The sequence below is a fragment of the Citrus sinensis genome, chromosome 4, assembly GCF_022201045.2.
Source record: "Citrus sinensis cultivar Valencia sweet orange chromosome 4, DVS_A1.0, whole genome shotgun sequence".
Classification (NCBI taxonomy): domain Eukaryota; kingdom Viridiplantae; phylum Streptophyta; class Magnoliopsida; order Sapindales; family Rutaceae; genus Citrus; species Citrus sinensis.
In genome coordinates this window covers 5,537,542-5,607,654 of record NC_068559.1, presented here as the reverse complement: position 1 = coordinate 5,607,654, position 70,113 = coordinate 5,537,542, and the positions used below count along the sequence as shown (strand labels likewise).

The following is a 70,113-nucleotide window of genomic DNA, read 5'->3' as shown; positions in this document are numbered from 1 at the left end:
CCAGCTTGGACTGCTTTAACAGTAGAAGAATCCAAAGCTACATGAAGATCACAAATGAAAAAGATTCAATATGACAAAAATTTTCTGAAATTGAGAATAAAACAGCTGATAAACAAGCTACATTTGTTTTTGGAAGGCCGTCCCCTCCTCCTGGTATTACTCCTTTTATTGTCTACTTCCTGTTCTTCGATGAATTTGCCGGCTTCATCTTGCTTATCTGCTAGTACCTTAAAATTGTAGGAGAAAAAGTGTAAATAACAACATATTCATGATGAAAGATTAGTTTAGATTAATAAATTTCTTTGATTCTTACCTGGTTTTCAGAAGTAGCACATGTCACAGTTATTGCTTTACCCTGCGCAATAGAAAAAGGAAATTTGTCAGTCGATACTAAAAGCTAATATAAATACCTCAGCTATATGCAATCAAATGAGAAAATAACTATGAAAATGACCTCTAAAACAAATTTTCTAGCTTTAACCAAGGCATTTTTGCATCCAAGCTCATGCTGAAGTGCCTTCAGCTGAAATTCAGAGGAGTTCAATGTCAATGTACGGAAACTATAGGAACCAAAAATAAATAAATAAATAGAAAATTAAAAATAAAACAACAAAACTTGGAGGTGAACAAAGCTTACCTTGTCTTTACCTGAATTAAGCTCCTGCAAAATCAAAATCAAATATCAAACCCCTGAACAACTTCATAACATTTCATACGGTCTTTACATAACTACTAAACAGCAAAGTGTAACTGAGAAATATATAATCAGAAAGCAAAAGGAAAGGTACCGCCAACATCTGGCTGTTTGCTTGGGCAAGCAGCAAATTCTGCTGCTGCACTTTCTGCAAATTGATTCTCAACTTCTGTAGCTCAATCCCACTCAGCTCAATGATTTTACTGCCAACCAGAATGAAGGAGAACAATGCACAAAGTATATGTAACAAAACCAAATCACAGCATTCATTTGATAAGAAATCCATATAATTTTTTACACATAGAGAAAACAATTAACATGGAAATTCACCATTGGTGAAAAAAATAAAAATAAAAAGTATGACATGTTTAGGCCAGAAGTTCTTTTAATAAACCCCCCAAAACCCCGACCAAAGCTTCACTTCAAGGTCTGCAGCCTCCCACTGCAGACAAACAAGAAAAAGACACACCTTTGAATTCTGATGACACATAAACCCCAAGACGCTCAAAATTTCACTTTGTGTCCCATGATACAGAACCTACTCACCCAGATGGCCATCAAAGATTCACCACAGGGGGCATGAGAGAATTCTTGGCCCCAAATCACAACATGTAAATAAATGTGCAGGAAAAAAAAAAGATAGGTCAAAGAGGATACTTTCTATCTGTGAGAACTTTCATCAGGGTCATATTTTCCTGTAAGAAAGATTCAGAATAATATCTCAATGAGTAAGCAAAAAGTAAAATATCCACGTATTCATGCATAATATAGAGAGAGAAGTTAAGCCCTATAAAAGTATACCTTATGAAGCTTGTCGATGTAGTCTGAAGTTACAACTGAAAAGGTCTGCTGTGGCTTTGCTTCTTGGTTCGACGGTTTTGGCAGCTGTTGCATGTTGCTTATATCACCTAGCCTTTTCCTTGGAGAACTACCTATTTTAGATCCCTTTGCCCTTTTCTCCCCTTTGGCTTTACCATCTAAAAAGTCCAGAACACATTCTTATCAAGTCATTCAACAAACCAAACCCTTTCCAGTTTCCCGATATCCATATAACAAGAAAAAGATAAGAAAAGTGAATCCTATGAATCATGTTTTTTCAGCTGCCAAAATGTATCAACTTTAATTCAAAAGAATATAAGCACAATTTTTCTTCTGTTTCCATAAAAACTGCAATAATAAAAACCCCAAACTTAGTGAACCAACTCGCCTGAATTCAGATAAGTAGGTTACTGATACTAGATTCTTTCATTTTCCCCTATTTCCTCATCAAACAAATGAAAAAAGTTTAACAAATTTCAAACATTACACCCCACACCACTCCAAATTTCGTTCAATTTTGCAAACCAGAACCCTAGAAACCTCAGTACTAAAAATTCAACTCCTTTCCCACATTTTCTCAGCAAACAACCTCTACAACGTTGAAAGCCCAAAAACCCTATCGTATTAGCCAATTTTAACAGTCCACTTAAACAAAAAAAAAAAAAAAAAGCGTAGTTTCGCGACAGAACCGAACCGAACCTTTTAAAAGTAAAACTTCAATTTTTTGAAGAATTTTTCTTTTAAAGATTAAATTAAAATCAAGAAGTAACCAAGCGTAAAGAAGAAAAAGATTACCCGACATACCAATGCGATTCTCCGTACCAAGAACTTTGAGACCCTCCATCAAGGAGGTTCAGCTGAAACCCTCGTTTCTCTCTCTTTCTCCCTCTCTTTCTCTCGCGAAAAACTCTTCGTTGTCTGTGAGGGAGGGAAAAAAATGAATAGGGGCAAGTAATGAAGGGTAAGATGGTAATATTAAAAGGAGGCTCGGGACAACGGCTTTCCGAACCAAAAACCGAGCCTATGTTTTTGAATTAATCACGAGGCTCTCTCATCATCTTGGATGGGCTTTTCAAAATTACAAATCAAAATATGACCCAAACAAACAAATGGGCACTGGGTAGACAAAGTTCGTTAAGAAGTCAGCGGGAGTTGAGCTTTTGATACCGCTAAAATTTCGTCATAAAACCCACTTCTGAAAATACCCCATTAAAATAAGTCTAATAACACCCATGTGATTTCAAAAATGCCCTAAGGGATCAGCAGCCTTCTGAAAATACACATATTTTTACATTAATTTATATTTATTAGATTTAATACATATCAATGACCAAGATATTATAGGACTTTATAAATCCTTGATTAAGATTTTGATTCTCTCTCATTTATTTATCTCTCCTCCGCCAGTATTTTTTCACTTCTGTTTTCCTCTTTATTAATTGTTTTTTTTTTCCTTCTTAGAATCAAAATCAAAATTACTCTCCAGATCGTGGGTCAGTGGGTGCAAATGGTGATAACTAAGCCATAGGCAAACACAAGAAGCGGCAAGGGATTTATTTAATTTAAGAACAATATTTGCTCTTTCTATGAAAAATATTTATTCTCTTCTCCCCCTTGATTTATTTGTTCAATATTGAAGAAAAATCATTAAATCTATAAGTAATCAGCCACTTACAATAAATATAATGTTAGAATACTAATTTAATAAAATAACAATATCAATTCGTGAATGATTTGATGATGGATATGTTCTTGGTGTGTAATAACATCTTACGACTAAAACATTCTTGGTTGTGGAATTTTTTTGTTATATATTCAATGGGTAAATCTTAGCCATGATAAGAGAAAACTCAAAAGAAGAAATTACAGAGAAAACTTAAGCGAGAGAAATTATGTTTTATAAGGAAACTGATAAGGAGAGAGTAGGTGCATTAATTACTGTTATTATTAAGCATTTTATCTTATTAATTTCTTAAAATCTTGACCGTTGATGTGTGTGTGTGTGTATAAGTTGTTGTCAGATGTAATTTAAAGGAAAAGAGGGAAGATTTCGTGAGTCTGCCTTTCTTTTCTTTTTCCTTTTTCCCCTAATGATCTTCGATTATCTGCACTTCATTGTCTCTTGTTATTCATGGAAAACAATAAGAAGATCAAATATTGACGGTTGTTTTTGAAATAAACACACCAAACACAAGTTTATTGATCTAAGATAATGCTAGAGGACAATAAATTAGAGGAAGAGGGGTTTTATAAAGACATTTCAGGGGTGTCAAAAGCTCGAACTCATTGGGCTATAAATGTAATGGGCTTGTCATTGCTTTCACTATACCTTTGCTTTATATATATATATATATATTTTTCAATACAAAGCTTTCTAAAACCACGTCACATATGTAGTTTTATTTGTCAAGCAAGCAATTAGATTTCCATATTCTCCACGATTACCGTAAATCCCCAATATATGATTCCGCAAACCGCAATACCCAATACATGTAAGCATTATTGAATTTATTAATTTTTATGCTTTGCTTTTAACACATCCCCTTAAATTCAAGAGTGAACTAGCTTGAGGTTGCAAAGTGAGCTCCAAGTAGTGAAATCTTGAAACTTGATATAAAATTAAAGATTAAAAAAAAAACTTGAAGGAAACTTGAATTTAGGATTTTTGGGATTTGAACTTTGAAAAAATGTGAAAACTTAAAAGAATTGGGAGGTTTTAACTTATAAATTCAAACGAAACTCGAGGGTTTTAACCTATGGAGTTCAAAGGGTAAGAAAACTTGAAAGTTTTAACCTATAAAAATAATGTTGCTCGCTTTATATTATCGACCAACTTTTGAGATTTTACATTATTTATATTTTTAATAGAAAAATATATATATGTACGAATCATGAAACCAAAATAAAACATTTCCGAATACATGGAATAAAAATCATACCCAAGAAAAAAAAAAAATCAAAGTGCGATCCACATTGGTCGATAAGTCAAGCAATGGGGCATCATCGAGATAACGAGTCTTTTGACATTTTATTAACAACTTGGATAACAATATTCATATAATTTTGATTCTCGTGGCCCATTTATCCAATCGAAATTCTTCCTTTCCTCGTTGGTTTTCGAATCTTTTCTTTCTTTCCGACTTCACTTCATCAAAACCACAATAAGTCCCCCTCAATTCTCAACTCTCCTAATTTTTCTCGTTCTTCACTTTTACACTATTTCTATGTCAATTTGAACAAATGAAATATGTATTATTAAAGTTAATTCAATAGAGTTATAAAAATGACTGATAGTTAAATTATAAGTATGCTAAAAAACCCCATCGTTTGAGTTAATTTTTGAGGTCCTAACAAACCTAAAGTCATCTGACACTATTATTAGAGTTATTAAGTTCACGAATAATTAATCTTTTTATAGTAATTGCGGAAGGAAGTCTTCAACTTAAGACCCATTATCAAAGCTATTTTATATTACTAATAGAAGGTGTGATGAAAAATCAGGCTCTTCGAACTAACTTTTGAATTAAAAGACACTAATAATATGAAATTTTGTATCATTTATATTACTCTAAAAAAATTTATAGCTATATCATTACTAACTTTTCAATGCAATCGTTATATGGCAGATGGACCCCCTATGATGTTTTTGCATCAAGACCGAGTCTCCCTTTTTTTTTCATGCATGCCCAAATTTGGTATCAAGTATGTGTCAAAAATGACTTTATGAGTCAGAATCATGCATGCGAAGCAAATAATTAATTTCTCTAAAATTTTGATTTTGATGCTTTAATGGGCTGCTATATATAATTTTTCAACAACCTTTCCCTTTCTTGGGGCAATGCATCAAACTTTTCTTCCTACCAAGACAAGAAAATACACGTAGACGAGCATTAATTAATTTTAAACTTCTTATAAAAAAAAAGATCAAATTGGATTCAAACGATGAGTATAATTTGAAGGCTACTATCCTTTTGCTAAGCTAACTATTGTAAAATAACAAATTATTACACGAATTATTAAAAGATAATAATTCACTATATTAACTTTTTTACAATAACAGTTTATTTTATTTCTGTCAATTTGCAATTGATCATATAATGGATCATTTGTAAGGGTAATATTGTCATTTAATTATTATTGTAAATTTAAATGACAATGATATGTTGCTTCATATTAAGAACGAGGCAAAATTGTAAATTTCTCATGACATTGATTTATATCATTTTTTTTTTATTTTAGGAGTCCTAAGTCAACTAATGGGTTAACTAATGGAAGTAACGAAAATGCAATAAACTGTTATTTTTAAATCATTACCGAGTGAAGTGTTACCTTTATAATTCGTATAGTGATTTGTTATTTTGCAATACTTGACATAATGAAAAGATAATAATCTTAACTTAAATTAAGGACTGTTATATTCAAGATTTAATGCTAAATATAAAAAAAAATTGTTCGTATAAAAAGTTAATGGATGATTGGATTCTATGCATTTTTCTGATAAGGTTAGGCATTTGTGATGAAATTAAGAGTCTTAAAAATAATTTTTTGGGGATGTGAGTTCATTCGTTTTGAAGGTAAAGGGGATAAAGAACCAAAAAAAAAAAAAGGTGCTAAAATTGTGTTTTTGAGCTTCAATCTGAACATCCAATGTAATGGAAGCATAAAGAAACAATAATCGATAAAATGATAAAAAAAAAAAAAAAAGTTATTCCAGCAGAGGGTTCCCTTTATATCCAAATCCAAAACCGAAAGATTTTTCAAATTTTATTTCAAGAAGAAAATGGAAAATCAATGATAATGTATTGACTTTGAAACCAAAAGTGCATTATCATGTTTCATGCATAGAGTTCATTTGGTTTTATGGTGTCAGTGACTTTTAACGCAAGTTTTATGAAATGGAATCACTATGTCGTCTACCAAATTTCTAGTGAAATTGGATTAATTGTTAATAAATGTAAAAGTTAGCTATCAATAGACGCGTGTTTACTAAGCATTTTAATTACAATAGAATTTCGATAAATTAATAGTCTCTTGGACCATTAAAAAATTTATAAATTTAGTGAATATTAATGTATCGATAAATTAATGATAATTAATTTATTAATAAATTATTAATTATTCATTTATGAAGATTAAATCATGTTTATAATAGAAATTTTTATGAAGCATAGAGGTGGTATAATTAAAAAAAATATAATGATTGTCAAGCAGTATCATACGATTCTAATTTGATTTTAATTGAGTAAATTAATCACTTGCTAATTCTTTTGTTTGATTGCATTGGCTGGATCAAGATTAAATGATAACTCATTGGAAAAGACTTTTTAGGGACAATATGTCACATCAATCTCTCTCTTATTTATCGTAACATAGCACATAAAATACATCAATGATCAGTAAAATGTATAAAGTATTATGTTAATACAATAAAGCAAATTATAGACACATCATCTATATTTAATTTAAATTAATTAATTATTAATTTATGTATTAATTGGGTCCCATAGAAAAATAAGATTTTTTTAAAAATTTATTATCTAATACATTTGTTAAATTATTAATTTAGTCATTGGCCCAAGATAGGATTGACAAAAACTACTATTTAATCGAGATTTTTCATATAAAAAAATCAAGATTATTAATTTATCAAATATTAATTTAACAAGGTTCTATTGTATGTAGTTCTAAAAGATATATTCTTTTTTTTAAAAAAAAAAGTAGAGTGTATTTACTTGCCACTTTTAGTTTTTTTTTTAATCGCTTACTCCCTTATTATTTTTGGAATGTGTTTTTAGTTCTTTGAAGCTAAAATTTAGCAAAATAAAACAGTTGTCTTGTATTTGTGAGGATTTTGGTGATCATGCCAAGCACAAAATGGGATAAGCTAAATTGTATTTAATTATTCAGCATGATCATGTAGAGAACTGTTATTTACAAGATTTTTAATTCTATTTTATACATAGAATAGAAGGTTCAAAACAAATCCTCAATAAAAGCAAGAAACAAAAAACACAAATTGTCCAAATTGTAAAATCCTAAATTCAAAATTATATGTGTTGCGTGTGTGTGATGTGATTAGGGCCCAAATCACAAACAATCATGGTAGTTTAAATGTTAAGGTATCATAAACAGCAATTAATACTCCTTTTTATACAAAAATCCATAATTCAAAACTTCAACATCATAAGCTACTTTTTCACTTTTTATAGTGGGGTTTGTATCAACATATCTCTAGGTTGCACATGAAAACTAATTGCCTTTTCCATTTAAAATTCCTTTTTACGTAGGAAGATTGTTTCAATTTTTATGCAAATTTTATCCTATTTTAAGCAATATTTACTCTCTCTTTTTTAAAAAAAAGGGTTTAATGATTATATATATATATATATATATATTTTTCAATAACTCAATTATACATACATGCGCATGCACACTCACACCATTTTTTTTTGTTATATTTAAGTTCAATGTAAGTAAAAAAAAATTTGAAACTGAAAAATGTTGTTTAGTTATACATTAATACTTAATACAACAAGACAATGATCGTTTAACTTTAAATTACATAAAATTTTTATTTTAAAATATACAAGCGGCTGCATAAAAAAAATACATAAAATTCGTATTTTAAAAGGTACGAATGTCTATATCCAAAAAAAAAAGAAAAGAGAAATCCATAAAATCCCATTTAGACTCCTCGTGTAGAGCCATTGGAGAAGAAGAAGAATAAGCAAAAGCAATAAAAAGAGCCTTTAGTAATTTGTTTGGAAGCGCTCCAAGTTGGCCGTGAAATGGTGGATCAAAATTCAAAAGCATGCTTTTTAATTTTTCGGCATGCAACTCGTCAGCATTTCTCCGGCTTACGGAAAGCACTTATACCGCTCCCAACTTAAAGTTTTTTTTTTTTTTTTTTTTCCTTATCCTAAAAATTAATTTTAATTTATTTAATAGAAATTAAATCTTTAAATAACCATAGTTGCAATTTTTTTTTATAATAACCCAATTACTTTTTTGTTTTATCATGGAATTAACTTTTATCAGCCGCCAGTGGTTGCAATGCAAAAAAAGTTTAGTATCAATAAAATTTTAATAAAAGCAATATTGATGTTAGTATTCTTTAATTTATGTTCTTGTCTTACTCAATTAGCGGCCGATATTGTTGAATTAAAACATCAAATTTTGCTCATCGTTTGCTTTAGACATAACTTAGCAATCAACGAAATTAATTCGGTCAAGATATCATCTTATTCGGCAATTAAGTATATCCAATTTTGTTTCTTCTCTGTTATTTTTATTGAATTATGCATGAATCAAGCTAATTAACCAGTCTTCTTCAGTGCAAACGTCCATGAGTGGCATCTCCCTGAATCCGTGTCGTTGTTTTGAATCCACAAATTCACATCCAAAAAAAAAAAAAAATTGAAGTATCAATAATTCTTCGATTGTGATGTGAATGAAAAAAAAAAGACAAATCTGTATCGAAAAGAGGCACGACTCTTTTATAAAATTTGAATTTGATCATATAAAATGGTAAATTACATCAAATTTGAATTTAAGACGCACAATTATTTACATTTAATAAATCATCTCTTTTTTTTCAATAAATGTGAAAAGGAATTCGAATTTTCCACGTGTAATAACAAAATATCTTTTTTAATACATTTAAAAATTTCTTTCCGTTGATCATTTTTGAAGCAACTAAATCTCTTATGGTGATGGACATAATTATTGATCGAATATTAACTGCTAAATGGTATAAATTTTTTCAACCCAATTAAAGTCAAAACCATACTATACATTGCAAGTTGCGAGTCCTAAATTTAAGCAGTTAATTAATCTATTGGTATTATATAGTAAATGAATCAAGTATAATTATTGATGAACCATCCATTAGTTCTTACGAGCAATGACAAGACATGTTATTAATTGAATGATAATTAGATTAAAGTTATCAGATTAATCATCAATCAAAAAAGTCAATACTTCTCTCTGTATGAATACGACAGACCTAATTTGGGGTACTAATTTTTTCATCCACATTCTGTATGTAAGAATGCTATCAACTCATTGGTATCTTATGATTTCATTATTCCGCATCAGCTCTGAATTAAAATTAAGCAACAATACTTCAATTCAAATATGCCCTTCTGATAAGGGCATATCAATGGTTGGAACTCGACTCTTTTTATGATAGAAGTTTATTTGACTTTCCGCTCTTCGGTTAGAGTAGATTTCCATCCAATATTGAGTGAGAGTCGTTGTTCAGATTGTGTCATACTAGAATTATGAAGTAGAATCTCAATTATTATCTGGTTGTAAATATATATATATATATATATATATATATATATATATATATATATATATAATTTTTTCTTTTGTTAATTCGAAAATTCTTAAGACTTTTACGGTCTTGCTCATGTTATAATTATTTATTGGCAATTTTAATGTGTTTTGAAACGACAGGGCTTTGACTTTTAAAATGAAGTTAGCCTAACTCAAACCCTAGCTAATTAGTGCCTATATGTATACATTTGAATATAAGTAGAGATTTTGTAGATTTTTTTTCCTTGTAAAAAAAAAGAAAAAGTTTATATTCTCTTGTACTAGAAATTAAGGTTTTTGGCGCGCGCGCAGATATGAGATGAGGGAGAAAAAAATAAAAGACATTTCGTATATATATATATATATAGATAGAGATATATATAAATATATATATACATATATATATATATATATATATATTACCAATCTTCAACAAGAAATTGAGGTAATTTTCGAATCCGATGCATGTAAACATAATTAAGAACATATTGGCTTTCATTAATTTGATGAAAAAGTTGAAACCGTTGTAACTTATTCTAGTGTGTGATTAGAAAATAAGGTTTAATCGAGAAGAATAATATTTGATAATGGTCACTGCTAAATATATATTTATGAGTAATGATACAGCCACAAACTCTTGTACAAATTTATTTTGTACAAACTGATGTGACATGATAAGATTGGTTAAATTAAATATCACTTGACCCACATGATTTGTTTTTATTAATTTATATTTTCATTCAACCAATCTTATCATGCCACGTCAGTTTATACAAAATAAGTTTGTACAAGAGTTTGTGGCTGTATCATTACTCTATATTTATATACATATATAAAATACTCCATTGGTACCAATATTTTTGGCAGCAATTTAGCTGGAAGAGAATTAGAGAAATTAAATATATGAACTATTGAAGTCATTCGAATACATATAAAAGAAAATTAATTCATCACTGGAAACAGCAAAACTTCAATCATGATTGTTTTGTTGGTTGGCAATGTGAGGGAAAATAAAAAACGAGTGAGAGGTATCTTAATTGAGAATAATATATTAATTAATAAAAAAATTGTTAGTGCGGAATTAAGTACTTTGAATTTGGTTACATTACATAAATAATTTTGCAACTTGTTGGCTTGTTGCAAATAGGATCGATAGTAATACAGAAAATTACCCTACCATCTTTCAACTTGTAAATAGTAAATAGAAGACTCTGTTATATCAGACTTTTTTTTTACCCATTTTTATGGTAAATATTAAGTTGAAATTCTTTTTTGTTTTGGTAAAATATTAAATTTGTACGGGGCTGTGACTACGGCGGCGTATACTTTAGGTATCATGAAATGGTAAGATTTTGTTGATTTTTATTGACTTGATGTTCACATTGTGAGATAATATTAGTTTGTAGTTTGACCTAAGTATGTTTGGTTTTGGGCTCACTCACACATTAGATATATAATTTGCAAAATTAATGCAAGTATTATTACTACAAACAAAACTACACCAAAATAGAAAAAAAAAATAATTCTTTGAAACCTTGCTTAGAGTATTATTTATTAGTCGCATGAAACAAAGAGAGATAATTTCTTTTCTTCCTTTCTTTCCTGCAAATAAAACTTTCCCAAGAAAATTTTACTGAAAGTTGCTGTCTAATAAGGATCTCAATTGATATCCAAATCTAACCTTCAATCTTTTTCTGACCCAGCAAACAAATTAAAAAGTGAACAGGTTTTGTCTGCACACACGAGTAGTGTGTCTGCGTCTCACTTATTGGAATAATTAACTACATGCTTACATACATTATTGATTATACGTACATGCTTTCACCTTCCCCGCAAGGAATCTTAAATCACCAGACAAAATTAAATAAATGAACAAATAAAAATAAAAATAAAAATAAAAATAAGCACGCAAGTTCTGAGGGACCAATGAAGGCCCCCTAAAAAAAAAAAAAAAAAAAAAAAACAAAACAAAACAAAGTGGTCATGGATTTTGGATAAGTACTTTCTCTACCTCTAGACTTCATCTTTTTATAGCATAATTAAAGAGCAAGGTAGGAATGAGATGTAATGTAATGTAAGAGAAGATTGAGAGATTTTTGCAAGAGAGAATTAGCGAGAAGTTAAGAGAGAGAGAGAGAGAGAGAGAGAGAGAATCAGACTCTCTTCTTCTTCTGCTACTTCTTCTCTTCGCCATGTCCACATCACAGCCACCATTTTCTTTCTCCTCTTCTTTTCTTCATGCTCAAATTAACTTTACTTGCTCATGTAAAAAAATTATTGTTCCATCAACATTATTATTATTATTATAAATTATAATCCTGTTTGTTTTGTTTTATTATATAAACCCATTTCACATTTTCCCAAAATTTGCAACCTCCCAAGTTTGCCTTTGCTGTTCATTCAAGAGCAGGAAAGACATCTCCATTCTGCAATTTGCACCAGCAGGCAGAAGCAAAAGCAAAAGCAAAAAGCAAAGCAAAGCAAGGCAAGGCAGCAGACAAACAAATACCCACCACCGTTATCATTCTTGTACCTTCAACAATGCTTCTAAACACCTGCATTCTCTTAGAATGCCTCTTCTTCCTCATTTTCTCCTCTTCTGCTACAATTTCTTCCCTCAATCTCACTTTACCCCATCAGCATCCTGACCCTGACGCTGTTGCTCAAGATGTGCAAAGGTAAGACCTTACGGTAAACTCCTTCTGGGTTTTGCCCATTGTGTGATTTTAAAATCTTCAAACTCAGATTCCAAAAGATCCCGTTTTTGGATTTTCTTTTGCCATTATAGGGTTTCCAGTTGTGCGTAGGTAAAGGCTTCGGACTCTCCACACTTCAAATCTCTAAAAAGTCCATCTGGGTTATGCTCATTTTATCATTTCAACGAATGGGTAGCCCTCCTTTTCCAAGATCTTCAAGCTCAGATTCCAAAAGATCCCATTTGCTGGGATTTCTTTTGACACTATAGGGTTTCCAGTAGTGCACGGGTACAAACTTCAAACTCGCTACAGTTCCAACCACCAAAAACCCCATCTGCGTTGTGCTCATTTTGTCATTTTGACAAATGGGGTTTCCCTCCTATTCAAACATTTTCTCCAGTTTCCCTTTGCGCTCTCACATTTTCTTAGAAAACTAACAGAGCATTCCTCTGTTTTCCCCTGTTTCCCCTGCTTTTAAACGCGAACTTTCTCTCACTTTCTTCCCATTTTCTTGCAGGAGAGTTAATGTATCTCTATCAAGAAGACAAGCGCTCGCCATTAACGCCCAATGCCAAACCGGAAACCCCATCGACGACTGCTGGCACTGCGACCCAAACTGGGCAGCAAACCGGCAACGGTTAGCCGACTGCAGCGTCGGCTTCGCCCAAGGTACCCTCGGCGGCAAAGGCGGCCAGATCTACGTCGTCACCGACTCCTCCGACAGCGACCCGGCGAACCCCACGCCGGGCACCCTCCGCCACGCCGTCATCCAAACGGAACCCATCTGGATCACCTTCGCCTCCAACATGCTCATCAAGCTCAAACACGAGCTCATCATCAACAGCTACAAAACCATCGACGGCCGCGGCGCCAACGTCGAAATCACCGGCAACGGCTGCCTGACGCTCCAGTACGTGTCCCACGTCATCATCCACAACGTCCACATCCACCACTGCAAGCCCTCGGGGAACACGATGATCGCCTCGTCGCCGACCCACGTCGGGTACCGGGGCAAGTCGGACGGTGACGGGATCTCCATATTCGGCTCGCAGAAGATATGGGTGGATCACTGCTCGCTGAGCTACTGCACCGACGGGCTGATCGACGCGATAATGGGGTCCACGGGGATAACGATCTCCAACAATTATTTCTCGCACCACAATGAGGTGATGCTGCTGGGGCACAACGACAAGTACGCGCTCGATATGGGGATGCAAGTTACCATTGCGTTTAACCACTTCGGTGTGGCGCTGGTGCAGCGAATGCCACGGTGCCGGCGCGGGTACATACACGTGGTCAATAATGACTTCACCTCATGGGAAATGTATGCTATTGGCGGTAGCGCGAACCCCACCATTAACAGTCAAGGGAATCGCTACACCGCTCCGCCCGATGATAATGCCAAAGAGGTATATTTTCAAATTTTTTTATTTTTTCAGATATTTTTGTTAAAAAAAAAATTGTAATTGGTCAATTTCCTTTTGTTATTTTTCATGATTCTGAGGTGGGTCCGAGGGTTTAGGGTTTTGGTGTGAAAAATGTTCCTTTTTTTTTTAATAATGAAATTGTGAAAGATGAATATCTGAAGTGGCTGCCAGCGATTAAATTTCTTTTTACCGAATCTTCCCTGACAACGTCAGTCGTATTCAAGACTTTTTAGTTACCCAGTTTTCCATTCTGTTCACTCGCTTTCCCGAGCGCGTCTGCACATCGTGACGGTGATTGTTGAATTCAGGTGACGAAGCGCGTGGAGACAGACGAGAGTGAGTGGGCGGGCTGGAATTGGAGGACGGAGGGGGACGTAATGGTAAATGGGGCATTCTTTGTGCCGTCAGGCGTGGGGCTCAGCACGCAGTACGCAAAGGCCTCGAGTGTTGAGCCCAAATCAGCCGCCCTCATCGACCGGCTGACCATGAACGCCGGCGTCTTCGGTGGGCCCAGGTACCGTTTCCTTTTCCTAATTTACCCTTGACCCTCTGGTTAACTGAAAAAAACTGTCAGCCTTTTGACTGCGGGTTAGGGTATTTTGGACTTTTGGGTCAGAAACCTTGGTCCTTTCTTGTGAGTTATGTCAATTACAACTCCCCCAAATAATTGATGACCATTAGATTCGAAACCGCTCACATTAAAATTAGATTAGGGAGTTAAATTGTATTCATGTAAACATTGCCAACGAAGCGATTCTCTTTCTATAATATTATTATGTTTTGAATATTGCTGTGTAGACAAAGGTATTTTGTAGCCACTCTAGGAAGTTGGCTACGTTATTTTTTTTCTTAATTAGGAAAGTGGCTATATAAAACGTCGGGTAAGGTCTTGAAATATACCTTTCTTTTTGTAATAAACTAATGAGTTTGATAAGTCCAAGATTCAACATTTAATAAACAAGTGGGAACGGTTTGTTTCTTTGGAATAGTGGGTAAACGTATTAGTAGGTATTACTGTCTAACTTTTGGCTTTACTTATGGGGTAGCACGTGACCTCTGTCGAATGATCATGGCTTGTGCCGCATAGAGATTCTGGCATAGCCGAGCAGAACAGGCAAACAGCCTTACAGTTCATTTGTCTTTGCCCCTGGTTGCCTTTCCAGTTCTGCATGGCCAAAGCCAAAGTCAAAAAATCTCTCTTCATAGATTATTATAAGATCTACCCATGTTCTGCAATTGCATCATAAATGCAGTTTTGATGATATTCCTTGACCTCATGGGACCATTTTAGCTTACTCCTATTTGTACACTCACTGCCCCCAACTAAAATTTTTTCCTTTTTCTTTTTTGTTTTTTTTTTCAACCCACACTTAAATTTGAAAACTACCCAATAGCCCGGTCCAGTGTAGGAAGATGTTCGAGTCTCTTATGTGTATTAGGATCAATTTTCTTTTAAGTATTAGAAAACAGATCCGATATATTCTACTCCCATATATTAAAGACTACACTGTGGATTTGTAAGTATAAGTAAATTTGTTGTATGAAATATCAAAGTGAAAACAAACCCCCCATGTTCAAACTTTGGGAGTACCTTTTAGTTCAAGATTAACTAATCTTTAATCATATGCACATAATGGGTCTATAGGGGATAATTACTTTTTTTATATGATTATGATTCTCTCATGATCTTTAATAAATTTGATTTTTAGTATATCTTGTACTATTTATATTTTAATGTTAGTGTGATTACAATGTAATTATTTTTATTTTTTAATTTATTAACCACCAGTCACTTGAATAAAAATTTTCTACTGAGGGATCCTGATTGGTCTCTATTTAGATGAGTGACATTGGTTGTGTCTTTTTCAAAAAGGCCTGTCAAAGTGGGGAGCACAAGAAAAAGCGCATGCATGTGGGTTAACAGAGTAAAAAGTGCAGGTTACAGAGATGGCCTTTTTTGAGGATGATTGTAGTTGTTAGGCCGTAGGAGAGCCAAACCGCCAAACCTGGTCATGTTTTAGTGGGTGTGTTGTTGTGTTTTAATTTATGGTCAGATGATCTGGGTTTATATTCTCGTCAAATTTCAAAGTGCTTTCCAGCCAGTGAAAGTGGGGCCCTTTCATATGCTTTTTCATGGTTCTGGGCTCCATTTCTGATGCATGACATAAATTATACATGAACCACTAGCTGCATCGCTCTTGGGAATAACAAAACAAAAAAGTGCTTCCTTGTGACCCGTTTCCCGCTGCCTTCTATTGACTTTTGCTATTTCCATTAACTACTTTTTACGGAGCTGGCTAAGTTCCGGATTCTGTAACTTACAGATCTTAACTTTAGCCAACTCCCGTACACACCCATTTGCTGGTTTTTCTCTCTCCTCAGGACATGTGTGTTCTTCTCATTGGGTGTGTATGTTACAGATTCTGTAACATAGCGACCTCCACTTTTTACTATAATCTATTGTGACACTAATTTTACTTCAATTAAGGTTTGGTTACTTCAATTAAGGTTTGGTCCCTTTCTAGTTACCATTTTCATGTTTGCTAATTGCAGCTCCTTTTCATTTTTGCTTTTTTCGAAGTTCCAACCTATCATTATGAAATACAACTTGCAAGCCCTGCATGTGATACTTTGAATAATTCCTTCATGTTGGTAAATGGCAGAAAACAAATTCTGAAGAAACTTGTTCTGAAAATTTTCCTCCTAGTCTTTGAATATTCTGTTTTCCCATAGTTTTTTTATGTAAGATGGTGAAAGCACTGTGGCCTCAGATAGCAAGTTGCTTATGAATCTCATATCATTAGAACATTTGTGGCCAAATTGATAGTTTGAAAATACATTTTTTTGTCGCATTGATGGTCTCATGCTTTTCTGGATATAGTTGCTAGTTCCATGCTTTTCCATTTGGCACATGTTCATAGTTACACTTGGAAAAGAAAATCTTCAAAACAAACTTGAACATCGTAAGATTAGTTCTATTCTGTTTTGCACTTTTATAAATTTAACCCATATGCAGCCTCAAATTTCCAACAAACTTTTCCTTATCTTTATATTGTAGATGCACTCTCACATTGTCTCCTTGTATCGAAAAATAGGCACTTTAGCCCCACAGACATTCTACTATTTTTTAATGAAGCTTTATTCCATTTCAACTAGTTATAATAAAATTTTATAGCATTCATATGGTCTAGAATATCTAGTTATGTGCAAGTTGATATTATTTTAAAGCCAACTTTCCTGTTTAGTCATGTGCGTTCTGTTGCATCATCTTTTCGACGACGTACACTTATTTGGATCCTTGAATTATTCTTCACAGGGATGATGAAGGGGAGGGCAACTCTTATCCCGGATTCAGCGGCGGTGGGTCCGGCAGCGGCGGCACCAACCGCAACAACGGTGATGGCGACTTCTTTGGAATGGTATTCGGGAGCGGCGCGTCGCGGCTCCCACCACCCTCTCCTTCAACCTCAATCTTTTTGTCTCTTCTAATTATTTTGATTTTGTACACTATCACCAACCATGATGCTCCATTATCATTACAATTATTATTGTTATAGAAAATTATAAAGCAAGATAGGGGAAGAAGAAAATGAAGAAAATTCATTGCTGCATAGTTTCATTGCATTATTATTATTAGCCTACTACCACCACTACTACTAACATCTAGCAATATAATTAATTATGGAGCCCCAACAACATCAGAGGTGCGTGTGATATTTCTAACATGTGTAGGCCCATGTTGCTGGGTCATTACAAAAAGAGAAAAAAGAATGTAAATGTGATTAATGATTGATTCTCTAATGACTCTGCTGACAAACAAATATTGAAAGTAAATAATATTGACAAAAGATAGGATATGGGTGGAATAATTGGATTCCCACGTCGGTTTCGTCTGATTGGTGCTTTTCGATCTTTTCTTTTTTCTTGAATGTGATTCTGCATAATTTTTCAATAATGAAGAATGGATTTAACATGGCGTGCGTCTTTGTCGGAGAAAATTGCCAAAACTCAAAAAGAGAGTGAGATTGAGGGTGAGGTGTGAAAGCATTTGTGCATGCATTGATTAACTCATGCTTAGACTTAGTTGCTTACATAATAATGGTGGCCAATTTTTGTATCAAGAATCAGAGGGAAGGAGTCTTGAATGACTTAAGGTTTGTCTCCTTGGATAGTTATAGACTCATTATTTTAGAAATTGACGTAAAAAATTTTATCATTTAAAAATAAACATCCAAAACTCTCTTTTAAAAGTGAATCTCGTCTATTTAGATAACGATAAGAGCATACAATAAAATTAGCAGAGATTATAGCACATTAATTTTGGTGGACATTGTAGTACATTAATGTCCTTATCTCTATTAAAATAAATAAAAATTACTAACCTAAGAGATTAGTTGTTCATTTCTGAAATAAAGAGTCCATAAGAACAAACTTAAAAGTTTGAAGTAAACAAAAAATAATAATAACTTATTTAGAGTTAGGTGTGTTCATCTAATAACGACTTATCATTCGACAGGTCTGATGGATCCTTTGTTGAGATCCATATTTTTTATTTAAAATTTTTAAACTCTGTCAAGTGAGATCCATAGTAAAACTCATCAAACTTATTTAAGAATATTTTTAAATAAAAAATGTTATACAAAAGACTTTAAAAAGAGTTTTTAATTTTAATAATTTTGTAAAAATGAAATTGTTGATCCGAATTTTGAAAAGTTGTGGACCACCGCTTGAAAGTAGGAATTGTGTCTCATGTCACTGTGATCCGATCTGTGCACTTGTGATAATGTTTGATTTTATGCATTTCTATTGAACGGTCGACCAATCATTTCCCGTATTTCACTTGGCACAATGTTTAGATCAAACATATCCACATATAAATTGGCTTTTGACAGTCCTACCATTATTTTATAATTTTATTTTATTAATTTAATATTGTAAATAATAAACTACAAGTAAAATGAAAGAAATTAGAAAAAAAAACAAGGTAAATGACTTAGAAAGCGCTTTAGAGGTCAAAAGCACTTCCTCTAGAGGACCGCTGGTTTTGGCTCTACTCTGAAACTGAGAGGTTTCTACCTTCTATGTGTTCTCGTTGCACCCAGAGATAAATATTTTAGAGCAAGGACCACATGGGTCTGCACTGCTTGGAGCTATACTTCCTCTCAGCTTGACCACATATTCATATTTATCCCCGAATAATCACCAGAATATCATCGTCTCAGTGAGAGAAATCTAAAATTCCTTATGTAATTGCAAATGAATGCATTCAAACAATCCGAGTGCTTTAGCATCACCAGTTTTCTCATAAAATTAATCCATAATTCCAGCCAAGAATCCCGCCTACGGTTATTAGTTTATTGGATAAAAGCTCGTTTAATTCCTATATTTCGATGTTAATATTTATTTAGTCCGTGTATTTTTAAAATATCTTAAAACATCCATGTCGTTAAATTCTTGACACTCCTATAATTATTTTTTTGTTCATTTTGACTTGCTTTTACAGTACTGTCATTTTACAATAATTTTTTTGGACATTAATAAAAAGAAAAAAAAACTACCAATTTAACAAAAAAAAATAGAAACAAAAAAAATATATTAATCTTTGTGGAACACTTTATTGAGGAGTTAAAATATTAACTTTTTTATTAATGTCCAAAAAAATTGATAATTTAATTTTTTTTATAAATATTAATTTTTTTGGACATAGTGAGTTTCGACAAAGATTAATATGTATTCTTTTTATTTTTATTTAATTTTTTTGTGTTAAATTGGTAATTTAATTTTTTTTGTTAATGTCCAAAAAATATTATTGCAAGAGGATAATATTGTAAGAATAAACCAAAAAAAACAAAAAAATAATGGGAGTGTCAATAGTTTAACGACAATGATATTTTGAGATATTATTAAAACTACATGAATTAAACATACTCCAACCTCAAAGTATAAAGACTAAACGAGTTTTAACCTTTAGTTTACTAGTTACTATGCCAAAAGAATACTACTACCTGCAAAATCACAAAGTTGAGGCTGATAAAGCTATGAGGAGGGAATGGGATCAGATACATTAATAATCCTAAATGAAATGATAAACAAAAGTCGTTACAAAATCTTTAATAAGAGATATGTTCTTGTAAATGGCAACAATATGCAAGACAAAACCTCATAGGTTTTTCCTCATTTCTTTTGATTTTGCTAAATTATACCACTCAGCCTTAGTCTGACCTCTTTATATGAATGAAATCAAAGAATAGTTAACCTGAAGCCCTAAAACAATGTTTAATTTTACTCTATCTACTCGATTACCTATTGTTGCTCTTTGACTGAATGAATTCCCTAACCGATCAATTAACCATAACGCCACTGCCTGCGGCAACTGCTTCCAGTTTCTTCCATATCAGTTCACGCTGCTCTTCTAATTCTTGAGCCCTGGCTTCTTTCTCCTCGTACTGCCTCTTGCATTCTTCAAACAAGTGAGCATCCATCTCCTCGAACATCCTCCGAACATTGGCACTTAGCCCATGAACTGCTTGATTCCAGTGACTTCGCAAGTTCTTCTCTAATGGATTAAGGATTAGTGGGAAAAGTAAATTTCGGTTCTGAGAAATCAAGTCTACCATGTGTTCGTTGTTCCACAAGAACAGAGCTCGTTCTGCAACCTGTCATGAGTATTTATAACAAAAAGCACTTTCTAAACAACATCTTCCTACAGAGGAAGTTTATATATTTTAAAAAATTCATGACTGATAGAATAAACAGCATCTAAACACTGAAAACAATGCAGAGAAATAACCAGAAAACATGAATACAGTCAACATCAGAAGCAGCTACAACTTAAACTTGTAAAGCCAGTCAAAATTCTCATCAGAGTTACATATTTTGATGATGACAGTAGATGCCTTACCATATAAGGAATGCATAGATGCTCATTTACTATAGGGATAGAAAATCTAATGGCATGCAAATATGATAAGAACGTTCAAACTACAGAAGAAAGAAAAAGTTTAATGACGTGTCCACCTTGCAATGCAGCCAAGCCAAATATCTAACCTATTCAATGGTCAACGTCAATATATCACCCTGCTTACTTGCATCACCCACATTACTGTAATAAAAAATGATGTAATCTTATAATTCAAATCCTAGACTGATGACAAAGATTGCAAAGGTAAAATTCAAAAGCCTTAGGAACATCAGGATCTTAATAAATCAGAACTATTCTGAACAATGGAATAGTTATCTCAGCAGCATAATGTAAATCTAGAAATTGAGAAAATAAAAATTCCATTATGTGTTGACTGCATGGCAACTGAAAATACACTTACCAAGATAATAAGATAATCTAGTCCTAAATAAATCACAATGTTACATGAGTGCAAGACAGACCTGCAAGCGAGACTGCACTGCAATAACATGACATATAAATCAGAGAAGTTACGATGATATGAACCTGGAAGTGAGGGCTAGTAAGGCAGCGTCCAATCTGTCTGAAAAGAGGACCCATGCATTGTTGAAACTCTGCAGGATGCGTCACATCCAAAACTTCTTCTAGTTCTCCAAGGAACAAAACTTCCTTTTGACAGTTCGTCACTGGCCAATACCTCAACAAGCCCCTAATGACCGTATCCGCCAACTCGTAATCCTTCTCAACAAACTGTACAACACAATAAGTCAACTGCTGATGGTACAAAGCAACACATTTTGGCTTATGTAATGGTAACATTGCCCGAACAAGAAGCAACTTATGTTCCTCTTTCATCGGCAATGCAAACCCATTAATTATACTCCCTAAAATCTCCAATAGCTCCCCAATGCCATTATGTCTCTCCGTCTCGAAAATAAACCTATAAAACACATTATTTATCCCAGCTCTAATGAAGGGCCGATGTGACATGAACCTTCCATATATCCTATGAAGCACCATTTTCAAATACTCCCTCTCTCTGTGATCCTCTGTATCAAACAGATCGAGTAACTTCAACACAAATGTATGATCAATATACCTTTTGGCAATCTTTTTGTCAGCTCCATTTGACACAATGTACCTCAACAGAATTTCATAAACCAACTGTAAATGTGGCCAAGCGGGCTCCAACCACGCATCCTCCTCATCCGGTTCCCCCACGTCGGGCAAGGACCCCGTGTTTTCATGAAAAGCTGGTGGCAAAGCCCTAAAAATATTAATTGAAATCATCCTCATCAAATTTTCTTGCATCTGTTCATTAATTTTACTCGAATCTGACTGGATAAATTTCACCAACTCTTGCAAATTCCTATGCTTAATCTCTTTCTCGCGTGTCATTTTCGAAGGATCGTTGAAATCACACAACACGCAACAAAGTTGAGTCTTTTTTATGAACAAATTCAGCTTTTCTGATGATGGCACGTCATTAAATTTCGGCAAGTTCTGAATCTCGTACTTAGGAATTATAGGGCTGGGCTGAGGTAATGGTGATAGAATCGGGGGCTGCGACTCAAAATTTGCCACAGACGAGTGATTCACCGTCACAAATGTTTCATTGGAAACAGATTTTGATCCCTTTCTGTGTCCACGTTTGATAATTTTGTTAAACATCTTTTTCTATTCTCAACTCGAAACCCTAGAATTTGGGAATTTTATTATAACCAACGGCTGGTCGAATCAAAATCCTAAATTGAAAACCAAAATAAGAAAAAATAAAAATGTGTGATTGAATGAATGAATGAACGAATGAAAAGGAAAATGGAAATTGAGAAAGTTACCGCTTTTGGGAGCCGAGATGTCGGAGGAGAGAAACCATGAGAATGTAAGGGCGTTTGGCTGACGAGAAAGTGAGGGAAAATAATGGGAAGATTTGAGAGAAAAAGAAAAATAGAGAAAATTTTTATGTAATGTGAGTGGCTTAGTGTCTGTAAGGGGAGAGATGGAATAATAACTGAAAACTGGAAATTTTGAAATTTGATTTTCTGTTATTGACTTTTTTTTTTGGTCGTTGTGTCTGTTGTGTTTTGTTTTGTTTGAAATTTATTTATTTTTAACAATTTTGTCACGTGACAGTTATAGGGTAGTGCTTACTTTTTAAATAATTAGTTTTTTTTTCTTTAGTTTAAAAGAAAAAAAGGAAAACTTAATCTGGAAACATAAAATATTAGGGTCCCCTAACTTACATTTAATGTAACTTACGGTCAGCCTCTGAAATTTCATCAACCCCCTATCTTCTATGTTATTTATATTTTATTCATGAATATTATAAACTTTTTAAATTATAAACTTTCGTTTAACCCCTTATATTCAATTTTATTTTATTGAAACCCTAGAGTATGAATTCGCCCCTATAATTTTAAATTCTCAAATTAACCTCTATTTAATTAAAAAATATAATTATTGTTAAATGAATTATAATTATAATTATTATTTTATTATAATCATAAATATAATTATATTTTTAAAATAGATTATTGTTATTATTAATAACAAGAATAAAAAGAATTATAATTAATTAATCTATTAACAATTTAATAATATTTTTTTATTAAATTGTTAATAATAATAATTAATGATAATTATTATTAATAATTAATTTTTGAATAATAATAACAATAATAATAATTAAAATACAAAATAATAATTATGATAAAAATTAATTAAGGATTTTATAAAAATTGTTTTACAATTTAACTCATTCTGATTTTGATTCTAAAACAAAATAAACAAATAAATGGTAATACAACTTATTCTAATTACGATTTCTTCAGTTCAAGTAAATAAATTATAATGTTATTTTATCTTTTTTTTTCTCTGATACATTTTCTAAAGAAATAGAGAGAGAGAGAGAGAGAGTATATTTTTTTAACTTTTGAAAATAATCACATTTTGTAAAATCTTACGATAGAATAAGATGTAGATCAATTTTAACTCGATGAAAATATATTGATTGTTAAAAAAAAGTAAATTAAAAATAAATATTTGAGAAAATATATTATTAAATGAATAATAATAATAATAATAATTTTAATTTATTTACTTAAACTGAAGAAATCGTAATTAGAATGAGTTGTATTACAATTTATGTGTTTATTTTGTCTTAGAATCAAAATTAGAATAAGTTAAATTGTAACCAATTGCTATAAAATCCTTAATTAATTTTTATCATAATTTTTATTTTATATTTTAATTATTATTATTGTTATTATTATTCAAAAATTAACTATTAATAATAATTATCGTTAATTATTATTATTAACAATTTAATAAAAAATTATTATTAATTATTGTTAATAGATTAATTAATTATAATGCTTTTTATTCTTGTTATTAATAATAACAATAATCTATTTAAAAAATATAATTATATTTATGATTATAATAAAATAATAAATATAATTATAATTCATTTAACAATAATTATATTTTTTAATTAAATGGATGTTAATTTGAGAATTTAAAATTATAGGGGCGAATTCATACGCTAGGGTTTTAATAAAATAAAATTGAGTATAAGGGTTAAACGAAATTTTACAATTGAAAAAGTTTATAATATTCATGAATAAAATATAAATAACATAGAGTATAGGGGGCTAGATGAAATCTCAGAGGCTAGCCGTAAGTTACATTGAATGTAACTTAGGCGGACCCAAAATATTATGGTGTTTAAGACAACATTGGCCAAATTCATAGGATTGCATTGACCTTGTTTTAAAAGTGTAATACGTGTTGCATAGGCTATTAGGTACATATTTCCTCTTTCTTCTACAATATTTTTTTCTCTGAAAAAGGCACAGGAATGAAAGTAGACGGAAGCCGTCATGGCTTGGTTTAGCCACTCACGAGTTGGGTGTCCTTTTTTCATTACCTGACTTTTTCTTTATATTTTAGAATCTCTTTATTTTAAGCTTTGAAAAAGAGTTACAGAAGCCTCCTTTATTACAGTTTCAAAAGGATGCGTGGTCTTCTAGTGCCGAAAACTTTGTCAGAAAGCAATGGATACAGAGGAGTGTCAAGTCATCGTCTTAAAAGAAGAAGAGGAAGATACGATAACGCTTATGGGAAGGATGAAGAAAACCGGGGAAAAAATTGTTGCAAACTGCTTGGTGGGAAAGGTCATGCTCACAAGAGGAGTTAATAGGGAGGGTCTGAAGGCAACCATGCAACAAGCATGGAGGACAGTAAAAGAAGTAAAAGTTGAGAGTATGAGAGAAAATATATTCTTGTTCAGATTTACTACTGAAGAAGAAAGGAAAAGAGTGCTTATGGGGGTCCATGGCACTTCGATAGAGCTCTGGAGAGGAAATTGAGGTTGAAGATGCAGCAGAAAATATGGAAAACACATTGGCGGGAGCTGGCAGCCACCCCCGCCTGTAGCCAGCCCCGTCAGCAGCCATGAGAGTCCTAAGCTGGAACGTTCGAGGTCTGGGGAAGCCTCGAACACGCCTAGCTATAAAGAAAGTTCTCCACCTGCATCAGCCTCATCTTTTCTTTTGCTGTGAAACAAAGATGACGGCTCAGCAGGTTGCCACAATTTGTAAAAAATTTGATTTTGAGAATTGTTTTGTAGTAGATAGAAATCGAATGGGAGGAGGATTAACACTTTTCTGGAATTCGGGAGTTGATGTCACCATTAAATCTTACAGCTCTCACCACATTGATGCAATTGTGCAAAATCAGAGTGACAAGATTTGGAGATGCACTGGGGTTTATGGCCACGCAGAAACCAGTCAAAAGCATCATACATGGACTTTACTGAAAAGGTTAGTTGGGCTGTACTCATATTCTTAGTGTTGTTTTGACGATTTTAACGAAATTCTAGATTTTCATGAAAAAATGGGCCGGGGGGGGGGGGGGGGAACAAAGTGTGAACATGATGGCTAATTTTAGGGAGACCATCAAAGCATGTGATTTGATGGATATGGGTTATAGAGGGCATAAATACATGTGGTCAAACAGGAGATTTGGAGGCAACTATATCGAAGAAAGGCTAGATAAATTCTTGTGCAGCAAGGATTGAGACAAGAATTTTCAAAACCTCACAGCAATGAATTTGGTAAACTGGGTCTCAGACCACTGCCCAATCATATTCGAGGTGAAAGAAAAGAGTAAAAGGCTGAATTACAAGAGAAGATCCTTCCCCCGAGACCACTACGAGGATATGTGGAGCTCGTACGAGGGTTGCAACAACATTGTGAAAGGTGAATGGGATCTCTTTGAGGCTAGAAGATGGGAGAGTGCAGTGCAACAATTTCAGAGGGTGGCAAAAAGGTCTTTAGCTCTGCTGAAAATTTGGAGCAAAAAAGAGTTTGAAGGTAGGAAAAGAAAGCAAAAGGATCTGATGGAGTAGCTAGAAAAAGCTTGGCAGAAGCCATCTCAGGTTGTGGATGGGAAAGAAATCAGGAAGCTGAAAACTCAAGTAAACAACATGTTGATAGAGGAAGAAATGTATTAGAAGCAGAGATCAAGAGCGGATTGGCTAAGGGAAAGCGATAAAAACACAAAGTTTTATCACTCCAAAGCATCAGCTCGGAAGAGAAAAACAAAATTTGGGGAGTTGAAGATTCTCAAGGGCACTGGATAAACGAACAAGAAGAAATAGAAAGAGAGTTTTGCGATTACTTCCAGCAGCTCTTCACCTCAACTAGACCAAGTCAAAGCCAAATTAATGAAGCTCTAAAAGAGATGCTACCAAAAGTCACGCCCGAGATGAATGATTACTTGGAGGAGCCATTCACCCTTGAAGATATAACAAGTGCATTATCATATATGTATCCAACAAAAGCCCCGGGGCCAGATGGTCTGCCTGTTGTGTTTTTCCAAAAGCACTGGCAAATAGTTGGCAGTAGAGTGACTAAAACATGCCTACACATTTTGAACGAACAAGGTACCTTAGAATCCCTCAATCACACTTTTATTGCTCTTATTCCTAAGATTGAGAAGACTAGGGTAGTATCTAATTTTAGACCAATAAATCTTTGCAATGTGGTGTATAGAATTATAACCAAAGCAATAGCAAACAGGCTAAAACCAATCTTGACTTATATTATTTCTCCAAACCAGAGCGCATTCATCCCTGATAGGCTCATTACAGATAATGTGATTATCGGTTATGAATGCCTCCATAAAATTCGGCATAGCAAAGGAAAGACGAATGGTTTAATGGCTTTGAAATTAGACATCAGCAAAACTTATAATAGAATTGAATGGAACTTCCTAGAACAATCCTTGATAGCTTTGGGGTTCTCAACAAAATGTATAGGCCTGATTATGAGATGTATTACCACTGCTTTATTTTTAATAATTATAAATGGGAGTCTAGTGGGATTAATTCAGCCCCAAAGGGGCCTTAGGCAGGGGTGTCCTCTCTCCTCATACCTGTTCATTCTTTGTGCAGAAGTCTTCTCCAACTTGCTGACTCAGGCGGAAATGGAGCAAAAATTTAGAAGCTTAAGATTCTCAAAGGATGTCACTATTTCACATTTGCTCTTTGCAGACGATAGCTTAATTTTCAGCAGAGCTTCGGTGGCTGATTGCAAGGTCTTGAAGGAGATTTTTGACTACTATGCAAAGGCCTCTGGGCAGATTTTTAACCTCGAGAAGTCCTCTATGTTTTTCAGCGGGAGTGTCACCAACAATCAACTCACAGCAATAAGAAAACTCCTACAACTAAAGGTGGTATCTAAGTACGAAAAATACTTAGGCTTACCATTCATGCTGGGCAGAAAAAAGATGAGTTTTTTTCGTGAGGTTAAGCTTAAGGTGCTGAGCAAAATCTGAAATTGGCATCACAAACAGTTTTCCAGTGGCGGGAAAGAGATCCTAATAAAGGTTGTAGCACAAGCAGTTCCAAATTATGCCATGAGTGTATTCAAGCTTCCGAAGGGATTATGTGAAGATATTTAAAAAGCAATTGCAAAGTTCTGGTGGGGCTCCAAAACAGATAGGTGTGGGATTCATTGGTCGAGGTGGGATAGCTTAAACAAAGCAAAAAGTAGAGAGATGATGGGCTTCAGAGATCTAACTAGCTTCAACCAAGTCTTGGTGGCTAAACAAGGGTGGAGGCTTCTTCGATTCCCAAATTCCCTAATGGCAAGGGTGATGCAAGCTAAATATTACAAAAACTCTACTTTTTGGAATGCAAAGGAAGGCTCTTATCCATTTTATTTGGAGAAGCATATTATGGGGAAGGCAAGTAATCAAGAAAGGGGTGAGATGAAGAATAGGAAATGGAAGGAAAGTCTTGGTTTACAAAGATAACTGGATACCAAGACCAATTACTTTCAAGCATTTTTCTCCCCAAAATTTACCCACTGAGACAGTGGTGGCTGACTTCATTGATGCTGACAACAAGTGGAGAGTAGATAAACTGGAGCAACATTTCATGAAGGAAGATGTAGAAGCTATCAGCTAGATCCCTTTGCCTAGAAGCCAAAAGGAAGATGCTGTTTTATGGCATTTTGACAAGAGAGGGGAGTATACTGTGAAGAGTGGCTATCAAATAGCCCTCAATCTCAAGTTCCCTAATGAGCCTACCAACTCAGAAAACGGCTCCAGGCAATGGAATTTTATGTGGATGCTTGACTTGCCTGAGAAGATCAAGATCTTCATGTGGAGGGTGATAAAAAACATTCTGCCTACTGCTGAAAATTTGTGGAAAAGGAAAAGCCTGCAAGATTCAATCTGCCAGAGATGTAAGAAGGAAGTGGAAACTATAAAGCATGTCTTAGTGGAGTGCAAAGCTGCAAGGAAGGTATGGGAACTAGCTCTACTCCCTCTGCAGTCACATTCTGAGCAGAGCCAAGATTTTCTCAGTACAGTCCAAGACTTATGCTCCAGAGCAAGGAAAGGGGAAGCAGAGCTAATAGTGGTGTACTGCTAGATGATTTGGTTTGCAATGAACAATTTCATTTTTTAAGGGAGGAAGCTAGAGCCAAAGATCTCAGCAGCCAAAGCAAAATCAGTTTTGGAGGCTTATCAAAGAGTGAGAAAAGCCGAATCAGCAAAAGTCAGCCCTGACAGAAGAGCAAATCAGCAGAGATGGATGCCTCCCCCAGAAAATGTCCTAAAACTGAATGTAGATGCAGCTATAAACAATAAAGACCAAGTTACAGGGTTGGGAGCAGTCATTAGAAATTCAGATGGTTTGGTTATAGTCGCAGGAATCAAGCAAGCTCAATTAAGGGAGGGGGTCAGCTTTGCAGAAGCAGAAGCCATTCAATGGGGGCTGCAGGTGGCTAAGAAAGCAGCCATCTCCAACTTAATTGTGGAAACCAATTGCAAAGAAGTGACTGAACTAATCAACAACACAAAGGGCAACAGAACAATTTTTTTTTAGATAATTTCATATATCCAAAGTCAAAAAAAGGATTTTCAAAGTGTTCAATTTTATTTTATCCCTAGAATCTGTAATGCTTATGCACATACTTTAGCAAAACTTGCTTTAAGGAATGATTCAGCTGCCATTTGGCTTGGAAACTTTCCAGCAGATGTGCAGAATGTACTTAATAGTGTTGTCCATTTGGAATAACAGGCTTACTTTCTATTAAAAAAAAAAAAAAAAGCGTCATACGTGTGTGATTTTTTTTTTTTTTTGGGTGGGGGGCGCCGGGCGCTCCAAAAGAAAAACAAAAATTTAATTCACACTGTTTAAGTTTTTTAATTATCTGAATTAACATTGATATTTACGACGACACAGTGCCGCAAATTATGTTCACGATGTTATTATCATAACTCTGGCTTAAAAATTCTAAAACTGATTCAATAAATAATAAAAAGTATTTAGCGTTAAAACAACTCAACGATTGGAAACTAAACCGTATAACATAACTTTAACATCAACCGAAAGACGCATCGCAACCTGCAGCCAGAATATCACCAGAAACAATTCTCCACTCCACTTCACTAGAAAAAAACTAAACCATGCAACATAAATTTAACCAACAGATCAAAAGAAATTCAGCACTCAGTGGAAGAAACTAAGCATCAAACATTTTAACTTAAAACATAAAGCAACTCATACACTCGCAAAAGGTAAGTCTTCTACTTGATCAACTCCTCTGTACATAGTGTCAGGAAAACAAGTATCAGCTTTCTGCATATGCCCAACGAGGAGCTCTAAACAAAAGGAGTAGCAGCAAAATGTCATACATAATATCAGTTAGATTTAGGGTTCCGGAAAAGAGACTGTAGTTTTCAGACCCTAACTGTTCAAACAGGATAGAGAAATACCAGTATATACAGCCCTGAGATACTTAACCTACATAATATTATTAATATCAAAGAGTGACGACTACCACCCTCCTTTGCCACTTCCATCATTTCCCTTCTCCCAAGAGCTTCCAGCTGTTTTACCCCAACCTCTGCTGCTTCCTTCTCCAGCATCTTTTGACCGACCTCCATCAGTGGCTACACTTGATTGATTCCAGGACTTCGGTTGATCACTATTACTGCCTCGGTTTCCTGAATCTGTTCCACCATTCCAGCCTGAACCTTGGTTACCCCAGGCCCCAGATTGAGCACTCCCACCAGATCCCTTGTTCCAGCCACCACCTTGGTCATTAGGACCTTTGTTTGAAATGTTAGAATCATTACTGCCTTTGTTTCCTGAACCCGTTCCACTGCTCCAACCTGATCCTTGGTTACCCCAGCCTCCTGATTGAGCACTCCCATTCGATCCCTTGTTCCGGCCAACAACTTGGTCATTAGGTCCTTCAACGTCATTCGCAATGCTAGAATCGTTACTGCCTCTGTTTCCTGTACTTGTTCCACTGCTCCAACCCGATCCTTGGCTACCCCAGCCCCCGGCTTGAGCACTCCCACCTGCTCCCTTGTTCCAGCCACCACCTTGGTCACTGAGTCCTTTCACTTCATTTGTAGTGTTGGAATTATTCCAGCCCGAACCCTGGCTGCTCCAACCACCATCTTGACTGCTAGCTCCACTATTTCCAGATTTCCAAGTGCCTCCTCCTTGGGACCAACTGCCAGCACCATCATTACTTCTAGACCATTCACCACCATTCTTGACCCCTTGGCTACTGTCAAAAGACTTGTAGTCACCTGAGTCATTATTGTTCCAACCACCACCTTGATCTCTCCTTCCACGACCTCTACCTCCAAATCCTCCTCTATCCGAACTACCCCTACCCCCAAAGCCTCCCCTATCTGAACCCCCTCTACCACCAAATCCTTCTCTGTCAAATCTGCCTCGACCTCCATAGCCACCTCTGTTGGTTCTGCCTCGACCACCAAAGCCTCCTCTGTCCGAATCCCCTCTACCTCTAAATCCTCCTCTACCTCTAAAGTTCCCACTGCCCCTATTATTGAACGGCTCCGGTTGATCTTCACTTCTCGAGTTCCAGTCACTTTTCTTTCCCCAACTGGATTCCTGGTGTCCATCTCTTGATCCTGAGTTCCAATTACCTTGTTTTTTTCCCCAACTAGATTCCTGGTTAGCATCATCGGATCCAGAGTTCCAATTTCCCTTTTTTGCCCAGTTAGAGTCATTGCTCTCCCCAGCAACATTTGAACCAGAGTTCCAGTTACTTTTCTTGCCCCAGCCAGAACCATTATTTCCATCTCCATCATTAGACCCAGAATTCCAATTGCATTTTTTGTTCCAATCAGTATCCTTGCTCTCCCCATCACCGCTTGAACCAGCATTCCAGTTACTTTTCTTGTCCCAACCAGAGCTATTATTTCCATCTCCATCACTAGATCCACAATTCAAATTGCTTTTTTTGTTCCAATCAGTATCCTTGCTCTCCCCAGCACCACTTGAACCAGAGTTCCAGTTACTTTTCTTGCCCCAACCACCAGAACCATTATTTCCATCTCCATCACTGGATCCAGAATTCCAATTGAATTTTTTATTCCAATCAATACCCTTGTCTCTACGGTTACAACCATTTCCTTGGTCTCCCATTCCACCAGTTCCTTTCTCTGAACCCTGGTCAAATGATCCTCTGCCATATTGATCACTAACTTCTTGCCCACCTCCCCGGCCACCTCCTTGGCCCCATCTCCCACCTGATCCACGGCCTCCATCAGATTCCAATGGCTTCTCCTGATTGTCTTGTTGATCAGCTTGTTTACTCCACGAGGAGCCTCCATCTCGGTTTCCCCATGATGATCCTCCATTTTTCCTATGTTGTTGATCAGGTTCTTTACTCCATAAAGACCCTCCATCTTGCTTTCCCCAGGAAGATCCACCATCCTGCTTGCCCCACGAAGATCCTCCATCTTGCTTTCCCCAGGAAGATCCTCCATCTTGCTTTCCCCAGGAAGATCCACCATCCTGCTTTGCCCAGGAAGATCCACCATCCTGCTTGGCCCATGAAGATCCACCATCCTGCTTGGCCCATGAAGATCCTCCATCTTGCTTGCTCCAAGAAGATCCTCCATCCTGCTTTCCCAGTGAAGATCCACTGTCCTGCTTGCCCCACGAAGATCCTCCATCTTGCTTTGCCAAGGAAGATCCACCATCCTGCTTGCCCCATGAAGATCCTCCATCCCGCTTGCTCCAGGAAGATCCTTCATCCTGCTTGCCCCACGAAGATCCTCCATCTTGCTTTGCCAGTGAAGACCCGCCATCTTGCTTGCCCCATGAAGATCCTCCATCTTGCTTTCCCAGTGAAGACCCGCCATCTTGCTTGCCCCACGAGGATCCGCCATCCTGCTTGCCCATCAAAGATCCTCCATTCTTCTTGCCCCATGAAGATCCTCCATCCTGCTTGGCCCACGAAGATCCTCCATCTTGAACATCTGAAGAACAAATTCCATCTTGTTTATTCCAAGAAGATCCCACATCAGCACCAAAGGTCTTTGGTTTGTTCCAACCACTCCTCTGATCCTGATTACCTGAATCATCTTTCTTCCAGCCACTTCTTTCATCCATATTTCCTCCTTTTTGTTGGGTCCAGCCTCCAGATGCATTTCCCCAGCTTACAGTTGGATTTTCTGTGGCAAGTGCTGAGCTGTTCCAGTCTGATTTACTTCCACTCGAACCATCTTTACCTTTACCCCATGAGTCTGGTTCATTTTTCTCAGCAGTTTTATCGCCCCAACTACTGGTGGAGTTTCCAATAATTTTCTTCCCTTTGTCCCAAGAGTCAGATTTTTTCCAATTAGCTTGATTATCACATGCATCTTTGTTTTTACCCCAGTTATCTTGAGAATCCTGCAAAGAGCTTCCTGCATCTTCTTTACCCCATCCACCATATGCTCCATTATTAGATTCAATATTCTTTACAGCAGCTTTATTCCAACAATCTTCATTCTTTCCCTCAGCTGCTGCTAAACCCCAGGATGAATTCTGAATTGCATTTACCTTAGAACCCCAAGCAGAATCTTCTTCATCTACAAATTATGACAAAAAGCATGAACCAATTTTCTTTAGCGTAATGAATTCTACGAAATAAAATAATTTCCTACATGGTCCGAATGCCTTACCTTTATTTGCACCATTATCACCAGAACCAAATGCATTTGCTGGATTAGATTCTGCATGAAGCTGTAACAACAGAAAAAACGCATGGTATAACATTTTCTTGACATTTATTTGTGCACATGACCACATATATGAGAGAGATAGAGTTCGGCACTAACCGAAGTTCCAACAACAGGGAAACTAGGCCAAGAACTCCTGCAGAAAAGTGCTTCTCCACATCAGATTACAGGCATAATGCATCAAAAAGAAACAAAAGAAGAGGACTGTGAAGGAAAGCCAATAATTAGTCACTCTTACAAAAAGACAAAATCTAAAAGTCTGATAACAAAATGCCAACTCAGGCAACAGGAATAAAACATGCTTAGTTCGGTTCAAAGCAATCAAAACAAGATATAAAACCTACTAACTAAAGCCTTATCCAGTGATCCTATTACACTGGCCCAAAGTGCACTCAACTTTTACTATAATATTATAACAATGTATTTCTTTCTAATATTATTGCTTTAATGCCTACACGAAGCCTGATGGCTCCCAGCATGAGGCTGGCACAGAGTTAGCAACTTTTCAATTGCATTGTTTATTAAAATAAGCCTTAGCCGTTGGACAAATCTAACTATTAAGGTTTCTGGGCCAGATGATAAAATGGTATGTCCACTCAAATTAAAATAAAATGCATTTACAAAACAATCCACAAAGCCCCTGACCTTTAGATTAATGAAATATGATTGAATAAGCAAGTACAGAAGACACACCAAGTAAAATTATAACCATCATAGTAAGACAAAGAAATTACACCAGCTTCAAGTTGCAGAAATTCAGACCAAAGAAATTGACAAGAAAATCTAAACCATTTGTCTGCCAAAAAGTGACTCACGCATTAACATGAGATCACAGCCAGTAACTTCAAACTGATCACAAAAATCAAAACTCAAACATGAAAACAAGCAACACAAATATACTGCAAGATCAGACAAATATCCACTTTGGACTTTTGCGATTAATCAGAATCCACTCAAAGCATTCAAGCATAGTGATGACAACGGTCGAAAAATGAAATCAATTACTTTACCTTCCAGCAGATGCGCCTCCAGCATTCCACCTATCACCCTCCGCTGATGTTGTTGCTGCACTCATCCAATCTTTTCCCCCACAGAAAGGAACCAAAGAAAGGGAAAGAAAAATACACATCAAATCTCGCAAGTCAAAGACAGGACTCAAATTATGGGTGAAACTTCAAAAATCAACCGTAAAACAGAAAATCCATGCCAAAAGATGACCTTGAACCAGAACTTACACATTGCACATAAAACTTCAGCTCAGAAAGAAATAAAATCCATATTTGAAAAGAGATACTCACCTCCAGACCCGCCTCCAGCTCCCAGTGGATCAAATGGTTTAAAAGAAGCAGACCCCTGATCATCACTTTTGAACGGAAGGAAACAGTCCGTCAGAACAATTTGCGAATATCACAGTAAAGAAAAAGATTTTCACTTGTGCATTGACATAGATGATTCACAAATATAGAAACTGTGTACCTGGTAGAGGTGATGAAGCTCTTCCCACGAACCTCAGCAAGATGCTCACCCTTAACTGCAGAAGAATCAACATATTTAGAAGCACTAGAAAGGTAACGTGTTTGATTATTCACCTCAAAGATTAGATGCTTATCTACCTGTAAGAATCTTTTGCTGAGAATCAAGCTTCACAGTAACATCAGAATAACGTACAGCTAGAACACGACAGAGATACCCCTTCAAAGGACCCACTCGGATTCTTAATGTTTGACCAACTGCAAACATTCCATCCCTATCTCCTCGTTTGACTGCATTTAAAATAATCAATCAGTTACAGATGCATCAATTACAGAATCGGCTTATTTCTGCATCACTAAACGCTCCTAACATACATTCAGTGTTTTGTTCCCTCGCTTGCCATGATCTCTTAGGTGATAAAGGAGACTTTGGAGAAGATGGGAATTCTTCAAAACCAGAAGCACCTGATCCACCACCCTGTGACAAAGTGGAAAGATCATAGAGAATCTGAGTGAAGGATGAGGCATAAAATTAAAAAGGGTTAAATCAGGGACCCAGGATAGTTATTAAGACTACAGACCTTTCCTTCACAGGCTTCAACCTTGGTTTTCTCACAATGCTGGGACTTAGAGCAGAAATAGCCACCATTTTCTGTCTCATTCTCATCATATATAAACAAGATCCCTCTGTAGATTTTCTTAACAATACCTTGCCTATCCTGCAAAGTGAGATTAACTTGTTTAAATGAATTTACACCTTTAATGTACATCAACTATATCAAAAGAACACACAAAAGATCCTAATTGCAGTTAGTGTCAAAACCTTAGATGGACCTTCTGATACTCTGACAGTATCATTAAGGGATATGACCTTCATGGATTGATCTAAAGCAGTAAACTTCATATCAAAGGGTCCATTTTTTAATGTGCGTCGTTCAACAGTTACTACAGCAGGCCCTTCTGAACCTTCTTTCAGAATCTGGAATGTTCAATAACAGGTAAGTGGTCAACAAGACAGATGAAAAAAATATCCTAAGCCATATACCTTGTAATGATCATCTTTCTCCATGCCTACAATAAGACCAAAATCTTTCCGGCTGCAATGCAAAGAACATGAAGTTTAATACAGATCAATATCTACAGGCAGTGCTAACTATTTGCCATGCCAATTAAGTCTATACATGTTCATGTGACTTACCCAAAACACACAAGTTCATACAGTTCAAAGCTATTCTCCAGGCTAGATCCTGATGAGCCCTCCCCTTTATCACCCCCTTTTCCAACTATTGTGGTTCGTTTTTTCTTTCGTTCACCATAAAGCTGTGAAAGCCACTCCAAATCAGCAGATTCGTTGCTCTCAGAAGGCTGAAACTTCAGGAGTTCCTCTTCAGAAGGCACAACACCCCAGCAGCTCAATGAGTCGATAGATACTTTCTTGTATAAATATCCATCCTTGAGCATCATGCCATCAAGATTCTCAAAAACCTTCCCTGTATCACGGTCACGCCTATATTGAATGAGAGGACGGAACTCCCTGCAGAGATGTGAAATAAATAAACCATCAGGACCTTTAACGTCCCAAAATTGAACAGAAATATAAGAGATTAGCAGAAGTTACTCAAGTTCACTAGGACTGATCAATCTTGGTGCTGGAGAATCAGTTTTCTTCATAGCAACTCCCCCACCCTAAAATGATGAAAAAACAATTTCAAACAGACTATTTGGTGCATGAAAGTTATGAATACTTCAATTCAGAATGACCACTGGAAATTTGCAATAGCCAATCCCATTATCACTTCGTAATTATTTAAAATAACCCAAAAATTTTATACCACCTTCCACATCCTAGCCACAAGAAAAAACACCTTTTTCTTTCAGACCTTCAATACAAGTAGTTATTCACTGGTAATCCTCAAAAACAGTATCATGTTGTTAATACCAAGTAATTAACAGACATAACCACATAGAACTGCCTGGCCATATGGTAAGCCTAAAACTGAAATAACCAATGCACCTGTGATAAGAAACAGTGATTGAATGAGGTAGTACAGAATATACTTCCATTCAAATAGACACTGAAATCGCAATAGCCAATCCCATTATTAACAAGAAAATAACTGAAATAACCCGAAAAATTTTGTATCATCATCTTCCACATTCTAGCCACAAGAAAGACCAAAACAACTTTTTCTTTCACACCTTCATTACAAGTAATTATTCACTGTTAGTTCTCAGAAGTATAGTAAAACCACAGCAACTCAAATGATAAAGCACCCATCTGCTTGGACTCCTTTCTAGCATCATCTAAAGCTAAGACCTTTAAATCAAAGAGAAGAAAAGTTTTATCTCCCAGCAAATAAAACACTCAAGACGAACCCCAAACTAGCTTTGAATGGTGAATTCCTACAGATATTTATCTAACCAGACAAAAATAATAATAATAATAATAATCTACGATCTATCATCATGTTGCCGAAATACGAATATAGCACAAAGTCTTAAGTAGTCATATGGTGTATATCAAAAGGTCTAAAAGCAGCAACATCATGAGAAAAATCAGAAAGCAACTTATGCAGAATTAAATCTTATTACAAATTTTGCAGCCAATGCTTGTAAATCAATTCTTGGAATCAGCTTCACAGTTGCTCTTTTCCGGGCATTGTTCGCATACACAACCTACAATAAAGCATTTTACACAAAAGAAACAATTACCAAAATCAGCCAGAAAGAAATTCCAACCTAAATACTTCAATAATGAAACTCCAACCTAAAGACTTCAATGCCTGACCTGTGCCAAATCCCCTTTGTATTTCCCATTCTTCACATAGGCCCATGTACCCTCAGAAACTTCATTGCGTTTAATTTGAGCAGAGAGCAGATGAGAGACTTCATTTTTTGGAACCGGAGCCAATCTAGAATAATATATACCAGAAAGCCCTTTACATGCCTGGATTATAAATGAAAAGATATCCTATTAGTTTGCTGATGAGGGATGAAATCAATAGTAAATGCATCTTAACAACAATACAGCAGTAAACCATTGAATAACAAAAATGATAGTCCATCACCAACGTCAAATGTTTATGATAATACCTCATTAATATCACATTGCTTGTCAGCTTCAATGAAAATAAAACCCTTTATATGGTCAACAGCAAATGCAGAAATTATCTGCATTTTGGAACCAAGTGACTGCAAATCAACAAATTTCTGCATAAGACAGAAAGCTGATTGCCTCTCACGTCCAGCCTGCAACCAACAATTACCAGAGGAACAAAAATGAAATAGGAAATATAAGGGAGTACAGGTAAAGGAAATGAAATAGGAAATATAAGGGAGTATAGGTAAAGGAATGGGTTCAAAATATGACCGAAGAATTACTGAAACAATCATACCATGCATTTGACTTTCCAGATAGTTGGATCCTCAGGACAAGGCATGTGATATTCTCTTTCCAACATTTTTTTAGCTTCATAATCCTCCTCAGCATATCTGATCAATTTGTTACTTTTGTAGCGTTCTTCCATCATTTTGTCAAATTCTTCTTCATCCATCTCCTCCTCTTTGGGAATGAATGGAAGGTTATGAGCTTGTCCCATTTCATTATTCACTTTTGGCTGTGCGTCAAATAATTCTTCCATAAAATCTATTTTCAGTGATGAGAAAAGGAGGAGGGTCAGCTTAAAAGATTAATCAAAATAGACTCTGCAACATCAACCAAACCTCCTCAGACTTAATATTATAATAACATTAATAATAAATAAATAAATAATGATTAAAAAAAATTCCATCAAGAGGTTAAGCCAATTCCACCAAATGATATCTTAATATGCCATAAACTAAAAAATAAAAAGACCACCTGAGGTAAAGCCCAATATCATGCATAAAATTTTTCTTTTCCTTTTGAAAGCAAAGTAACCATATGAAAGCATGAATGTCGTTCCACATCTTACAAATACCCCTCTGATCATCATCATTTCCACCTAAAAACTCCAATAGCGGCTTGAAAACCCCCAAAACCCACAAAAAACACATTAAATGCAAAACCACAAAACAATCAAATGAAAGAGTGGATGAGTAAATATCACCAAACAGCCACAATAATCCCAGAACCTGAATTGCTGAACTGAGAATTACAATTAATTTGACCCAAAAAATAAAAAATAAACAACACATTGAAAACATTTGACCAACGAAAGCAATAATGGAACTAAAAATTAAACACTTTATAAAGAGATACCAAACCAAACCCTAAACCAAAATGCAGACTACTAAAATAATCACATTTTCACCAAAAAAACAAAATCTCAAAAACGACATCAAAAGCCTAGATATTCAAAACAGAAAAACAGAAAAGAAAATGCAGAATCCAAACATAGTAATTAAAAAGCATCCAACAAAAAATAATAATAATAATAGCCATTTTCTCTCAAACAAACTCCAAAACCCTGATAAAATCCACATAAAACACAAGCACACAACATGCGGAGCAAAAAATTAAAAAATTACAAAAATAAACAAACGATCTTCAATATACCGTCATCGGCGAACCCGCCGCTGTTGTCACTCTCGTTGCCCACCTCCTCCTCGTCATCGTCGTCGTAGTCCACGTCAGCGGCGTCTTCGACGAACTGAAGAACGCTGCGGTTCTTCCTCTTACGGTTATGAGGCTTGACGCCGCTGCTTCCGTCGTTCCGCTTCCTCTTGCCGTAAGCGTCCTTGCCTACGGCGACGGCCTTGCCTTTGTCGGTCGCCATTTCCGGGTCACACACAATGCGAGGGGGTATTTTTGCCGAGAAATTGAAACTCAAAAAATCATCGGAGAGACGAGATTTTGAAAATACGGCTGTTTGGTTTCCTTCTCTCTGATTGTTACTGACTGACTGTGCGTGAACTGCTGTGGAAAAGTGAAACTCATACTGCAGGTGAGGTCATTTCATTTACTCGTTTGGATACGTGGCATTATCTTTGTGATTTTACGATATTAGCCCTGGTATGGTTCTGGTCTGCTGTGTATATTTATTACCATGCCAAGGGCAAAGCGTGGAGGTGGGCATATTTGGTTTTGTTCTCTGCGCGGAGGAATTGCGACCCAACTGACAAGTGCGAATCATTAAAAGACCGGAAAGTTTACAAAAATTGCCTGATAAAGTTTCCAAATTTTCATAGTAACCCTTAAATAGTAAAATGGTGGGACCAAGACTAGTAGGCTATTATTTCTTAATTTCTTTTGGAGATTTTTTTTTCTCAATTAATTTATAATTAAGTTAATTCACATTTTTTTTTCTAAAAAAATAGAAATAAAAAGTTAATTCACATTTTAAATTTCAATGTTAGAATGGTGGGACTAACATTTTAATAATCAATTTGGTGCTTAACACAATCTCAGTTGAGTGAAATTTGAGCAAACTTCATTTTCCAAATGGGTAGAGTTAGGTTATCTATATATAAACAAGTAAAATTACAAAGCTTCTTGGACATGTATACTTGGCGATCAATTTGTACAGAGCCTAAAGCTAATGGAAGTTTATTAATGAAGTCCAATACAAGCTTAGCTTGTTGGTATAATAGATACATAAGAAAATTAAGATAAACATCATCAAATTAAAATCCAAAAATAAAATATATATGAAGAAAAAGAAAATGTTCTAAGTACTCCTGCTGCTATTGATGAACTCCTTTGTTAGGTATTTCCAGAAACATTCTGTTTAGCAGCCATTTTCTTCTCATTAGCTGCTGCAATTTGCTCTTTAAATTTCTTGTAGATATCACCACTATAATATCTACGAGTTCTCATCACCAAAATAAATGTAATCAGAGCTCCAAAGATGTTAACACCAGCAAGAATTGTGAAAGAGAGCCTGTAGCATTGCCTTCCAATGCAAGTCAAATCTTTCACCATTGCCCTTGTCATTCCTTTCTCTGCAAGTTGCTTCATTGCCTCGCGGTCGTAAAGCCTGCCAACAACAATCACATTCAGCACGTAAGAACCCAGAGGGCTGGCTAATTGGCCGCAGTTGAATAGAGTTGAGTAATATTTGAGGCCAAAGAGTTCTGATATGATGATAAAAAGCAGTGTCAATTGTGCCCCGTATGAAAATCCCACGAGCAATGAGGCAACGTAGACTGATCCGGGCTTAGGAAACGCGATCAGAACATCGCCAACGGCTGATAATATCAATGAGATGGCCATGATCAGAGGGCGAGGGACTTTGTATTTGAGGAGAATGATCTCGGAGACAAACCCGGCAAACACTCTGCCAAAGTAATTCCATATGCTCACTAATGACACAAATGTGTTGATTGTGTGCTGCGGGTAGCCTAATGATTCACCAATTTGGCCTAGATTGTCTATTGCTGTCAAGCTGCAGCCTAGTCCACAAAATGTAGCCAAGAAAAGAATCAACATGTCAATGCTCAAAAGCGCTTGTAAAATCCCATAATCCTCTCCTCTCTTTGGTGGCTTAAAAATGTTGCCACAGCATGGTGTTTGATCAGGTTCTTGTTTCTTGTTTTCAGTCTGCAGGGTCTGTGAATGATCAGATTCTATCTCTAATATTTCAGATTTCGTAGCAACTAGGGTTGTTTGTTCGAAAACAATAACAACAGCAGAGGCAGGTGTGGGTTGTTTTCTCTGCTGCCAGGCAGCAAATTCTTCTCTGAAGGCAATGAAAAGTGGCAAGAAAACAAAAATACAGACAGCAATTGCACTTCCAATGTACCCCACGTGAGGAAAATGAGCTTGTTTTTGAGCAATTGTCAATCCCATCAAACACAAAGCCAAAGAAATTGTAATATAAAGATACTCATAAAACACTTTAAGCTCATTTGGGTGAGAAGAAACCTTCAAGGGCCTAATTGTATAAACAAAAACCAACGAAACCAAAGCAGGAAGCCAAGCAATAAGCAGAATCATAGACTTAGCATCATTGCCGTAAATTGCAAGATAAATCTGAGTGAACACGGCACCACTCAGCCCCACAAACCCTTTCATTAGCCCCAGCATCATCCCTCTACTCTCAGGAAAATTCTTGACACACGTAACAAGCGAGCCAGTGTTGGCAAAGTTCTGTGAATTGGCACCAATGCAAATGTACAAGCACATCTGCCACACTTTCGGCTTGGCAATTTTCTTCATCACGGCAAGCCAAATCATGAAATACCCACCAAAGTTCATGGCGGAGCCGACGAGGAGGACCAGCCACGGCGGTGTAACTTCGGCTAACAGGCCTGAAAGCACCCCGACGTTGGCACCAAGGTCTTTGCACGTGCTCAAAAGATTGAGTGTGGTTTGATCATAGCCTAATGTCGATTTTATTTCCTTGGAATAGGTGCCGAAGAGGTAAGTGGCACCAGCACCGGCCATGATTAAGAATGAAGCAAACATCATGAACCATCTCCCTCGCAACACTTGCAACAGAAAGCTGCAACATTGGCAATGGCCATTGCTTTGATGATCAGTAGCCATAGTTGTTGTTGTGTGTGTGTGTGTGTGAAGTTTTTGTGATGACAAAGAGAGACGTGGGTTTAAATTAACTTATGTGGGATATTTATTTGTAGATAGTTTTGATTAAAAATTTTATCTGTTGAGAAAAATACGGTGGTGAGATTATGATCATGATTTCCAAAATAAGAGGATAATTGTTGCTAGACGGAAACAAATTAAAAGTGTCATTCAGATGTGGATAATGATCATTAATAGCTCTTATACAACTGGAAAGCATGCAGGCATCCTGTAGGCACATTTCTGTCAAGTGCTGACATAGTTTACTGTTTACACGTTTCTTGGATATTTATTCAGTGCGTGCCCAATTGATTTGAATCTACTTACACTCAATGACAAACCTGTATATTAATTCTATTTATATAAAATCATTTAATATTCTGGCCCCCCATTTCAATTTTATGTGAATATTAAGTATATTTTTAATTTATTTAGTACAAACATAATCTTTTTTTTTTAAATGTTAATTATAGTTCAAATATAAATAAGCATAAAGAAATATGTAATCAAAATTCAACACAGATAAGCTCAGGTGAGTTCCAAGATTAATATAAAAAATTGCAGAAAATAAACTGCTACAGCCATTTCGAAAAATTTAAAAATATACACCAATATTAAACTGGATGAAATACCCTCGTGATGATTTCTGGAACCTCCTGCAAAGGTTGGTTCAAATTTGAATTGTGATCGGTTGATGGTTTCTTCTATTTGGGCTAAGCAACGAGTTCGACTATTGGCACCCCTTCAAAATACTTGATGAAACACCTTTTGAATATTTACCATTTTAATCTTCATTCGAATTACATCTAAGTACAATGTATTATGTCTAATTAAAATGAAAAATATTTTAAAAAATAATTGTTGAGCTTACTTACGGGATGTAGATTTTTTTTTAACACCTAGATTAATAATTTTATATTAATTTGTAAATTTTTTTTTTTCTATAGTATCGAACAATCATTCGAGATTCTTATTACTGAACATTATTTGCACTTCGTCATTATCTTTACAATAATCAAGCAATATTGTAAGGTTCCCATTTAGTTTAGCGATGCCAGAAGTAATGCAAAGAAAAAAGTGAAAATTTTGTAGATTTTTTTAACTTAATTTGGAATTTGTGAAAAATAAACATTTTATAACTACGACCCGAAGATTTTAGAAATTTTAAAAGTTCCATATACTAGAAGCAGATGTAGCTTTAATTTTTTTTTTCCCCAAAGTGGACTTTGATGAAAAGTTGGGAATAATAGTTTGTTCAAAATATCAAAATCCTTGTATTATTGCAAATTAAAAAGTAGTAGATAAGAATATTTTTTGTTTTTTAATGCCAAAAATCTAAAGAGCAAGGGAAACAAAATTCCCGTCAATATGGCGATTAAAATGAAAAAGAAAATTGAAAGATTGGGGGAATAGTTTTATTGAGTTAACAAGAGGTAAATATTGTCATTGGGAGGCCTTTGAATATGTAAATATGGTTAAAATAATTTTGAATTAGGCCTCGACGTGGCCCAAATGAAACAGGCTGAAAACTTAAAACGATTTAGGCCTGACTAGGCCCAAAGCAGAATCCAACTTGGAGAGGGCCTCAAGGATCAAGTTCTCTTCGGCTGAATTTACTGTCATTTCAGTTTTCATGTTGGTCATATCCATATAGAGACTGGGCAAGAGACCAAGACAATTAAGAAGCGTGAGTATTCTTTTACTCAATAAAATGTTTGATTCATTTATTTTCTTTCGTTTTATTATCTTATGCTCTGTTGCAACGTTTTTGTTTGTGTTAATGATAACTTTTGCTTCAAAAGACAAATTAATATCATATTTTTTTTAATTTTTTTCTCCGTGAATTTATGCAATTGTAATTTGGTAATTAATATGAATGCATAATGCTTTTTTTAGTTATTATGATGCTGTGAATAAGGCAATTTAATACGACATTTTTGTAGATATATCAATTGAGGGAACAAGAAAGCTCTTCAAATTCGTTGCTTGAATCAAATATTTGCAAATAACAAGTAGCTTTCTGAGAATTGGAGAAGCAAAGAGTTATGATAGATGTGGCTTTTTGACTTGGTTAATTGGCTTTTTGAATTCTTTAGTTATGCAATAAGCAATATCATATATTATGATTTTATTTTATTTGAATTTATACTAAGCGAATAAATACTTTTGAATTTATACTAAGCGAATAAATACTTTTCTATTCTTTTTTTTTTTAATTTATTCTTTATCGTTGTTGAATCAAGTTCTTGGTTGAAATTTTTTAAATAACCTCGTTCTGCCTTCAAATTTTTGAGTGGCTTGGAAAATAAAACAATATCACATAAGGAGAAATATTATAGAATACAAATAACTTCAAATATGAAGAAAAAATTAGATGATTTTCAGTTCATTCAACCTTTTCCTTTTATTTTTTATTTAGTTCCTTGACACATTTCTTTTTTAAGTTTTTTGTCACGAAGATTTGAGGGAAAAAAAATAGAGAGATTAGAACAATAAATTCAGTAATGGGCGTGTTAAATTATAATTTTATTTCTTCTTAATCGTTTTTGTGCTTAACCGGAAGTTAATATGTTGTAAGGAATTTACCGCAATTGAAAGATTAGAGAGAATCAACTCATCAAGTAATATTTATTATGGAGATAAAATAGGAGGGCAGAGAAGAAAAAGCAATTAATAATATTCTGTGGGCCCACAAATTTTTTATTTTGTTATTCATGAGAAACAAATAAAGTATTTAGGATTTAGTTAGGATGAATAATATTTTAGTTCAGGATTATAAAGTGTGGGAAATATTTGGAAAAATTTTTAAATTGTGGGGTTTTAAAGATTTAAAATTTAAAGTGCTTAAATCGCACGATTTATATATTTTTTCGAACGTTTCCATACTTTAAAATTTCAGACCGAAACATTTCTATAGTTAGGATTTAATATATATTCTTGTGTCAAAAAAGAGGGGCTCCCTATCATCGTAATAATAATAATAATAATAATAATAATAATAATAATAATAATAATAATAATAATAATAATAATAATAATAATAATGATTCTCTAGGGAGGATGTTTTTATTTTTTTAAAATGAGGACACTACTAATAGATAAAAAAATACAAATTTCAATGTAGTAATAGACAAAAACACATAATCTCTAATGTATTGAAATATATATTTATTTATTTATTTATTTTAATGTGCATCCTTACTTTAACTCTTACTAGAGAAGGTATATATATGTGTGTGTGTGGTGCGTGCTTCCTTTTTTTTCATGCGAATACACTTTTGAGCCGTGTGATTTAATAAAGTCAATTTTTAATACTATTAAGATGCACGACTTTATAGTGTATTAAAAATTAACTAATTATTGTTTATATACAAACTCCTTGGTTAAAATATTATTTGGTTATGCCGAAAACACTTTCAAATATTCAAAGCATGGTTTACGAATTTTTTGTAGTGTTTAATTATAATGAATGTAATAGTTAATGATTCCATTACACAATACCTATGCATTTAAAATTACAATACCTCAATTCAAATTTACCCATATTTTAAGATGTTGTTTTTTGTCCCATACATAGCCAAAAACTTAGTGCATAAAAACTTTGTTTTAATGGAAAATCATCACAATTTCTTTTTGCTCTTAGGTCTAATCCGGAGGCTTCATAGTTGCTAAATTTGAGATTTGGCTCCATTAGTATTATTACTTTTAAGTGTCTTGGAAGATATCTCTAATGAAAATGAAAAAAAATAAAAATAATAAACTGGTTTAAAGCTGACTGACTGATAGATTTGCGAGAATATCTAGAATTATGAAAAACAATTAGCTAGTTGTTGGCATTGGATCCCCATTTTTGTCTTCAATTTGTAAATTTTAAATTCAACCCTTAAGTTCATAAGAGCCCTAGTAATTAAACACCGTGCCCATTTATTTATTTCCTGGATTTGATTCCAACACGGAGAGTGCAGAATCTGTAAACCAAATTGTCCATATTTTATTTAGTTTTATTTTTTGATTTTGACCACGAGGTATCCTGGGGAGGGTCCCAACTGTGGGAGGCACCTTTAAGCCTGTTGGGGAAAAATTAAGTTTTTAAATTTTTATAAAACCTTTTAAGGCCGCTCTCATATAATATATAAGAATTTGTAATCTAGAAATCGTACCTTGAAAATCCGAGTTGGCTTTTTCCGCTGAAGTGATTTAGGCTCCTAGATCACGATCTGCTACCACCACTCCTGTTAGATCACGATCCGTCACCACCACGCTTGTTAGATCACGAACTGTCACCAATGATTTTCCAGGTTATGACTCAGGTTCGATCTGCACTTGACGTGTGGGCGCCTTTATCACTACCAAAGCAACTAGTACGAGAAAATTTTTCTCTCAACAATAGAGAGAAAAATTTTATTCTCCGATTTGTATAAAGTGGTTTCTCCCTTTTTCTTTTGAGAAAATAAGCCTTATATATCTCCCTTTAGTGAAAACCCTATACTCCAAATAATGCTCAAAATAAAACTCACGTTACTTTTCATTTAATAGGGGACCCACCATATAAAATAACATAAGACCCCTTACACATAAGCTAATTAAATGGAGCCTCCCACTAAATGATATATTTAGGCTTTTGACCCAAATAACTAGTTATCTTACTTATTAGTCCAGTAGTGGTGCAGTCAATTAAATGAGCTAACCCGGAGATCATTTGGGAACATACAATAGTGGCTATAACAATTAGGCATGTAATTAAACTAGCCTAATTATTTAATTCCAAATCTACTCTACTAAAATATTGGAATTGACCTCCATAATTGTATGCTCGAATAATAATTCGTCCCAAGCCACATTGATTTCTTTACTGCACAATCCTTTGTACCACATCATTAATTAAATCGATATCTCAACTGTCCAATCAATTTAATCACATCTTATTCCTTGATACTTACTGGTTTTCTCTAATGATCATTTTCAACATACTAAATATGTTGACATACTCTGGCCAGTGAATTCTATGATCAAGTGCCGAAAACCCATCAAGAGATGTGTTGTACAAATTCTATATTATTAATCCATAACTCCAATACTCATAATTGCTCCCACCAAGATACCGGGTAATCTAAACTACAAGTACGTGTCATGCCCATTGGTAACTCAAATGGAATAACAATTACAATCATGAAATCATAATTAACTCAAGATTAAGATTACAGTAAAATCAATACTTATGAGATTTAATAAGTCTGACAGTTATTACAAAGTTAATTAAATCTCACATGTGATCCTGTTCAATGTAGTCGTACTACATCAATAAATTCATACATGATTAAGACAAATCATTCAATGAATTTATTACAGTCTATACCTAAATAAAGTGCCCAACTTTATTTATCAACTATGAACTAAATTTATTTAATCATAAGATAACTTGTTTTTATGTCTTCTGTGAATCCACATGGTGATCACATAAATACATATAATATGATTAAATGGACTTTAATCCAAATATTAATGCAATTAAGATAATTGAATAAAATACCTCATTTATTTTATTAATCGGAAAAAATGTTTATTACAATTAAATAAACACATATGCTTTTAAAGAGCATATTTTCCTAACAAAGCCCGTACCACAACTCAGACTAGAAGCCCCCGTTCGAACCGAGAGGCACATGTTCTCCCAACAAAGACGATTTCCCTGCGACTCGAACTTGGGAGCAAACCCAGTCAAGCCACTTAAGGGGACTCCATTGCTAGTGGAGCCAACACTTTGTTGGTTTTATTTAGTTAACGTTAACTGATAATTAATCAATCACAAGCCACACTTGAAAGTAGTTGGTCAAAGCTTTTTACTTATAGAAGTGCTTTTGTAAGAGGCATCTTTCTTTTTTCCATTTAAAAAAAAAATTATTGAGATTAATTTGAATCAAAATGATGTCATATTAAACTTATTTTCGTTACTATTTTATCACCGCTTTGTAAGTTTACCATATTTCATATCATTTTTGGAGCAAATTCAATCTTTTCTTTTTCTTTTTTTTTTTGATAAGGAATCATCATCTTCATTCATTAGAAGACTGGAACAAATATAGAATGTTTTCCAGTCCATAGTTTTGCTTGCTGTTTGATTTCAAGGATAAGAAGTCACTGGTTTGAACTTTATTGAAATTGAATGTGCCAACCAAGTATTTGTTGAACTGCCATTGAAGAGTTGTAGCAGAGCCATTCCCATCAATGTTACCATCACCAACTTGCTTCTCACGTAGGCCCAAATTCCAAGCTGATATTTTTTTTATAAGGAAGCTGCTACCTTACAATCAATGTAAGGTACAGTTCTCTCTACTAGGTCTCTCTACTAGCTTCGAGCTCAAAGTCAAATGGGACCTCCAGCTCAAAATATGAGAGGCTGTACCTTTGTAAGGTAGCAAAGTCCTTTTTATAAAACAATTTTGTTTCCATGCCAATAATCGAATATACAAATTGCTGTCGTCAATTTGACAAAGAACTACTCTCGTTGGCAATTAATGCACTTGCCGTACCCCAATTTAGGGGGCCCAAGAAGAAAGTGGACAAAGAAAAGTCAGTATTCTGGACCCCCTTCAGTTTTATTCATTTTTCCATAACAAAAGCCCTAATAATTTTCTTCAATAAAACAAGAAATGGGTAACTTTTTTAACTACAGCGCAAACATCAAGAAAAGAAAAATCCAACAGCAAATTTTGGATTGCATTAGAATTCACATTGGATTAAGATCAAAATTAAAAATTAAAATTATTTCCTGCATAGTTTTCTGTATACGAAGCTACATATCAATCTATTTCTGCAAGTCAAACGCCGATAATTGATGATCTTGCAAGTTGCCATTCAACAATCTGCTTCTGCCAAAAGTGCTTTTCATTTGCGGTTGCCATATTGTTCTGTTTTCGTGTCCATCTCCACCTCATCTGCAGATTTGGCAGCTGCTTCTCTGAACTTCTTGTAAATGTCACTCTTGTAAAATTTCTTAGTCCTAAGCACCAAAATAAGTGAAATAAAAGCACCAAACAAAGTGGCAGCTGTAATGATAATGAAAGACAATTTGAAACACTCAACTCCAATGCAAGTCAAATCCCCCCCTTTCTTCCTTGTGATTCCTGAAGCTGCCATTTGCCTCTTTGCTTCTTTATCGTACAAATGCCCAGCTACCCTCACATTAAGCAGATATGACCCAAGTGGGCTAGCTGACCCACCAAAATTGTACAAGGTTGAGTAATACTTGAGCCCAAAAAGTTCAGATATGATGGCAAAAACCAACGGCCATTGAGCACCAAAACAGAACCCTATAATAATTGATGCTACGTATAACCCACCGGGGACATTGAAGGCAATCAAGAGATGTCCAATGCATGACAGTAACAAGATTATTGTGAGCATGAGTGGTCTAGGAAATTTGTACTTGGCCAAAAAGATCTCGGAAACAAAACCTGACACCACGCGGCCAAGGTAATTCCATATGCTCACTAGTGAAACAAATGTGCTTATGCTTTTTTTGGGGTACCCTAGTGAGCCTCCGATCTGACCCAGATTGTCGATCGCCGTTAAAGTTCCGCCGACGCCGCAGATTGTGGCAAAGAAGAGGATTAGCATGTCCAAGCTGAAGAGTGCTTGCAGAATTGTGTAGTCTTCACCTCTGTCTGGTGGGCTAAAACATGTTGTCCAGCATGAAGGCTCTTTAGAACTACTAGTACTGCCGCTTGATACTTCCTCTGGCGCCGCGGCGACGGAGACAGTTTGTTCAAGGTTGCTTGATGGTGAATGCACCTCTTGAGATGGCTTCTCAGTGATTATTTCCACAGAAGGATTGTTAAGTGCCATTTGCTTGCTCTTCCATAGCTTGAATTCCTCAATTACAACAACAACAAGTGGGAAAAAGAGCAAGAACATGACAATAGCAGCACTGACACCGTATTCACTCCGGGTGAAGTCTGTTTGTTTTTCAACTATAATTATCATCATCAAGAACCCAGCTAGGGCTAACGAAATGTAAAGGAAATTGTAAAACACTTTGAGCTCGTTTGGCTGCCGAATCACTTTCAAGATTCGGATAGTCCTAAGAAAAGCAAAAGAGATAGCAGCGGGGAGCCAACCAATGAACAAAATCAGAGACTTTGTATCATCACCATACAAGGCACGATACAATTGAGTGATGATGGCACCACTCAAGCCAACATAACCCTTCAAGATTCCAAGCACAACGCCTCGGCTTTCAGGGAAATTCTTGACACATGTGACGAGGGAGCCCGTGTTGGCAAAGGACTGTGAATTTGCACCAACACAAATGTACAAACACATGTGCCAAACTTGTGGCCTGGCTATTTTTTTGGTCACCGCTAGCCAAATCATGAAGTAGCCAAAGAAGTTTAGGACTGCCCCGAGGACTAGCACCACCCATGGGGGTGTGATTTCGTTGATGAGGCCGGAGAGAATGCCGACGTTGGCGCCGAGATCTTTGAAGAAGCTGAGGAGATTGAGGGTCGTTTGATCATAGCCTAGGGCATATTTAATGTCACCTGAGTATAGGCTAAACATGTATGTTGCACCAGCTGCTGCCATGATTAAAAATGATGCGAAGACCATGAACCAACGGCCGGTGATGACTTGGATGGCAAGGCTCTTCATGTTGGCAGGAGTGATAGAAGCACCGCCACCGCCAGCTCCGGCAACGCCTCCACCGGGACCCGCTACCACCATTTTTATGGGAATAGTTTGGTTTAAAGAAAGATACTCAGGCTTGTTCCAGGGATCGAGAGTTTTTGGGGGGATTATAAAGTATTTATAAACACAGAGCTTGTGCACATTGTGTGTGACGAGAGAGAGAATATAATAAGTATGAATAAAGACTTTATAGTTGACTTGATGTGGTTTGTTGGAAAGAAAGATAAAATTAGGATTAAATTCAATAATTTTATATACGGAATATATAGATTCTTATTTTAATATTGAGAGTAATAAATTTTATGATGATCTTATCCATGGAAAATTGTTGGAGGGTGTGTGACGATTTCAAGTTAATAAGATGGGATTTGATTTAAAATTGTTAATGTGATGAATCTTAATCATGTTATGGATTTACGTGGAAAATTAAACACATATAGATTTTATTTTCTAACAAATTACTTAATTCATAATCAATCTTTTTTAAAAAAAATTGTATATGTTACTTCCTACCTAACTAAAATAAATTGTATAAATTTAAATTAATCTATTGTTCTCTTTTAATTTCTTATTGATTAAATATTTTTATACTTAAAATTACTTTCAAATTATAATTTGAAATATATGTTATTTCAGCCAATGATTAACACTAAAAAACTTATCACCCATATAATTTTTTTATTTGTGTGTAGAGTAATACTAAAATTGAAAATAATTAAAAAATAGCACAATAATACTTTGAGTTTTAAAAATAAAACAAATCAAATGAAAATTGAGAACTTAAAAAAGTGTATCTAAAAAGAGGGACATTTTAGGAAACAAAATGAATATAATTAAAAAAGGAATTTTATGAGGAGATCAAAGGGGTGCCAATAGTCCAACTCTTGGAAATAAGATAAAGGGAATTTGAGAGAAAATCATCAAGCTTTTCTTTAAGCTTCTGTCGGCTATTTTACCTGTTATTGAAATTGTATTTTTTACAACGGATGGTGGCCTATTTATAGTAAATAATACTTACAGTAGTTAAAAATAAAGCAGTGCAATTCGGTTCTAATTAATTTGTATGAACCGAACTATTGTTTAAAGAACATCAGTGAAATGGATTATTGCATTAACTGTAGAGGTGAAAATCACTTTTTTCCCACAAAATAATCACAGCAAATCAAATATTATCGGATATATATCTTTTATTATTTAAAATAAGAAGCTTTTGCATCCAGGAAAAAGAATATCCAAATTCTTGAGGGTTGTGGAGTGTAAAAGATTCCTAGCACGAATCATTGGTTCATGATCTTATCTTAATACTGACAGGTACATTACACGGGAAGAAACTATATTGAGATTAATTTATTAGCATAATGGCATTGATTAGATTAATTTATTGTCTCGAAAATTGATGCTTGAATGAAATAACCATAATCTACAGTTTAGATATTGTGAAATGATTAAATGTTATTAATTTTTGTTGATATTCTGCGAGATTGTGGGGTATGATTACTCAAAAAATTATAGACGAATTCTGAATTATGATTTTCTCTTAACTTCTAAAAATTTTGTACAAATATTTATCGATAATAATAAATGATATTTTTTAATATTAACCATCAATTATCCACATAAATTTTGCTGGAGTTCTCAAGTTGGACATGATGGTAAGAGAATCTGACCCTTTTGTCAAAGTTCCTCTCGCATGTGGATATTAAAAGGATCACTATACCAAGTGTACGTGGCAATTTTTAAGCCGTTATTTCTTTATTTTCTCTGCTGACTGCTGTGATGTGTGATATTATACATTTTCTAACGCACATATACTTTTGGCACTGACTATTTTCAATCAATTAAAAATATTTTTAAAAGACATTATAACCTTAAATATTTACCATATATAGATTTATATCACGTAAGATAAGATATATGGATTTAAACTTCTCCAGCTAAATTAAAGTTAATCAATTTTGATAGAGTCATTATTTATTTAGAATCTCTACTTGATATATGTTTATGATGCCGTGACGGCATCATTACCATAATTAAATATAAATTTATGTAAAATTTAACATAAAATTTGTGAATCAATATTAACTGTAAAATAAAATATAAATTTTAGAATTTGAACATAAGACTTGTCATTGGAAGGGAAAATAAATAATTTAATATAAAATCAATAAATTGGTGTATTTTTGGTAACATTAAGTGAAAACTAAAACATAATTTTAGAAATAGAACGTAAGACTTGTAAATAGAAAGTAAAATAAGTAAATTAGTAAATTGATGTATTACTGATAAACAAAACGAAAACTTACAAATCTAACATAAAATTAACAAATCAACATTAACTGTAAAATGAAACATAAATTTTAAAAGTGGAACATAAAACGTATAAATGGTAAAATAAGTAAATTAACATAAAACTGATAAATAGATGTATTACTTGCAAAAAAATAAAAACTTGTAATTATAACATAAAATTAGTCAATCAATGTTGATTGTAAAATAAAACATAAATTTTAAGAATGGAACATAACAATTGTAAATGTAAGGTAGAATAAATAAATAAATATAAAACTAGTAAATTGATGTATTACTGATAAACAAAATAAAAACTTACAAATATAATATAAAATTAGTAAATCAACATTAATTGTAAAATTGTTTAATTTTAGTAATAGAACATAAGACTTGTAAATGCAATATATAATAAGTAAATTGATATAAAACTGGTTAATTAATGTGTAATTGATAAATAAAATGAAAACTTTCAAATATAATATAAAACTAGTAAATTAACATTCACTGTAAAATAAATTATAAACTTTGAAAATGAAACACATGACTTGTAAATAGAAGGTAAAATAAGTAAGTTAATATGAGAGTGGTAAATTATCGTCTTACTAGTAAACAAAATAAAAACTTGTAAATGTAACATAAAACTTATAAATCAGCATGACGTGTGAACTACAACATAAAATTTACATATTACACCTAAAACATATGAATAGAAAGTGATTAACACTGGAAAGTGTAAATTTTATAAATGTTTAAATTATCATTTTTTAACTTTAGTATTAATTTATGCCCTCACACCTAATAAATTATTTTAATGCTCTCCTAACATAATTTTATGTTAAATTAATTTTTAGTATGTTAATTTAACCTTAATTTTATATTGTAGACATATTTCAAGAATAAAGAGGAAATCGAAGCGAAGCTGAGAGTAGAAGACAAAGAAGATGAATTTCATTAATTAAATTTTAAAAAAATAAAAGAAAAAATGGAGCCAATCGATGAGTGATAGTCAAGTGGCAGCCGTCACTTTTAACTATCACTTATCTCTTTTTTTCTTTCATTATTATAATAATAAAAATTTAAAAATAACAAAATAAGAATAATAAGAGGCATTGACTACCTATAAAAGAAGAAGTGGCAGAGAAGGAGAAGAAAAGGAAGACAAAAGATGAGAAAACAATTTCTTTTATTTTCTTGTGTAGTTAATTTTCTTGTAATTATTTTAGGTGTTTGATAAATAAAATGAAAATTTTATTTGTAAATATAAGTGGTTAATTTTTTAAGTTAAGGTGAAAGGTGAAGCTCAAGAGTTTAAATTATGGAATTAATTGTTCTTTCAAATAAATTCAGATTGTATTATTTACATATTATTTGTTTTCACTAGTTACTTTCATTTTATCTTAAGAGTGAGACTATTGGCACCCCTCTAAATACCTCTTAACACCCATTTAATTATTTTACAATTTTAACTTTTATTAAAATTACATAATAAGACAATTTCTAATTAAACCCCCACTCAAAATCAAATAATTTTTTCCCCTTAAAAATTCCTTATTGCTATTGGATTTGTTAATAGAATTATTGCTATTATCATTGACATAAAATCATTCCTTCCTCTTAGATTTGTTCCATTATCAAGCTCTCCACATAAAATCATTGCTATTAGATTTGTTAATAGAAGTCATTTCATAAAGGTATGTAAAATTTTGGAAATTCAAATTATGCTGCAATATCTTTATTATTGGACTAATTTTTTATGGTTTTTTTCTACAGGTGTTCATGCTTCCAGCTTTACCTATTCCTTCTATTGCGAATGGTTGGATCAAGTATCATGAACCATGTACAGAAGGCTGGGCAACACTGTACGAAACTAATATAAGTGCTTTTAAGGACTTGGTGTTTGAAATTACCACACAAAAAACAATTGATCTAGCTAGTCAATCACAATATTAGACAATTTTGAACCATTTTAATGGTCATTTTATTCGTCTCATATTTTTAAAGAAAGACTTTGTAAAAGCTAGAATTCTTTATTTTATTATTACCAAAGATGATAATCTGTCTCCATTCTTTTTGTTTTTATTTCTTTTTTAACATTTCCGAGTTTACTCCAACTGCAAATTAATTTATGAATTATGATCTAGATACTACAAATTGCAGTAATGGTACAAGTGACTATAAATATTAAAATATCAGCAGAAAAATAAAAAATAACTTGATTAAGAGACAAAATGAATAGTACCTGAAATTGGAATTCAGCAGTCTAAAAATCAGTAAAGTTACTTTTTCATCTTATTTTCTGGTGAGGAATTATTAGCAGCAGCAACTCATCATCAACAAGCTTTAGAGAAGAAACCGAGACCTATGAGGAAAATTAAGATTCAGAAGCTTGTGCTCAACATCTTGGTCGGTAAACCAAATTAACACTTGCCCTTATAATTACATGCATGGTAGCCAAGTGTTTGTGAGGTGTCATTATACAATGAATCGTCATGCATTGGAGTAAAGTGCGTGCTGCAGTGCTTCAATGATTTGCCATATTAAGTGCTTGCCATGTATAAGTTTCGTGGAGTAAGTTTTTTTTTTTTTTTTTTCTCTCTCTCTTTTTCTCTTTTTAATAGATAATTAATTGTTTCAAAATCTACAATGAAGGGATCAAAAATTAAACAATGGGATTTATAAAAGCAATTAGAAAGTGCAATGTTTAGGGAGATTCCAAGAGTCTCAATGCAGAATTTAGCGTATAGTTTGGAAGAAGTAAAATATCCTGCTAAATATGAGAAGAGTTAATAATACCTACATTAATTAAAATATATCCGCACAAAATTACCTTCGTAATAGATATACTTGTAATAACATTTTGCTTATCATGTTTTTTTACCATATCTAATTTGCATTATTTTACTCTCCAAATTAGTTTAAACCACGTCTTTAATCTAATAGTAATAATAATTGATTATATTTTTCCTAAAATGAAACTTGATTGCTAAGACAACATTTTTTTTTATTTTTTCCTAAAACTTGAAAATAACAAATAAAATGTCATAGTTGATTTTGGAATATGCCCATTTAAGTTAAAAATAAAGTTAACTTTTGTCTTAGTATAACCGCCGACATGGAATATTTCTCTTCCATCAACTAACCTTAATAGAATATGATATTGGCAAGGACGTTATACAATTGATAAGTTATAAGTGAAAGCTCACAAGGAGACATAATTAGAGTCAAAACTTTATATTAGCAAATCATAATCCAACGAATTATATAATTAATAAAACAATCATTATCAAACAAATTAAAAAGAAACATATCTTCTTGATTGGCAATTTAGATTATCGAGAGTCTTCAAAAGTTGTATTCGGCAAACCTTTCATATTGAAATTTCATATTACATACGTAAGGATGATTACTTCCTTAAAAATATGTGTATATAGTTAATTTCTTGCCTCCACCGGCCTTCCTTCTTCAATAATTTAATATTCAATTTAAATATTTTGTAATCAAATTAGTTACGGGAACCTTTTCCAGAATCTGCAAGTATCTTCTATTTTAATATGCGTGTGTGTATGCATGCATGCATGTATGCATGTATATGTATGTGTATGTATGTATATTCTTAGTTCTCCTCTTCTCTAAGAGTAAATACAAAAAAAAAAAAAATTAACCTTGATAAATTGATGCTTTTTAAGCAATTTGTTTTGTCAGTCCTGACCCATAAGAGTCCAATGTGCTAAATTATAATTCTATTAATTTATATTCATTTAAGAATTGAATTTTTCTTTGGTGGCATTTTTTTTTTAGTCTGAAATCTGAATATACTCAAATTAATTTGAATTCTGAGTAGAGCTAGATGCCTAAATTTGAATAATATGTTCATTTTTTCATATGATTCACTAAAAATAAATATTAAGTTGTTTTTTTTAACTTAAAAAATTTGAAAACTAATATTTTTACATTCGTGCCCTTACAAATTATAAATATTGAACAAATAATAAACATCTCCAAGAATACAAATAAAATAATTTATTATAATATAAATCATATTCAATTGAATATAACACTTTAATATGCTATATTAGTAGATGTTAGTCAATTTTTTCATAGTTTTATAATGTTTTCATATGAAAAATATTCATAAAAAATTATGAAGATAAATAATGCTAATTTGAAGAAAATAAAAAGATAAAAACAATAATAGTCTACCACTATATATTATCACAAGTTATAGAGATAGGTAATAATGTTAATTATCAAATTTTGTTTAGGTAAAGATGAAAATTAATTAATTAGATAGGGATATTTTAGAGAAAATCTTTTAATGATATCATTCAGGATTTTTAGATTAAGCAAAAAAAAAAAAGCTTAAACTTAATGACTCAATGATTCATTAAGTTGAAAAAAAATAAACAAACCTAATAACTTAATTAATTAAAATTAAGTAAATTAAGTTAAAAAAACGATTCCTTAGGTGACGTTTGTTTTTTTATCTGAAATCTGAATAGACCTGAATTAGTATGAATTTTGAATAAATCTGAATGTCTGAATCTGAATAATATGTTTGTTTTTTCGTCTGAATCTCGGAAAATAAGTATTAAGTTGTTTGTTTTTTTTTCAACTGAAAAAACTAAAAATATGTACTTTTACATTTGTATCCTTATTAAATTTGGATGTCAAATAAATAATATATTAAATACCACAATATTTTAACATTTATAAGTAAAACTATATTCAAGTGAATACATAATTATTTTAGAATTTTAATATATAAAATAAAATAAATTTCAAATTTTATCATATATAATATAAGAAATAAAAAACAAAAATATTTTTATGTGGGGTAAATGTCTATGGGTGAGTTTTGGGATAGACATGAAAAATAAATTATAAAATATGGATATTTTTGACATTAGTAAGTAATTGACTTAATTCAAATTTCTCCATTAAGTAAAAAGCCAAAAAAAATGGCTTATTTTATTAAGTCAAAATTATCTAAAAAGTCTAATTAAGTTATAAAAACAAACACCTCTAATTAACTTAATTAATTAAATTAAATCACTTTAAGTCATTAAATTAAAAAATAAACGACACCTTAGTCTCAATCTTGATAAAACACACTCATTGAGTAATTTATCAAGATTATACTGTATTTTAAAAAAAAAATTACTCAATGAGTGTGTCGATTGTCTTATTTATTTATTTATTTTGGAGTAAAATGGTCATTGGTGTGAAACCTGGACCAAAATTGCATCGACATTAAAGGTATCAAGGCAGTGACATCAAGGTTGAAAAATATTGCAAGAAAACAAAGAAAAATGTTGTAGAAATGTATTTATTTCTCTCCTATTTAACTAGTTTTGTAAGATAAGAGGACATGGGTGCATGAATTCATTAGATTATTCAATTCACGATATTGATACCGTAATCTGCGTCATCAGCTTCTTGCTGTTATTAATCAATGATTAGAGATAAACAACGGTAGATCTTATCCTATAGGCTTGTTTTAGAAATATCTAAACACGTGCACTTCAGTTCAACATTTTTAGGCCTCTGTTAATTATTTAAATTAATGTCGACCAAGGGTCTATTTGATATTATTATCTAGTTAGCCATAAATTCAAAGTATTTTTTTCTTAAAAATAGAAACTTAACCTCTTCTTAACTTCCATGTGACCGAAATTTAAATTTTAGAACTTTGATATCACTCAAGAATTATTCAATCAAAATAAGTTCGATCGAGCCACAACTAGGTGGAAAGAAAGAACTTAGATTTAAAATCTAAACAAATGGTGCAACGTCTAAAGGATCTAAATTAATCTATTGAATTATTAAAACATAGCTAAAATGAAACTCTTCATAAATTTGTTATAAATAAATCTAGTGCTGTCTGTGGCTGGAGGTGATTCCGAAAAGCATAAAAATATCATGTTGTTTATTACTAGAGCATTGCTGGATTATATTAATTAGTACGACAGAATTCACACCATATAAAGTATGATTTTGCTATTAATAATGACAAGTAATCTTTTTCGTGTTATAAATTACAGTATAAATTATAAATGTCACGTATGACATGAATGCTGATCGATATTGTTTTAATTGTTGTCACCAAACAAATAATAATGTAGTCGGTCAATTAATATGGAGCCAGGTGGAAATTAAATCAACATCAGTCCACTTAATTTAATTAATTATATATATACATACGATTGGATAGTTTATTAACTGGTCGTGATTCCATCAAATGAAAATATATAGACATAGTTTCCGTGCACATTTGAGCTAACTGAGATGGGGCATGTCCATGTCCAATTTATTAGTGAATAATCTAGTAAGATTGTTTTATTTTGTATACACTAATTGCAGCAAAACAAAAGGTCCCAATTACAAATTATAATTATGTAAATTTAATGGTTTTAGATTCAAAATTGTATATTTCTACATATGCACTTGTGGCACAAGTATTATTTGCGGATGCTCTTATATTAGTGATTAAAGTCTCACACTTGATGACTCCAACAGCATAAATTTGCATCCAATTTAGCAGCTAAATATTAAATCAATTTATTAACACTAATTAAACAGTATTGTAATGTGCATGTGATTTGGTACAATAATTTAATTAAGCACTTTGAAAAGTCACATAATTATTCAAAACTAAGAAATTTATTAATTAGCCAAAGAAACTTCTTTCTAGAGTTCAAGTTAAATTCAAAGATAACAACAAATCTTTGATCTTTCCTCTGTTTGTTCCTTGTGGGATGCAAACAGCCAGCTGCGATTGAAATTTTACCAAGTAGCAGCTGGTGGGAAAATCATTTGGGGACCGATCTTGGCGTGACCAAACGCATGCTAAGGCGTGATGAGAGTATGACAAAATTCTATGATTACTTACAATCGATGAGACACACAGAAATGAAAGATAAAGTACTCCACTAGTTTAATTTTAGTCAACGAACACGTTTTTGTTTTTTGGTTTTTGGTTGGGGGGGAATCAATTTGGACGAATTAAATGAAAAATTGGAAAAAAAAATGAGACGCATTTCTTTTTGTTCATTATTGTAAAAGTTATCCCTCTGCCTGCACTTTTTAGCTTTAGTTACTTTCCAATATTAGTGGGTTTCATTTTCGACGGAGAAAGCTACAATTGCTTACAATTTGCAACATGAATTGTTGGTAGCAGCACAAATATAATTTTTGAAATTATAAATTCACATACAATTTGTGAAGTATAATTTTCCTTTTTTCAGTTAAGGTATGAGGAGGAGAATGATGAGATGAAATATAATTGTTTTGAAATTGCCAATTTTAAGATGAAATCGTCAAATTCTTTTAATATGAGAAAATATTTAGTCAACTCGATTCGAGTTTATCCGGACTCTACTATATAGAAAGGGGGCCACCAACAAAGTGTTGGCTCTACTGGCAATGGAGTCCCCTTAAGTGGCTTGACTGGGTTTGCTCCTCAGTTCGAATCGCAGGGAAGTCGCATTTGTTGGGAGAACCTGTGCCTCCCGGTTCGAGCAGGGACTTCTAGTCTGGGTTGTGGTAGGGGCTTAAAGGTGTCTCCCACAGTTGAGGCCCTTCCCAGGATACCTCGTGGTTAAAACAAAAAAAAAAAAGAAAGGGGGCCAAAATTTTAACTGGACAAGAAGCGGAGCTTTATCTTCAACGCTAATTTTCTTTGGGAACTAGTCAAGGGCCGCAAGTCTCGGGCACCACTTCTTAATTCTATAGTTAGCTTCTGGAAAATGTAATTGAAAATTATAAGATACAATGAAAGCAATAGATGCGTAAAAGACCCAAAAACAAAAACAAAAAAAATAAAAATAAACATAAAAAAAAAGCATGCTGTTAGTAGTACTAGTCAAGCACACCATTTCTTAATATTGCCATTTCTAAGTCAAGCACACTTTCCCAGTTCTACACTCCCCACATGAGCAAAGAATATCTTTACTTGTGACTTTTAAGTCAGTGTGTTCACATTAGAAGCTCAAGATTATCTAAAAGCAAGGACAAATTATAAATAATAATGATGTCACAAAGTCTTGTACTCTTGTATCATGATTACCAAGTTTATGATAAACAAATACAATCAACTGATTTATAGTTTGTCAAAAAAACCTTTGAAATTGAGGTGTGTATATCATAACTCTTTGTCCAAGTGTTCTGTACCCTAAAAACCACTCAAAGTTGAAATATGAAAGAATTTTTTGAAAGTAACAAACTTTTTCGAAGAGCATATAAGCAAGTGATAATTTAAGAATGTATGAATTTTGTGATTATGAGCAAATGAATTTCGTATAAGAATGTTCTAGCTGAAAGCAAAACTATAAAATGGATTTCAAGTTGGATTTATATAAATTTTAATAAAAAATTATCGTTAAGAGACATGAAAAAGCAACTCTGCAATGAAGCCGATAGCTGATATACCAAAACGGGTTAACCGCTATGCCATCATGGCTAGTAAGAGGATTGTAAACAAATCGATTTACAGGTTTGGGTAGATTGGTTAGTCAGTCTTTGTCTTTTAAAATCTTTGCATTTCATTTTGGTCTATATCTTCATAGAATTTTAGATAAACTTGCGCATATGTCCAGAATCAACATATCAATGCTCAAAAGTGCATGTAAAATCAATCCTCGCTTCCCTTGGGTGGCTTCAAAATGTTGCCACAGCATGGTGTTTGATCGGGTTCTTGTTTCTTGATACCAGTCTGCAGGGTCTGTGAATGATCAGATTCTAGCTCTATTATTTCAGATTTCGCAGCAACTGGAGTTGCTATTTTTGCTTAATTGTAACATAATAGTCAGTGATTTTATTCCTCGGTGGTGGTGAAGTGTTTAAAACCACAACACCTCAATTCAAATACACCAATAATTCAAAACAGAGTAATGCTATGCTTAGTCACTTTAGATACTCTGTTGGAACACTAATACTGATATGACATCTTATGATACGCTCTTAATTCACGAAACCGAGAGCAATATCAGAATTGTCACTACTTCGAGCGAGTGTTGGCTCCAGGGAAAAGAATTTTAAAATTGGAAATGAAAAGAACAAGGAAAAGACGAGTCAGAGAGAGAAGGAAAGTGGTCCATTCGTTTCATGCCTCCCAAAAGGACAAATCCAGCAATATATAACAAACAATCCAAAATAACCAATATTGACAACACGACAGAAAGTAACAAAAAAAAAAGGAATCCAAAACAAACTCAGCCAATCACAATACTTCTATGGACCCTCCTAAACGACGTAGTCTTTAAGCCAGTCTGGAAGTTTCTTTGTTCGTTTGGGCCGTTGATTATCTTTCACTGGTTCATGGTGAACTTCCTCCATGGGCTGATTGACTATGGGTTCTTGGTTGAGCTCTTCCGCTAGTGCCCCCTCTGATGGCTCCAATTTGATATATAAATTTGTATCATTCCCTCCATCTCGAAAACACACCTTGTCCTCAAGGTGAAATGCTGGATAGAGCTTACAAAAGGCATCAAAGTTTTCCCAAGTCGAATTCTCTGGTGAACTGTCAGTCCATTGAACTAACACTTGAGGCGTTGGCTTCCCCTGTTGTAACACTATGCGGGTAGCACAAATGGGAGCTGGTAGCAAAAGAGGATGGTTATCCACACTCAACTCTGGTAAAGGATGTGAAATAGCAGTGTCGTTGCCATGATAAGGTTTAAGAACAGAGATGTGAAATACCGAGTGGATTTTGGAAGTACTGGGCAGCTCTAATTTGTAAGCTACAGGACCCACTCTAGCAAGGACAGTAAATGGCCCATAGTAGCGCTTGGCCAACTTCTGACAGGCGCGAGAAGCTAAAGTGTTCTGTCGATATGGCTGTAATTTAACCAGCACTTTATCCCCTACTTCAAAGTGAGCTTCACGGCGATGCGCATTAGCTTTCTGAGCCATTCGATGTTGTGCGTGATTCAAATTATCTTTTAAAGACTGGAGAAGAGTATTACGTTCAAGGAGAATGTCCTCCAAAGCTTGGATTGAAGTAGAGCCCTTAGCATAATGAGGAATGGTTGGAGGCAATCGGTCAAATAAAGCATGATAAGGAGACATCTTCAAGCCACTGTGGAAATGAGAATTATAGCTCAATTCTGCCCAGCTAAGTAAGGAAACCCACTTCCTTGGTTTGTCTTGAGTGAAAGCTCGTAAATATTGCTCCAATCCTCGATTTACCACTTCCGTTTGACCATCCATTTGAGGGTGGTATGCCGTGCTATGACGAAGAGTTGTGCCACTTAAGAGGAATAATTGCTTCCAAAAATTACTCAAGAACACCGGGTCTCGATCGGATATAATTGAACTTGGAAAACCATGTATTTTAATGACCATGTCCACAAAGAGTTCTGCTGTCGTGAGGGCAGTAAATTGGCATGGTAGCGGACCAAAATGGGCGAATTTTGTAAGACGATCTACAACGACCAATATGACCGAGAAACCTTTTGATAACGGAAGACCTGTAATGAAGTCCATGGTGACCTCATCCCAAACCATATCAGGTATCGGCAATGGTTGAAGAAGACCAGCAGGGGCTTGAGTTGAATACTTAGTTTGCTGGCATATTAAACACTCTCGAATAAATTTTTCCACATCGTGGCGCATCTTAGGCCAATAGAATGTTGAAGACAAGCTTATTAAGGTTCTAGTGACACCCACATGACCTGCCAGTGGCGTAGAATGAAACTCGTGCAACAATATGGCCTTTAAAGAGGAGGTTGGACTGATGTAATAACGCTGACGGTGAAGAAGAAATCCGTTTTGAACTGAGAAGTCAGCTGAAAGTTCGCCCTTTAACAATTGCTGATGAAGTGATATTAAATCAGGTAGTGTGGTGTTCTCATTAAGTAAGGATTGCAGCAATTCAAATGAAGGTTGGCTATTGAAAGAGAGGCAAGTAGGAAAGGTATTGATGTTATCCGCAGGGGCTGTTTCATGGACACGTGAGAGGGCATCAACAGCGCTATTGGTACGACCTGGTCTGTACTCAATTCGGAATTGGAATCCCAATAATTTGCGAAGATAAACCTGCTGATATGGTGTTTGAATCACTTGTTGAAGGAGCTCTTTGATACTCTTATGATCCGTGCGAATAACAAAGAAACGACCCAACAAATACTGCCGCCACTTATACACAGCGTCCATAATGGCATGCAACTCCTTGATGTAAGTGGAGGAGGCTCTCAATTTAGGACCCAACTTCTTGCTGAAATACGCAATCGGGTGCCCCTGTTGTGTAAGTACTGCTCCTATGCCCACATTAGAAGCGTCGGTCTCAATGACAAAATCGGAAGTAAAATCCGGCAACTTAAGGACTGGAGCTTGCACCATTGCTTGTTTAAGAGCTGCAAAGGCATCCATGGCTGTCGAATTCCATTGAAAGGCATCCTTGCACAACAAATCAGTGAGTGGGGCTGCCAATGAAGCATAACCGCGGATGAATCGCCTATAATATCCAGTGAGACCAAGAAAGCCCCTCAACTGCTTGATGGAACGCGGCATTGGCCAGTTAAGCATGGCATCAATCTTTTGGGGGTCGGCTTGTACTCCCGAGGCTGAAACAATATGGCCTAGATACTCAATAGTGGCCTGGCAAAACAAACACTTGGATAATTTAATAAAAAATTGATGATGATTTAAACAAGATAATACTTGCTCAAGGTGAAGCAAATGCTCGGCCATGGAGGAGCTATAAACCAAGATATCATAAAAAAAAACAATCACAAATTTCCGGAGATGAGCTGCAAAAATCTGATTCATGGTGGCTTGAAAAGTGGAGGGGGCATTTGTCAACCCAAACGGCATGACTAGAAACTCATAATGGCCCTCATGTGTTCTAAATGCCGTTTTGTATATGTCGCGGTTGTGGACACGAATTTGATGGTATCCCGCTCGCAAATCCAATTTGCTAAAAATGGTGGCTCCCCCAAGTTCATCAAACAACTCATCGATGGTCGGTATAGGAAACTTGTCTTTGATTGTTACCGCATTTAATGCGCGATAGTCAACACAAAACCGATAGGTGCCATCTTTTTTTTTAACCAAGAGAACGGGGGAAGAAAAAGGGCTTTGGCTCGGTCGAATTATGCCCTGTTCTGACATTTCCCTGATCAGTTTTTCCATTTCAGATTTCTGAAAGTGTGGGTAGCGGTATGGACGAACATTGATGGGGGCTGTGTTTGGTAATAAATGGATTTTGTGGTCAATAGTTCTGTGCGGTGGCAGGCTAGAAGGTTAGAGAAATAGGTGTTTATAGTGCTGTAAAAGGTTGAGAAATTGATTAGAAAGGGAAGAAGGAAATTCAAGTGAGGAAGTGTCTGTGATGGGAAATGAAGGTAAAGCGTCGATGACGGGTACTGGTTGTAAGGCACAAAGGCTGGTCACTGTATCACTGTGAATTAATGCCTGCAATTGATTATAAGTAATCCGAGTAGGCGAAGACAAGTCACCACGAAGCATCACTGGTTGTCCATTTAGAAAAAACTCCATGGTAAGGGCAGAGTAGTCATGGAAAACTTTGCCCAATTTCTGTAACCATTGAATGCCAAGAACCACATCTATGCCCTCAATTGGCAAAATGAAGAGGTCCACTATAAAAGCCGAGCCTTGCATTGTTAAGTTCGCTTGAGGGCAGACTTGTTTACACACCAGGAAGTCACCGTTGCCAATATATACTCGAAAATTGGTAGTGGGCTGAATGGCTAACCCCAATCGTTCCGCTAACGCCGGTTTGATAAAATTATGAGTGCTGCCACTATCAATCAGCACTTGAAAGGTGTGAGAATCAATTTCGCCAATTAGCCGAAGAGAACGAGGATTGGCCTGCCCTGCTAAAGCATTTAAGCTAGAGATGTCACCGGTAATACCATCATCTACCAATTCGGATGGTTCCTCGTTATCCTGGGGATCTAATTCCTCATCATCAGTGCCCATGAGCAGTAGAAATTTATTGCGACAGCGATGATTGCTGCTGTATTTTTTGTCACAATTGTAACATAAACCCTTCTCGCGTTTTTCGCGAAGTTCAGCCGGTGACAAACGGCGAATTGGTAATGTTGGTGTGGGTAACAATGCAGGTAAGGTGTTTGGTTTATTGGTATTGTGGGTTTGTGATGGGAGAGTCGAAGAGGATGCGGGGCTGCTGGCTGTGGTAACAGTTGCAGGTGATGATGATGTATAAATGGGTTTGGCTTGTGTTTGGGAACCAAGTGAAAGGGAATATGGTTGCTGCCATTTAGGCCATGAGCGTGTGCTCTGTTTCACTTCATTATATTTGGCCTCAAAAGTGCGAGCTAACGCAAAGGTTTCCATCAGTGAAGATGGTCTAGAGAAAAGCAATTCCCGTCGAATGTTGGGTTTGAGACCAGTAATGAAAAAACTAATCAAAAGAGGTTCAGAAATGCCTGTAACCTTATTCATTAAGTCTTCAAAGGCTGACTGGAAATCCGCCACTGTGGTAGTTTGGCTCAATTTGGACAAATCCCCCTGGGGATCTTCATACAAAGAAGCACCAAAACGATATCGCAAATTAGCTAAAAATTCTTGCCAAGTAGTGAGCAAGTGATTGTTCTTCATCCATTGATACCACGCAGCAGCTCGGCCTTCCATATGAAATGAGACAATCCGTAGGCGGAGGATCTCAGGTGTGTCATGGAAGTCAAAAAATTCTTCTATTCGAAAAATCCATCCATTGGGGTCAGACCCATCGAATTTGGGCACATCCATTTTCATGGAGCGAAGCACTGGAGAAACCTCAGAGCCAGTAAGAACGCCCTCATATTTGGAAGAGGAAGGGTGTGAAATATTGAAGGCACCAACGAGTTTGTTGGAAGACCCATGAAGTTCTGTACGTAACTCCTCAAAACGAGAATCGACTGATGTCATGAATTGTTGGATTGTTTGGTGGATGGACAGTTGCTGCCCATCAAGTTTGGCGTAAAAAGTTGCTTGAAGGGTCTGTAAAGCGGAAAGAATTTCAGAGTTTGCCATGATCAATGAAAGCACCAATGATACGCTCTTAATTCACGAAACCGAGAGCAATATCAGAATTGTCACTACTTCGAGCGAGTGTTGGCTCTAGGGAAAAGAATTTTAAAATTGGAAATGAAAAGAACAAGGAAAAGACGAGTCAGAGAGAGAAGGAAAGTGGTCCATTCGTTTCATGCCTCCCAAAAGGACAAATCCAGCAATATATAACAAACAATCCAAAATAACCAATATTGACAACACGACAGAAAGTAACAAAAAAAAAAAGGAATCCAAAACAAACTCAGCCAATCACAATACTTCTATGGACCCTCCTAAACGACGTAGTCTTTAAGCCAGTCTGGAAGTTTCTTTGTTCGTTTGGGCCGTTGATTATCTTTCACTGGTTCATGGTGAACTTCCTCCATGGGCTGATTGACTATGGGTTCTTGGTTGAGCTCTTCCGCTAGTGCCCCCTCTGATGGCTCCAATTTGATATATAAATTTGTATCATCTTATGTGTTATCTATCGAGTGGTGATAGATTAATAATTAATAATAAAATCAATTAATACTATACACATGCATTAATTAATTGGTGACATATTGGTAAGAATCCCAACTCAGTATATGAACTAAGTGAGCATTACATTATTGTTCAAAATATTATTTTTGTTGGATGCTGTTGTGCAATAAGGTGCAAATCTGGATTTCAGAAAGTGTATGACAAGTCGTTTACGTGAATCAAACATATGAGACACATCGTTTAAATTACGTGAATCAAACATATGAGACACATCGTTTAAATTCGTATGACATACCGATTGACGCAGATTCAAAAGTCTATGTCTGTCAGCAGATGTCATCCATCCAATTAAGTGAATTACTTGTTTTTGCATCTGATCTCACATAAACTCATTGCGCTGAAACGACATACATGAAAGCCTGTAGGATTCTCTAGGATTTTACATGCACTTTTGACATTTGAGTATTGATTGAAAGATGATTCGTTAGGATACATGTCACACACGTGGATGGAGGTTAAAACAAGTGGAGAAAGGTGGATTTCCTCCTTAATACTGAAATCTTTATTCTAACCAGATTAGGAACTTCCCAAAGCTCTTTAAGCCTCCACATAAAGCCGCTAGTTTTCAGGTTTATTTCACAGAGAGCACATACTCAAGAAGCTTTACAAGCAATCTCTCTCCGTAATTTATTCTCTCATATTAATAAAAGCTTTTCTCTGATCTTCATGTAGACGTAAGTTGGTTAAATAGCTGATTATTCAATTCTTAATCTAATGTTGGGTTTATATGTGAATAATTATATATTGCGAACTCTTATATGAGATTAAGTCTAATTAAAAATGATATAAGTAATTTGGGCTTTAATATATCTAATAAAGTATGAGTCTTTAATGCACAGAGACTTAAGAGTAATATTTATTTTTATAATGGGTTAAAATATGAATACCTAAAAGTGATACGAAAATTATATATATAAGTAATTATGGTTTTCAGATCACACATGACATTTAATTCTCTTCAAACATCCTTTTATTAGAGAGAATGTAGGGAGAAGGTTAAAAGATTTTCTAAGATAACATGTCGATTTAGAAGACAAACCACATGACTTTAAAGAATAATTAGGTATTATAGATTTAAATATGTGTCCGTATATTCGTTTATTGTCTCTTAGTAATACAATATGAATATTCTTAAGTTTCCGTGATGGTTTTCACCAAATAATTATTTTCTAACACTGACCACCCTAAATCCTTGCATCTGATCTTTGCAACTTTGTTTCTTTTGATTTTCTTAGTATTTTAGAGTGATTAAGCTTTGGTTCTCAACATCATAATCAGTTTTTGGATAAGAATTGGTCTTGAGGTTATTAGTTTGGTTGTTAAACACCCGATCAATCTCGACAGATGTGATGAGGAAAATAAAACAAGTGTCCATGAAAGACGCTGAATGAGGTGACTTTTTTTTTAAATGGAATGAGGTGACTTTTGAAGAAGAGTACATAGCTAAAAAAATTAGTGCATAAAAACCTCGTTTTTATCTAAAATCATTACAATTTCTTTTGGCTCTTATCTTAGGTCTGATATGTTGGCTTCAAAGTTACTACATTTGACAGTGGGCTACTTTAGTATCATTATTAGTAGAAACAATGATAATAATGAAGATTAATAAGAGATAGAAAATTTTTAATTGTCTTGGAAGATTTCTCTCATAAAAATGAACAAAATATTAAAAAATGGATTATATATAATTGCTTGACAGATTAGACAGTTGTTGGCATTGATTCCATTTTTTCCCCATTCAATTTTTTGATTTTAAATTCAACCCTAAAGATTCATAGGAACCCTAGTAATTAAACACATATGCGGACTTTTTTTATTTCCTTGATGATTTTTTAAAACGAATATAGCTATTCATTTATGGGATGAATAAACATCACAAGAATTATAACAAACTTGTAAGCTCAGCAAGAGCTTCTTCTAACCAAATACAATAATCTGGTTTCAGCAATACTAATTTAGCCAACTTATGGTCCACTAAATTTCAATATTTGGGAAATATCTTAAACGCAACATTGTGAATTAAATCCTTTGCGAGATCTTGATGAATCTCGCCCACAAACGAGCAGCCAATGATCAGTCTAATCACATTTTGCGAGGCCGATTCAGAAATTGAAGGATAAAGAACCCATTGTTATGGCCATCATTTCGAAAATGATATTCCGAGTTGCTGCGGCCATGACC

The 70,113-nt window shown here is 34.4% G+C and overlaps 8 protein-coding genes across 13 annotated transcripts in view; 2 read left to right on the top strand and 6 right to left on the bottom strand.

The window, feature by feature from the left end:
- Nucleotides 1-2,452, bottom strand: part of LOC102625934 (SHUGOSHIN 2) — a 3,586-nt gene extending 1,134 nt beyond the window's left edge. For 2 of the 3 annotated variants that reach the window (XM_006485253.3, XM_052439110.1), the window contains exons 1-9: nucleotides 2,309-2,441; nucleotides 1,496-1,671; nucleotides 1,352-1,389; nucleotides 789-897; nucleotides 638-661; nucleotides 455-523; nucleotides 314-355; nucleotides 122-227; nucleotides 1-37 (exon numbers count right to left, since the gene is read on the bottom strand). The exon at nucleotides 1-37 is cut by the window's left edge and continues 21 nt beyond it. In XM_006485253.3, the coding sequence (XP_006485316.1) occupies nucleotides 1-37; nucleotides 122-227; nucleotides 314-355; nucleotides 455-523; nucleotides 638-661; nucleotides 789-897; nucleotides 1,352-1,389; nucleotides 1,496-1,671; nucleotides 2,309-2,357 (650 nt within the window). In that variant the 5' untranslated portion in view covers nucleotides 2,358-2,441. Of the gene's footprint in view, nucleotides 38-121; nucleotides 228-313; nucleotides 356-454; nucleotides 524-637; nucleotides 662-788; nucleotides 898-1,351; nucleotides 1,390-1,495; nucleotides 1,672-2,308 lie in introns of all 3 variants that reach the window. The other variant, XM_006485254.4, reaches the window with a different exon arrangement.
- A 9,379-nt stretch (nucleotides 2,453-11,831) lies between these two features.
- Nucleotides 11,832-17,571, top strand: LOC102626426 (probable pectate lyase 13). Its single transcript, XM_006485255.4, has 4 exons — nucleotides 11,832-12,513; nucleotides 13,049-13,940; nucleotides 14,267-14,472; nucleotides 17,275-17,571. Exons 1-4 carry the CDS (start codon nucleotides 12,377-12,379, stop codon nucleotides 17,513-17,515), a joined length of 1,476 nt encoding a protein of 491 aa, XP_006485318.1. The 5' UTR covers nucleotides 11,832-12,376; the 3' UTR covers nucleotides 17,516-17,571.
- Nucleotides 17,572-19,997: 2,426 nt separating this feature from the next.
- Nucleotides 19,998-22,938, bottom strand: LOC102626720 (serine/threonine protein phosphatase 2A 57 kDa regulatory subunit B' beta isoform-like). Of its 2 annotated transcripts, none has more exons than XM_015532365.3 (3): nucleotides 22,698-22,935; nucleotides 21,406-22,604; nucleotides 19,998-20,614 (listed from the first exon to the last, which is right to left on the bottom strand). In XM_015532365.3, the coding sequence occupies exons 2-3, from the start codon at nucleotides 22,528-22,530 to the stop codon at nucleotides 20,300-20,302; spliced, it is 1,440 nt and encodes a 479-aa protein (XP_015387851.1). In that variant the 5' UTR covers nucleotides 22,531-22,604; nucleotides 22,698-22,935; the 3' UTR covers nucleotides 19,998-20,299. The 2 variants fall into 2 exon arrangements, 1 of the variants encoding a protein (XP_015387851.1); XR_008054301.1 differs by having other exon boundaries at nucleotides 20,477-20,614; nucleotides 20,860-22,604; nucleotides 22,698-22,938.
- Nucleotides 22,939-28,489: 5,551 nt separating this feature from the next.
- Nucleotides 28,490-29,449, top strand: LOC107177858 (uncharacterized). Its single transcript, XM_015532345.1, has 3 exons — nucleotides 28,490-28,733; nucleotides 28,839-29,234; nucleotides 29,352-29,449. Exons 1-3 carry the CDS (start codon nucleotides 28,490-28,492, stop codon nucleotides 29,447-29,449), a joined length of 738 nt encoding a protein of 245 aa, XP_015387831.1.
- A 489-nt stretch (nucleotides 29,450-29,938) lies between these two features.
- On the bottom strand, nucleotides 29,939-39,844 carry LOC102627386 (protein RNA-directed DNA methylation 3). Of its 2 annotated transcripts, XM_052440217.1 has the most exons (19): nucleotides 39,436-39,844; nucleotides 38,294-38,544; nucleotides 37,992-38,147; nucleotides 37,687-37,845; nucleotides 37,491-37,574; nucleotides 36,517-36,584; nucleotides 36,097-36,432; nucleotides 35,944-35,995; nucleotides 35,722-35,877; nucleotides 35,480-35,617; nucleotides 35,274-35,376; nucleotides 35,040-35,189; nucleotides 34,903-34,957; nucleotides 34,725-34,789; nucleotides 34,437-34,506; nucleotides 33,526-33,562; nucleotides 33,370-33,430; nucleotides 31,099-33,276; nucleotides 29,939-31,032 (listed from the first exon to the last, which is right to left on the bottom strand). In XM_052440217.1, the coding sequence occupies exons 1-19, from the start codon at nucleotides 39,653-39,655 to the stop codon at nucleotides 30,212-30,214; spliced, it is 5,160 nt and encodes a 1,719-aa protein (XP_052296177.1). In that variant the 5' UTR covers nucleotides 39,656-39,844; the 3' UTR covers nucleotides 29,939-30,211. The 2 variants fall into 2 exon arrangements, with proteins under 2 accessions (XP_052296177.1, XP_006485320.1); XM_006485257.4 differs by having other exon boundaries at nucleotides 29,939-33,276; nucleotides 39,436-39,843.
- Nucleotides 39,845-40,363: 519 nt separating this feature from the next.
- Nucleotides 40,364-42,530, bottom strand: LOC102612195 (hypothetical protein). The gene has a single exon (XM_006485285.4). The coding sequence runs from the start codon at nucleotides 42,364-42,366 to the stop codon at nucleotides 40,582-40,584; it is 1,785 nt and encodes a 594-aa protein (XP_006485348.1). The 5' UTR covers nucleotides 42,367-42,530; the 3' UTR covers nucleotides 40,364-40,581.
- A 6,447-nt stretch (nucleotides 42,531-48,977) lies between these two features.
- LOC102627686 (protein NUCLEAR FUSION DEFECTIVE 4-like) lies at nucleotides 48,978-55,763 on the bottom strand. 2 transcript variants are annotated; one of them, XM_052440182.1, is made up of 2 exons: nucleotides 55,616-55,763; nucleotides 48,978-51,113 (listed from the first exon to the last, which is right to left on the bottom strand). In XM_052440182.1, the coding sequence occupies exon 2, from the start codon at nucleotides 51,049-51,051 to the stop codon at nucleotides 49,288-49,290; it is 1,764 nt and encodes a 587-aa protein (XP_052296142.1). In that variant the 5' UTR covers nucleotides 51,052-51,113; nucleotides 55,616-55,763; the 3' UTR covers nucleotides 48,978-49,287. The 2 variants fall into 2 exon arrangements, with proteins under 2 accessions (XP_052296142.1, XP_006485321.1); XM_006485258.4 differs by lacking the exon at nucleotides 55,616-55,763 and having other exon boundaries at nucleotides 48,978-51,557.
- Nucleotides 55,764-65,616: 9,853 nt separating this feature from the next.
- On the bottom strand, nucleotides 65,617-67,371 carry LOC107177859 (uncharacterized). Its single transcript, XM_015532346.1, has one exon. It carries the CDS (start codon nucleotides 67,369-67,371, stop codon nucleotides 65,617-65,619), a length of 1,755 nt encoding a protein of 584 aa, XP_015387832.1.
- Between the last annotated feature and the right edge of the window lie 2,742 nt (nucleotides 67,372-70,113).

What these genes read in the sequence shown, in the direction of transcription:
- LOC102626426 (XM_006485255.4), top strand. Translation starts at nt 12,377, where the DNA reads ATGCTTCTAAACACCTGCATTCTCTTAGAATGCCTCTTCTTCCTCATT. An exon ending in CCGATGATAATGCCAAAGAG is followed by an intron (nt 13,941 to 14,266) that starts GTATATTTTCAA and finishes TGTTGAATTCAG; the next exon opens with GTGACGAAGCGCGTGGAGAC. An exon ending in GGCGTCTTCGGTGGGCCCAG is followed by an intron (nt 14,473 to 17,274) that starts GTACCGTTTCCT and finishes TATTCTTCACAG; the next exon opens with GGATGATGAAGGGGAGGGCA.
- LOC102626720 (XM_015532365.3), bottom strand. Translation starts at nt 22,530, where the DNA reads ATGTTTAACAAAATTATCAAACGTGGACACAGAAAGGGATCAAAATCT. An exon ending in TTACTAGCCCTCACTTCCAG is followed by an intron (nt 20,615 to 21,405) that starts GTTCATATCATC and finishes TACTCATGACAG; the next exon opens with GTTGCAGAACGAGCTCTGTT.
- LOC107177858 (XM_015532345.1), top strand. Translation starts at nt 28,490, where the DNA reads ATGTGGATGCTTGACTTGCCTGAGAAGATCAAGATCTTCATGTGGAGG. An exon ending in GCAGAGCCAAGATTTTCTCA is followed by an intron (nt 28,734 to 28,838) that starts GTACAGTCCAAG and finishes TCATTTTTTAAG; the next exon opens with GGAGGAAGCTAGAGCCAAAG. An exon ending in ACTAATCAACAACACAAAGG is followed by an intron (nt 29,235 to 29,351) that starts GCAACAGAACAA and finishes CACATACTTTAG; the next exon opens with CAAAACTTGCTTTAAGGAAT.
- LOC102627386 (XM_006485257.4), bottom strand. Translation starts at nt 39,655, where the DNA reads ATGGCGACCGACAAAGGCAAGGCCGTCGCCGTAGGCAAGGACGCTTAC. An exon ending in AGCTTCATCACCTCTACCAG is followed by an intron (nt 34,790 to 34,902) that starts GTACACAGTTTC and finishes TCCGTTCAAAAG; the next exon opens with TGATGATCAGGGGTCTGCTT. An exon ending in TCCCTGTTGTTGGAACTTCG is followed by an intron (nt 33,431 to 33,525) that starts GTTAGTGCCGAA and finishes CTGTTGTTACAG; the next exon opens with CTTCATGCAGAATCTAATCC.
- LOC102612195 (XM_006485285.4), bottom strand. Translation starts at nt 42,366, where the DNA reads ATGGCTACTGATCATCAAAGCAATGGCCATTGCCAATGTTGCAGCTTT.
- LOC102627686 (XM_006485258.4), bottom strand. Translation starts at nt 51,123, where the DNA reads ATGGTGGTAGCGGGTCCCGGTGGAGGCGTTGCCGGAGCTGGCGGTGGC.
- LOC107177859 (XM_015532346.1), bottom strand. Translation starts at nt 67,371, where the DNA reads ATGGCAAACTCTGAAATTCTTTCCGCTTTACAGACCCTTCAAGCAACT.